This window comes from Cornus florida, unplaced genomic scaffold, assembly GCF_030987335.1.
Source record: "Cornus florida cultivar Cherokee Brave unplaced genomic scaffold, ASM3098733v1 CherokeeBrave_3.0.0_Hap2_Chr03, whole genome shotgun sequence".
In the NCBI taxonomy this organism is placed as follows: Eukaryota; Viridiplantae; Streptophyta; class Magnoliopsida; order Cornales; family Cornaceae; genus Cornus; species Cornus florida.
Window position 1 is genome coordinate 16,834,087 of NW_026775573.1, and position 72,089 is coordinate 16,906,175.

The following is a 72,089-nucleotide window of genomic DNA, read 5'->3' on the forward strand; positions in this document are numbered from 1 at the left end:
AAAAATGAAAAATTATGGATCCTTTTTTGGACCGAAGGAAGGACGGTGCGAGGAAAGGAGTGAAGGTGCTAGAAAGAGCACGACTGGGGCTTGGATCTGGTATTTTTTCAAAGACTTGCAGTCTTCGTTTAAAGGTGACAAATCTTAACACCCAGCGATCGATGGAAAGAAAATTGGACATCCCACAGAATTGGCAACATATATGTTATGTTGGCTATCGAAGTATATTTTTCCTGGTACTCCTGATGATGCCTCGCTAAGCAGGTGGTGTCAGATAGCTGTGAAGATAGCCAGTGGTGTTGCTCTCCCTTTAGGTCCTCTATTCTTAGAGACCTTATACCATCATTTAGATATGGTGGCAGAAGATTACATGCGATCTGTGGGGCGATATCATATGGTGTCCTATTTAGCCACTAGGTTTCTGCAGATGTTCTTGTATGAGCGATTTCCTTCTTATGGCCTCTTGCCTCTGGAATTGGGACATCCGGAAGGGGCGTGAGGAAAGCACTGGATTGGTCGCACATGGTGAGTTCCTTTAAGTAATGTGATCGGCTTAGAACCAGAATTCATTTTCAGGCCATATAAGGACAAAGTGGCTGGAGTAATCGACGTACCGTTGTATTGGGAGGATTCAAGGGTATTCAACCCAAGGCAGGAGCCCTGTAATTGCGATGAACAGTCGTTTGCTCTGATGGTGACTCCATGCTATCTACCTGGGTGATTTGAGCTAGGTGATGTGTTAAAGGTGTACAACCCTAGGCGTGTGCCGAGGTAATTTGGGGATGACCAAGGTGTGCCAGGGGCGTGTGATCTTGTAGAAAAGTATGAAGAGTTGGAAGAAACGTTGTATCGCTTCTTAGTGCAGTATGATTTGTCAAAAGAAGGTATAGAGTATGTGATGATTCCTGCTCGATTACGCTTGGGTGATATTACAGAGGGTATCTAGCGTTTTGGGAGCATTGTGTGGAGAGATTCAAAATATTCTGTTTACAAGTGCCCGCGCAATGGAGTGCGAAGGAATTGCTCGATTATGGCTCCCTTAGCTTCAAAAATGGGTGATGTGACATATGCTGCAATGCCAGAGGCTGCTGTGGCTGGGTTTCCTGTCGATCCCCAAGTAACTAGAGGCCATACTACTGCGGGGCCAAGTATGGCCCCATTGGAGGTTCCAGTTAAGTCGAGGGGTGGTAAGGAACGGGCGAAAGATATGTCAAGCGATGAAAGGGATGAACCACTTATAAATCTGGTTCGTCGTAAACAAAAGGTAGCGGTAGTGAATCTATCGGAGAGTGAAAGCTCAGAGGAAGTTGTGCATATAAACGATGATGAAACTAATCGAGCGGATGGTACAGCTGACTCATCGACTGGTGAAAGTGTTTTTATTGGGAGTATGGGAGCAGCGGTGGCAGCTAGTGGCTCGAGGAGTGAAATCTTGAGGTGTTTAATGACAGCACCAACTTCGCCAGCCGTGAATGTGATGATGGGTAAATATCTAAACTGTCTAATGTGTGCTGTACATAAGGAATTTTGTTATGGTAAACTAATGGGTGTTGTAAATAAACTATGGCAAGTAATCGACCGGGCTCGGAAGTGAGGCAATCAGTTCGAATACTCCGTATGCCCTAGGTTGAGGAGCCTTCGATACCAAGGGCACTTGCGCCATTGCTCCTGGAGTATCACCCATTGGCAAACCCTGTGGAAGATGAAGTGTTGGACGAGCGAACATCAGGGGATACTGTGAGAATCGAGGATATAAGTGTTGAAGGAAGTGTAGGAATGAACGAGGGAGAAGGACTTGAACCACTATCGACGTTAGAAGGATCAAACAGTGTTATTAACAAACGATCGACCGATGATGAAGTGGACAGTGGGAAAAATAGTGTAACAGGTAGTGCAAATCACAGCAATGTTGGTGTTGAGAGAAATTTAAATATAGCAAACCAAACTGCTATTGAAGTGGAGCGTGAAGAAATAGATGTGGAACTTTCTGCGAAGAAGGCCAGCGATGATGATCGTCAAGTGTTGGTAAGAGATACAAATCAAGCCATGGCTGAGGTGGAGGAAGTGATTGTTTGACCAGAGGTACTCTAACGTGGTGTAATGATATGTGCTGAGTATGTTCCTTGATTGGAAGTAGCCGACCGAGCCCATCCTGCGATGGTTCAAGCCATTAGGGGAAGGCATCCGATTCTTCGGCGATGTGGGTATGAAGCTCTAGGCAGGATTTTGGAGATTTTCGCGACTGTGGCCCAAAGACAGGGGTCTGAAAATTTGGTGGCAGAGAAGCATGAATTAGTTGAGATACTGAAGGATAATCGGGTAAATATCAAATGGCTTGAAGCCAGACTTGAAGCATGTGAGCGAGTAGTGGGTCAAGTATTTCTGGCCCAACAAATTATGGAGCTTAAATCCAGGGTTATTATAGAAAGACAGCAAGTCGAAGAGGCTCAAGCGCGATTGACGATAGCGCAACAAGAGCTAGAGCTTGTGGTTGAGACTTATAATGACCTTGGGGTTGATAAATCTATTTTACTGTCTTATGATTGATGTAACGAATGACTAATGTAATAACTAGTTGAAGCAAAGTAATAAATGACAATATTTTGATCAAGTTCATTGGCTAAATATGAGCATTGTTATTAATGTTGAAAAGGATAAAATATTACATAGAATGGTAATACGATGTAACTAGCTATGATAGAGCTTTAGCCAACAAGTGTTGATAGGTTCGGCGTTGCGCCCATCACCATGTAACCTGTAATATCCACTAGGGTGGATTTCTGTGATTATAAAAGGCCCTTCCCAGTTAGGAGTAAATTTTGGGGCTGACAAGTGACGCATAATATGTTTAGCAGCTTTCAAAACAAGATCGCCTACCTGGAATTCCCAAGGTCGGACATGCTTGTTGTAAGCTCTAGCTAAAGTATTTTGATAAACTCGATGATGTTGTCTTGCCAATTCCCGTCACTCATCTAAGGCTTCAAGATGACTAAAATGATCAACTTCGCAGCGAGCCGCTAAAGCGGCAGCAGGGATTGCAATTTCCACTGGAAGGACGGCCTCCATTCCGTAGAGGAGAGAGAAAGGAGTTTGGCCAGTTACTCTTTTCTTTGAGGTGTGATGGGCCCAGAAGGCTAATGGTAGTTGATCAACCTAGTTGAACTTGTGCTCGACTACTGTTCGATTGAGTATCTTGAGGAGAGATTTGTTTGTTGCCTCAGCCTTGCCATTTCCCTTGGGGTAATAGGCAAAAGATTGGCGCTACTTGATGTTATATTGTCGTAAGAGCTGGGCGACCCTATGATTGACGAAAGGTATTCCATTATCTGACAAGACGATCGCGGGGATGCCAAAAGGACAAATGATGTGTTCTCGAATGAAAGAGGCAACAACAATGCCTGTAGCATATCGCAGAGGTACAACTTCAACCCATTTGGAGAAGAAGTCAGTGGCAATGAGGATCCCAGTGCATTTGGCGAACCATAGGGTTAATTGGGCCGATGAGATCCAAACCCCAAGTATAGAATGGCCAGGGGGCAACAAGGGGATGTAACCTGGTTGGGTGGGTATGGATTTGATGGTGATAGTACTGACAAGGCTTACATTGTTGAACGTGTGCTTTGGCATCGTGCTCCATGGTTAGCCAGTACAACCCCTTCTGAATCAAATGTTGAAAAAGTTTGTAAGCACCTTGATGTTCGAGGGAGTGGGTTTGATGAAGTACTTTTTGTATTTCAACCCCAGTAAGGCATCGCAAGGGGTTCCCTTCGCGAAAGATGCAGAACAATCGGCCATTTGTAAGTGCGAAGCGGGTTGCCTGATGTTTGACCCTTGTTGCTAAGGTGGGGTCGTCTGGTCGATAACCATGCTAAAAATATCGGATGAAGGGAGTTCACCAATCAGCCAGCTCTAGTTCCAGTACTTCAGCTGTGTCAGGACACTTTTGGCAAACAATACAGGCACGTTGCAATGCGGCAGCCTGACTTGATATTTGGGGCCAATAGTAACCCTGGCGTTGAAGGCGTCAATAAAGGGCTATGTCAGTTGTGGCACAATGTCGCTGATGGACTTGATGTAGTACTTCACGAGCCTCGACATCTCTGAGACAATGACTAAGGATGCCATAAGGGGAGCGATGGTAAAGGATACCTTGAATGAAATGAAATTTCTTGAGCTGAGCAAGAGCCAAAGAACCAGTGAATGTCTGCATCTGATCGATTATTGGGCGACGCCAATCAATCATATCTTCTATGGGAAGAAAACTCGTTATTGCCGATTGTGTTTGCTTGTGAATGGTAATCTGCTGAGTATCGCCGGATATGTCAAGCTTTGAAGCGAGTGTGGCCAGGGCATCAGGGTACCGATTGGCAGATCGAAGGACATGAGCCAAGCGAACAGTAGTAAAACGTGGCAAGAGCTTTTGGACGATCGTTCAGTAAGATGCTAATGAAGGTTCCTAGATTGCAAAATCACCTGAAGTCTATTTGACTATCAATTTGGAATCACCGTCGATCCATATGTGGGAGATCCGTCGGTCGAGTGCTGTCAAGAGCCTAAGAATAAGAGCCTCATATTCCGCTTCATTATTGGTGCATTTGAAATCAAGTTTGATGGCAGCAGTGGAGGTTAATGTTGGGCATGAAAGTACAATACCAGCACCACCACCTATGGTTGTCACAGACCCGTCAAAAGACAAGTGCCATTCTTGGGGCTGGTCGATGGAAGTGACTAGTGTAGATCATCGAGAGGTAAATGTTCAGCTACAGGCTCATTGGCGGCATTTGGGAATTGGGCAAGCAAATCGGCAAGAGCCTAACTTTTGATAGCTTTTAGGTGATGACAGATGATGTCAAATTCAGCAAGAAAAAGAAGCCATCGTGCAGTCCTGCCTGTTAGCATAGGTTTAAAGAGAAGATGCCTGTAAGGATCACATTTGGTGAGGAGTAAGATGCGACGAGCGAGAAAATAATGTCGAAACATATGTGCTGCGAAGACCAGGGCAAGGCAATGCTTTTTGATGATGGAGTAACGCTCCTCGGCATTGCAGATCAAACGACTGATGTAGTAAACTAGCCTCTCCTGACCATTAACCTCCTGTGCCAGCAATGCTCCTATAAATCGAGGAGTGGAGGTAATGTACAAGAAGAGGGGTTGGTCCTTTTGCGGGGCATGCATGATTTGGGGAGACAACAACGCTTGTTTGATCCGGTCGAAAGCTGCCTAGTGGATGTCTGTCCAAGAGAATTTTGTTTTTCTCTTGACAAGGGTGTTAAAGGCATGTGTTGCCTCAGTGAGAGCTGGCAAGAAACATCAAAGGTAGGAGACTTTTCCCAAAAAACTTTTTAACTGCTTTGGGGTCGCCGGGGAAGGCATATCAAGGATTGCTTTAGACTTGGCTGGGTCTACTTTAATACCCTATCGATTGACTATGAAGCCTAAGAATTTGCCATGATTTACACCGAAAGCGCACTTAAGTGGATTCATCTTGAGATTGTATTGTCGACAACGCTCAAAGACCTGACGTAGGTTAAAAAAATGGTTTGCTGCCTTTTTGGATTTGATAACCAGATCGTCCACATAATCCTCGAGATTGTGATGAAGTAGGTCATAAAAAATGGCAATTAATGCGTGCTGATAAGTGGCACCTGTATTCTTCAAACCAAAAGGCATAACAGTATAATGGAAGTTACCAAGAGGCATTCGAAAGGCTGTTTTCTCTGCATCACTGTCAACCATATGAATCTGGTTATAACTGCTAAAGCCATCCATAAAAGAGAATATTCATGACCTGCAGTACCGTCGACGAGGGTATCAATGATAGGCAAGGGGAAATCATCCTTGGGGCATGCCTTGTTGAGATCTCAAAAATAGACACACACCCTTATCTGGCCGTTCTTTTTTTGAACTGGGATGATATTGGCCAACCAGGTGGGGTGGATGATAGGCTTAATGAAACCTGCATCTAGTAACTTTTAGACCTCCTCCTTGATCTGCAGTTCAAGCTCTGGCCGAAATGTGCTCGAGCCCTGCTTAATCGATCGAGCAGTGGGTTAGACGTTAAGGTAGTGCGATACCAATGAAGGATGGAGACCCGGCATTTCACTGTATGTCCATGCAAAGATATCGCGAAATTCCTGTAGGAGAGAAACAAGGTGAGAATGATCTTGAGAGTTGAGGGTACTCGAGAGGAACGTAGTGCGAGGTTGCTCGTTGGTATGGGCAAGATTAACTTCAACAAAGTCCGGTAGCAGTGTTTTCTCAAGGATTCGAGGTTGGTACTTTGGGGGGCCAGAAAAGTGAACCTCTGCTGACCCCGGGCACCATCATAAACAGTAGATGACACAACCATTGGGGAAACGGACACACTTGCATTCGCATGGGGTGTCGCTGGTCTGAACTGGAGCTGGTGGGTGGAAGATGCCTTTCTGGGCGTCAGCCCAGGTAGGTAAGGGAGTGCTGATAATTATAGGGTCGCAGTCTTGTGCGTAGTCATCAAGTTTGTTGAAGAACAATGCGTCGGTGGAATGGGCTTCGAATGTGGCGAAGAGACGATCAGAACAAGGGACCGTGACCACTTTGTTGTTCCAAATTCCTTTGAAGCATTGATGGTAAGTAAAAGGGACAATGCTAAAGCGATGTGACGACGGCCATTCCTTATACGCCAAATTGATGTAGTGAATGTGCGGTTCAAGAAAAAGCCTTTTGGGTCAAGTTCAAATTTATAAAAACCACTACCAATACTACTACTAAAGTAGCAAGAGTAAGTAGGGATCGTCCCTAAGAGATTACACGTGTTGAATTTAAATTCAACTCTAGCATATCACAAGATTGCAAAAGATAGAGATTGGTTGATTAAACTAGAAAACAATTAATTAAAATGAAAGTGAAATAAAACTAATTAGAGATAGGGATTTAAGAGATATGAAGAGAGGATTTAGGGTGTTGGAATCACCACTAAGCTCATATAATTAATCACTTGTTTTCCATTAATGGGGAATACATTGTTGTGAACAAAATGCGACTACCAATTGCAATATTAAGCACGGACCATCTAATTTATGTATGAATTGTCTACCTAAATTAAGTGTAGCACAACCCATCAATTTTAAGCATGACCCATCTAAGTAGCAACAATTGTAGCACACATCAATCTAGAGAATCATGGAATTTGCAATATTAAGCATGGACCATCTAATTTATGTATGAATTGTCTACCTAAACTAAGTGTAGCATAACCCATCAATTTTAAGCATGACCAATCTAAGTAGCAACAATTGTAGCACACATCAATCTAGAGAATCATAGAATTTGCAATAATAAGTCATGGAATATCTAAGCAAGCATAGATTGTCTACCTACCTACAAGCATTAATTAAATTGTAAAACAACCCATCAAGAATAAGTATAAACCATCAAATTAATTGACAAACCCATTCAATGAAAACCCATGTCTAGCCATCACTAAATCATTAATTAATCACACATAGACATGCAACCAACATAGAGAATCTAGTGTAGAGATTAATTCCCAAATAATCACACATAAGATAACATGTAATCAAATAGAGAATCAATAGAAAGAATTAATCCATATGAATCATGTAAGAAATAATTCCTAATTTAATCACATAGACATGTGAATAAACTAGAGAATTAATAGGAAGAATTAAACCATATAAATCATAGAAATATACCAAGATTCATTAAATTCACAAGGCTAGAACACTAATCACAACAATATATACAAATCCCCAAAAATAGAAATACAAGGGTTTAGATTACACAAGACTTAGGGCTCATCCAAGCCCTAAGTGTAGATCTAGCCAATCATGGAGGAGGTAAATGTGGTCATGGAATCAAGCTCCAAACATGGCTCCATCTTCTTCTTCCTCTTCTTTTTCTTCTTCTTCTTTGAAGCTTTAGAGATGGAGAGAGAGAGTGGTCTAAAGATGGATCTTGAGATGTGCCTCCACTTCCCTCTTTTCTTCTAAACCTAATTTCTAACTTTGCTAGAAAGAGAAATAAAAAATACAATGTAAAAAATAAAAAGATAAAAAGCTTCTTTACAAAATGGGTCACTTCCCTTTATATAGAAGGTCCTTTTCTGAGCCACTAAGTCTGGAATATAGCCCCAAAAATATCTAATCCCGTACTATGTGGTAGGTAAACTTTTGGGCGCGCACGGAAAAATGACAGTTCACTGCCAGCAATGTTCGATCGATCAGAGAAAAAGTTGGATCGATCAGAGAAAAGTTCGATCGATCCAACTTTGATCGATCTCATTTTTCTGATCGATCTCACTTGGCAGCTTTTCAGGATCAGCTTCTTTTTGCTCCAAATCAGCCTCCTTTTGCTCCGAATCCTCTCCAAGACTTAGTTTGACTCCAAAAAGGCTTTAAGAAACTATTTTTAGCCCATTTTAACATTATTGACCTGAAATAGACAAAAATACAAATAAGTACTAAAACGGGTAAATAAGATAGATAAAGGTCCTATAATACTCAAGCTTAAGAGGTTTAAAAGTGTATTTTTCAGCGCTCATCACACCCCCAAACTTAAATATTGCTAGTCCCTAGCAATGAACTACAAAGTAACGAAATGAAATAAACAACTATAACTAGAAAGTAATGAAATGATAGCGCCACTTTCGTAGGGAACACGATTGCATTTAGCATATGCAACAAGCGTTTTAAACCCTTAGGTTACCCCTAGTGGGCGAGTGAAGTCTCGTGAGGATTTCCAGAAATGATACCCACAAATATTAAGCTCATTCTTTCAAAAAAGGCAGCAATATTGCAGATAAGCATTGGGAGAAAACTACTTCAAGTATGCAATTTTTCAACTCTTTCCAAGCAATTTCCCAAGATCTCAACATCAAACAAGCAAGTATGGTCCTCCACATATCAAGAAAATGATCATGCAAATCAAAACAATTCTAGAATCCTTTTTGAGTGGTCCGGCATCAATGTGTTGCTATCTTAGCCAACTAAAAAATTAATCACATCCTTACCCTCAAACTAGCACACAAATCTAGTACCGATCATCAAGACAAAAAGTGAACCTTTTATTAAAGCTTATTGTTCTAGGTGTGCTTATTCTTTTCACTTGATTTTTTTTTTAGGATCAAAGAGTATAGTGCAATGTGTTGATCTCTTAAGCTTTTTAGTGATTCATGAGGTCGAGCGTTAGTTCATTGACTCCCAAACCAGACGGCTTTAGGGCAGTAGGCGTTCAAACACCCCTATAGACTTACAAGCTCAAATCAACTAGGTTACAAATCAAGACAACCTCCATCTAATCATTTCTCACTTCTCACCATTTAGGAGAAGTCCTCACTTTTTATTACTTTTGCAACTTTTCTTTTCTTCTTCTTCTTTTTTTTTTTTTTTTTTTCAATTATTAACCTAGTGTTTGGGCCCTCCACCTTTTGGCGCGAGAAGTTCAATGCTTGATAAAGCTAGAATCCCGGCTACTTAGTGAAAAGGGGTTGTTATCGACCTTTATCAAGAATGAAAACTTTCAATGCACTACTAGCTCAATTGGGATATAACCAATTCAATAGTCAACAAAGCATGTACCCCACAAATGAATGCTAGTGTGCGCCTATGCTAGTGTAGAATCCTAGAGTGAATCTCAAAACAATCACAAGATCAGGATGATGTGGACCACAAGTGCAAACAAGATATCAATCTTTCGAAAAATTTACTTTTAAATGGCATCCACAAGGCATACAAGGAGTATTGGACTATCAAGTCAAGCAATTTTTAAATTTTAAGCAGTCCTCAAAAGATCAAAATCAAAGCTAACATCAATCCCAAATCTCAATCATGCAATTAAAACTCAATTTTAAGTAGAATGCAACAAGACACCTTACCCCCAAACTTAAACTGCGCATTGTCCTCAATGTGCAATGAGAACAATGGAAAAGATGGAAAGAGTATACCATGGTGGTGAAAACGTGAAGCCCGGCAATGATCCAATTCGAAAGACGTCTCCCCCAAACTTGGAATCAACAACCTACTTGAATAACCACACTAGCAAACTCACATCAAATATCAAATGGGATAAGAATAATCATGTATTCTAAGGCAATATAGCACAAGGTGAAAGAGAGATATGAGATCAAGCCCTAACTAAAGCATAAAGTATGCATGATTACACAAAAGGGCACAATGGTGAATCTTTTTATATTTTTCATTTAATGAAAGCTAGTATATACAAAATGCAAGAAAAACAAAGAATAAAATGCATGAACAAAATATAAAAAGAAAAATAAAGAAGGTAAAATGTAATGAAAGAATATGTACAATGCAAGAAATGAAAAACAATATGTACAATGCAAGTATATACAAAAAAAAAAATTTCTTTTTGCTTTTCATTTTTTTTCATTTATTATTATTATTATTATTATTATTATTATTATTATTATTTTATAACATAACAAGTATGTACACACACACAAAAATAAAACAAATAAACATGCAAGGAATGAAAATGCAAGAAAATAAGGAATGCAAATTATTTATTTATTATTTTTTTTATTTTTTAGGAAAGTATGTACAATGAAACAAAATGCAAGAAAAATAAAGAAATAAAAATGAAAATGAACATGTATGAAATAAGAGATAAATGACGCAATGTGTCATGTGGGTGCTAAGTTTAACGTCTCTAGCAAGACGGAATGCTATATTGAAAAATCGTCTTTTTTATTATTTTGTTATTATTATTATTTTTATTATTTTTATTATTTTCTATAGACAAAACAAATATGTACACAAACAAAAATAAAAAGGCAAGTAAATGAAAATGCATGAAGTAAAAATGTAAGGAAATAAAAAATGCAAAGAAAGATATTTTTTTTTTTTTTTTTTTTGAAATTAAAATTTAAAATTAAGAAAAATTAAAAATTAAAGTTAAACAAAATATTTTTGGATTTTTGGAAATAAGATAAAATGAAGCAAAATAAAATAGAACAAAAGAATTTTTTTTTTATTTTTTTGAAAAATAAAATAAAATAACTAAAATAAACTAAATAAAATAAAAGAAATATTTTTGGGATTTTTGAAATATAAACAAAAATAAAAATAAAAGTAAAAGTAAAAATAAATTTTCAAAACTTGCAGAGATGTTCGATCGATCTGATAAAATGCTCGATCGATCTGACAGAGAGGTGAAAATATGCAGGTTTTCTGGGTTCAGAAATTTTCTAAGTGCTGGAACTTGAGATCGATCCAATGATGAAGTTGGATCGATCGAAGAACTTCAGATCGATCTAGAAATGTTTTCGATCTATCGAACATTTGTTCAAATGGAGATCCCGAGAGCTAACATTTTCAGGTTGGATACAGGCTCAAAATTTTTCTAAGTGTGGGAACTCAAGATCAATCGAACTTGGAGTTTGAATTGATCGAAGGTCTTCTGATCGATCTAACAAAGAACTGAGATCCCAAATTTTCCTTAGATCAATGAGACAGAGAGTGATTTGGATGCAGGTTTGCTGCAGGAATGAAGTTCGATCGATCGAACTCTCATTTGAGATCGATCGAACTTATGCAAAATACTCAATTTCAACATGAAAGTGCATGCAATCCTTATCACAATTCCTAGCAATGTATATGAACCCAAAGCCAATATCTAGACTTCGCAAGAAATGAAAAACAAAAAGAAATGAGAGAGGAATAGAGTTGTGAAACTCTACGAATACTAGTGTTTAACGTTTTTAGCAAGACGTTGGGTCAACTCACTAATCAAACGAATCAAAAACTGGATATGAAACATCATTGTTGACCCTCTTTTGCATTTTCTCATTTGATGCCTCACTTATGACAATGAAATCATCCTCCAAAAAAATGACTTGAAAAGAAATGAAAGAGATGATATTGATACTTTCATCCACGGTCTTGAAAACAAAATCAATCATAGTTAGCCTTGCCTCATTTTTGTGATCTTGAAGTGTATTCAAAGAATCACTTCCTATGTGAATTGGCAAGTCAATGTCTTTCAAAGACTCATTTGGAATATCAAGAAACACATTCTCTTCATCCCTCTTCTCCTCCTCAAAAATAACTATCTCCTCACCTTCCAAGTCAGCTAAGGAGTCCATTAGAGAGTTTATTTCATTTTTGGAGCTTTCAAGGTCAATACCACAATTTTATACATTTCAAAAAGACAAATCTCAAGAGGGTCATTAGAGATAATAAAAGGAAGGCCCTCTTCAACAAGTTCCTCCTCCTTCTCTCCTTCCTCAAGTGTGGTCAATATCTCCTCACTCTCTAAAGTAGCCATGGCATAGATAAAATCATAATCAAAATAAGGAAAGTCCTCATTAATCATGTTATGCTTTATTGGATTAGCCACTAACTCACTTGCCACTTCCTTCTCTATACAAGATAGAGTGTTAGGCATTAGCTCACTTGCTACTTCTTTCTTACTCTCCTCATCCTCATCTATATACATTGAAGTTCTTTCCATTTTTTCATTTGCCTCTTCCTCCTCCTCTTGACGAGAAAGAGTACTTGCAATTTGCTCAACTTGAGCTTCAAGCTTGGCTAAAGTTTGAGAATGAGAATTAATAAATGGAGTTTGTGAAATATGCACATCAAGTAAAGCTAATACTTTTTCTTTAAATCCGGGTGAGTACCTAAAAGGTGGTGGAATTGGTTCATCATAAAATGGTGGAGAAGGGCAATAGTCATAAGAATGATTAAATGAGTGATCAAGTCCATGATAAGATGATGCATGTTGAAATGAATTGGACTCAATCTCATAAGGATTAAAATATGATGGAGGAGCATAAGGTGAAGGGATGCAATTTCCCCCCAAACTTGGGTCAAACAATTCCTCCATTCACAATTAAAACCTAAATACAACAAATAATGGCCTCAACAAGGGCCTATGCTTGGATAAAAATTTAACCAATAAAATGAGCCTCAACAAGGGCTATCACAAGCATGCAAAGAAGTGAAACAATTAAAATACAAGAGTTCCAAGAATTGCTCACAGCAGTTCTTTAGCACTTCAACTCCAAATTTAGCTTTAACCTCCAATGATTGCTTCAAGTTCCACAGTTCGCCTTCCTTGTAGGCAAGTATCTAATTGAACAAATTATAACGAGAGCAAGAGAAAAGAATATACAATGGAAAATAAAATAAAAATAGAAGCAATCAAATGAACACTATTGTCTAGTTTAATTCCAAAAAAACCGTTAATCCCCGGCAACGGCGCCAAAATTTGACGACGGCCGTTCCTTATACGCCAAATTTATGTAGTGAATGTGCGGTTCAAGAAAAAGCCTTTTGGGTCAAGTTTAAATTTATAAAAACCACTACGAACACTACTACTAAAGTAGTAAGAGTGAGTAGGGATCGTACCAAGGGATTATATGTGTTGGAATTTAACTTCAACTCTAGCGTATCACAAGATTGCAAAAGATAGAGATTGGTTGATTAAACTAGAAAACAATTAATTAAAATGAAAGTGAAATAAAACTAATTAGAGATAGGGATTTAAGAGATTTGAAGAGAGAACTTAGGGTGTTGGAATCACGACTAAGCTCATGTAATTAACTACTTATAAGGTATTCAATGCAATAAAAATTGACTAGTCCAACTATGTCCATTCTCCCAATAATCAAAGGAAAAAGATCTATGCTAGTGTTTAAGACACGTATAGCTATAAATGGCTGAATAAGAGAAAATTTTCCAATAACTCTAAAGAGTTAATGGAAAATGTTATGGATATACTAAGCAAGTACACCAAGACAAGCTAAATCAAGCTAGTTAGCTCTAATGTACAATTTAGCTAAAAGCTAAAATGTTATTGAGTTGCAAACTAGTTAGCTTAGCTATAAGCTAAAATGATTAATGAGGTGCACAAAACTTAAGAGAAAGATGAAAAACTATTAGTTGGTTCTAGCTCTCAACTTGATAATAAAAAACATGAAAGTGATGAGTAACCATTTTAGCCATAAGCTATTTAAGCTATACATCATATCTACTCATGTAGGAGGAAATAATACTACTTGTAAAGTAGTAGTTTTTGAAGAATATTCTTCAAAACAAATTACTCTACTACCAAGATAGACTACTTAGACAAGTGTACTAAAGCTATGAGCTACTAGAATTGATAGCTAAACAAACTTAACTTCAAGCTAGCGGTAATAGCTGAGAAGTGAGTGCTCATCATAACCTAGTAGTGAGATATGAGAAGAGTGTACTTAATCTAAGATAGTAATGATAGCTATGAACTCACTTTTAACTAGGAACTATAGCTGAGAAATGAGTGCTCACTCTGTGGTGATTGTATCCGAAGCTTAAATAATAAGATAATTATTTGCTTAAATGAATAAGTTATGTGATGTGTGACACATGAAAGGTTATGACATATTAATATGACTGACTTAACATGAACTTAAACATGAATAACTCAATTCATAAATATAAGAGATGTAAAAGCAAATATTAATTAAATCCCATTGTAATTAATATCTCTAGTATTAATTCACAGTAACGTCAGTGACATGTTATAAGAACAAGCTAGAGATAAAGTGAATACATATGCATTATAGACTGTTATACATGCTTGTTGACAAACGAATATAGAACCTTAGAAAGGTAGATGAGGTGAAATATTTAATATATGGTATTTCAAGAGTTGGAAAACCATAAGAAATATATCATATATAAAATTTCTAAATTATCCCAAAGTTGTAGGGGGATATTGTCCATAGATGAAATTTGATATGAGTTACCTCACCATATAAGAAATACTTATAAATGTAGGGTTCTTAATCCTAAGAGATTTTGGATAGAACCAAAAATCAATTATAGTATTATAACAATAATGCATGTTGTTTCCTATGAGGAAAATATTATAAAACAACTAAAAGAGTTCTTTTTCCAATGGAAAAGTTGAGTTATTTATTCTAGTTAAAGAGTAAAGTGTGCAAGCTTATAAGTCCTTGAGTGGATTAAAGCTGGTACCAAGACAATGACATAAATGTGATGTATAAGTCATTGTATGCCTTAAAAAATTTAATGATATACTAATTAGTATATTTGATATGAAAAATTTAAAATCTGATAACATAGTATATTCTCAATAGAGTGAGATTGAGATAATACTAGTTATGATAACAAAAGCCTAGCTAACTTTTGTAGATGTAAATCTCAAATATAAATACTAGTCAAAGTATATCATTGGTTGAGATTACAAGGCATTTTAATAATTGTGTTTAATTGTACATTTTCAATCCAGGATCAAATCACTGAAAAATAATAAATTGGGTAGTTGAGATACACCCTAAATCCAATATTGCATAGATCGAGGTATCTAACTAAATTGGAGGTGTAACAGTGATGCAATCTGGATATGGGATATTAAAGACTTTAAATCCAATAGTGGATAAGTCTTTCATATTAAAGGTGTAGTTGTATGTTCTTAATATAAATCATAGTTAGAAACTTTGAATAAATCAAATAGGAAAGTCAATAAACTTCACCTAGAGGACATTTCAAAGTAAGTCTATACATGTGCCACTAAAGAAAATGATACAACTAACAATAAGCAATTTAAGGGCATAAAGTATACAGTTACTCTCACCTGAAGAAATCTTTGCAGAGTATAATATTTCTAAACACAACCTTGTGGCCATATATAAAATTGAGGGTTGTATTAGAGAGCATTTGTACAGATCATCGAGGGGAATGGGGTTTAAAGCCGAAAGCTGACGAATCACCTTAATGGAAACCCAACCTAGTTGACTGGAGATCCTAAGATCTAAGTTTAAAGGGACAACAGAAATTCTAAGTGATTTACTAGAAGCACTGGGAATATATAAATCTTTTACTATTTCTATGATGAGACAGTGCTACCTACAGCGAGGATTAGGATAAGCTACGCTTTTAATGACTCTTATACCTTGAAAATTCAAGTGAGGTATGGTAGGATACTCTTAATAAGAAGTCACCTATATGAGTGTGAAGTGGGACCGCTTCTATGAGAACTATAAAGGCTAAGTTTTTTGGAGCATTCATTGAATACCAGGAGTTGTTCAGGACCAAAATGAACACAACAATGAGAACCAACTTTGTGAGGAAAGGTACTGTGTGTTTGTTATTGTCTTGGTTTATACAAACGGCTCAATAGTTCAAGACATCACGTTCACTGGTTAGCCAGTAAATCCAATAACAATACACTAGGGAAGGTTCAAAGCCAAAAGCTACCTATCATGATGCAGTAACTTTCCGACTATACTCTCTTTAGTGTCTGCATGATCATCTTTTGCATTTTTCACAAATTTTCATTCATATGAGGGATTGTTGGAAACGGGGGCATTAAAAACATAAACTTTGGATGAGATTACGAATAGATTCCGATAAGAATTTTTTGCGGATCTCTAGATGAGTGCGTTTCTCTTTGTAAGGAGAGGAACGTGGTATATTTATTTTCTCAAATCCGTTTTCTGGTGAATGAGAAATTAGCTCCAAAGTGTGGTGTTTCGATAAGCCTAAATGGGTATGCAAAATGTGGAAAGTGTTTGTCCTACATGGAAAAAATGTTGAAACCAATTGAAATTTAAATAAGCCAAATTTGGGCTTGGGCCTAATTGTAAAGTCCAATTATTCTTTTTACTAAATGAAATCTTGGATTGGGCCTTTAATTTTGGGCTGGACTTATTTAAATGAGTGCTTGGTTTTTGAATTTAAATTAAAAGTTAGTTTTTTTCCAAAGGGTTGCATCTATTTCTAAAGGGTTGCATCTGTTTTTCAAATAGTTTCATCTGTTTCTAAAGAGTTGTAACTCAAAACCAACAGACATAACTATTCATGTGAACCATTACAACCTATTGGAATGGATGTGTCTATTGGTGAACAGACACCATGTGAACCATTGCAACCAATTGGAGTGGATGTGTCCAGTGTGAAGAGACACATATATATATGGTTGTGTCCAATGATGAAGAGACACACCCACCCGAAAAGACATTTTGTTGCCTATAAATACTCCCATTTGGATCATTTGCAAATCGTTCATTTTCATTTTCCTCTATCTCCCTTTTTAAATTTGAACCCAACTCAAGTGGGTTCAAACCATAGGTTAAGTGGTCCGAACCACTTAGACCCTAATCTAATTTCATTAAGCCATTTTAAGATTGGTCCGAACCATTTGGTTCGGATTGCACCCAATTCAGCATTTATATAGTATAGATGCATTTTTTAGTTAGAGAGAGTATTACACGGAGAAGGTTCGCCGTATCCACAAGTTTGTAGTGCTGCTACTAATGGATGTAGACTGTTGTATCTTGGGAGATAGACGCCACTGAGTCCGTTAGTACCATAACGGGGCGAATCTGTCTTAAGGATATAGTATCCAATACTAGACTCGGTCCAGGCTCTTTATTTATTATTATTATTTTATTACTTTATTTTACATATTTAATTAATGCTTTCTTAGCATATTGTTAATTATCTCATGACATATTAGTATAAAGTTTGTTATATCTTAAAGTCACATGAAGTATATATTTACTAACACAATCCTTATGAAAAAAAAAAAAAAAAAAAAAAAAAAAAAAAAAATCACTCTCTACATCTCAAAATAGATGTCTACTTTGAAAAATGTGATTTACAATTTTGAAGGCCAAAAAAAAATAAAAATAAAAAGATTTATAATTTTGAGATGGAGAAAATATTATTTTATAAGTAATGTAGTGTAATGTAATGTAATTGACACATAATATAATGTAAGATGAATTGAAGTTACAGGTAGAGAATTTAAGTATGTATTTGAAAAATAGTTCAAAGTGTTATGATAAGTGAAAAATATCCTTGCTTTTGTAGAGATTATTTAGTGCAATATATATATATATATATATATATATATATATATATATATATATATATTAAAAATATAGTGCAATACATAACATGCAATAAATAGATATAAGTGATGTAAGGTATTCAATGCAATAAAAATTGACATTTGAGGTGTAAGTGAAATGTTAAACCACCAATTCTAAAGTAACAGGTATCATTAGTATATAATACTAATTTCTATTTGGAATGAACAATCCCATATGGTAAACATAAAAAATTAAAAATAAAATAAATAAAATTAAAATTAAAAATAAAAGATGTTTCATTTTTTCTTTCACAAAAATAAAAGACATTTTTAACTTTAGAAAAGTAAAAACATATTTTTGAACACGTTCTGTTTTTTATTTTGCCTTTTAAGGATTTGATAACAGAAAATAAAACAAAAATATGTTTTTATTTTGGTTATTCTATCTTTACCTTGACTTAGTGCGTTAGTTGGCCCCAAATGTGTTCCATGGTTTTGGACACAAAAATAAATAAATAATTTGTTCTATTCTAACGATTGATTAGACTATTCAATATTGCCATGTTTGGCAGGACACGTTAAAATAACAATGTTTATTTATTATTATTATTATTATTATTGATAGATGCATTGAAAGGTTGAAGGCAACATTCTTTTTGAATTGTTTGCAACTTACTTGTGAGTTGATTTTTTGAATTTTATTTTTAGAGTTACAAATCAAACATACCCTTATTTGCGTTCATTTTGAGCTAAGGAGTCAAAGTAAAGTGGGACAAGTATTCCTTCTTTACCTACCAAACCTTGACTTATATAAGTCAAGGTTTGGTTGGTAAAGATGGGACATATTAAAATACTAATGTGTTCCATGGTTTTGGACACAAATAAATAAATAATTTGTTTTGAGGTTCCAACGACTGGTTAGACTATTCAATATTTTCATGTTTGATAGGACACATTAAAATACTAATGTTTATTTATTATTATTATTATTATTATTTTGAAAGTTAAAATTATTGTTTTATAAGTGATGTAAGGTATTCAATGTATAAGTGATGTAATTGAAACAGAATACTCCGTACAATACAAGATGAATTGAAGTTTCAAAATATTCAACAATCAACTTTAAATTTTACGTGTGTGGGGACGTGATGTTTATCATTTTCAAAACCACACAACACGTTTATCCTATCTCGTGTGGGGTCACCAATACTTGGTTTTAGAATTTGGGAAATAAAAGATGAAATCATCGTCCAATTGAACCTAAAAGTAACATAAACCGAGAGTAGGAATGAAAGCGAGAATATAAAAGCGGTAAAATTAAATTAACCATACATGTTAAGAAGGATTGTGTAATTTAAGTATTGCACCCCTTGACTTCTTTCCCTACCATGACTGCAAATAATTTTGCTACTATTCTTTAACGTAGCATCTTCTTGAATCAACAAGGAAAGTCGAGGATATAAGGTTGAAATGTTTTAAAATATCTCCCTCCCATTAAATTCTATTCTAACCGAAAGATTTAGTTGTATTTTTGTAAAACTAAAAGTAGATTATTGAATATTTTGAAAGGCTTGACTTGACTTCTTGCCCTACCATGGCCTACTATTCTTTGAGGTAGCATTTTCTTGGATCAACAAGGAAAGTCAAGGATATAAAGTTGAAATGCTTTAAAATATCTCCCTCCCATTTTCCCAGAGTAAATTATATTCTAACTGACAGATCAGTGGTTTTTCAGTAAAACTAAAAGTTGATTGTTGAATATTTGGGAAGGTAAAATTTATGGAGTAATTGTTAACCTTTTAATTGATAATTTGCATTAGGTGTACTTGCTGAAGGAGAAATTCCACATTGTATTTACTTCATAAAAAACAATTACGACTGTATCACAAATAATAAATACGATGTCATATTTCTATACCAAAGTCATTATTTCTTTTCTTTTTTTTAGATTAGTTACTCCCTCAATATTTTCTTTTCAAAAGTATAAATAATCATATTCTTCCTCTACCATAGTCATCACAGACGTCAATATTGAAGCCCATCAAAGTAATTCTCCTCTACAATGCATTAGACAATTGTCCATGACTAATTTCGTTTATAGGTGCCTTAAATTTTTTTTGAGTAATCATTCATAATCCCAAGCTATAACTATGTAAAAGAGATACAAACATAATCTAAAATTTTGAAGTTATAATTTCTGACCAACACATAAGAATTATTTATATATTATTCTCTCCATGGTTAATTATACAAAGCTTCAATATATTAATATATACACACACAATGTTCAATTTAAAATCTAGATCCAAGTCATGTGATTGCAGCGGACAACTTCCAAACGGAAATCTAAGAATGATTCAAGAAAAACAAAATTAGTTCCCCAAAGGAAATCTGAATGAAAATTTCTCTCTGAAAAATAAAAACCAATTATATAACATACTTATAAAATTATAAAAATCACTTCGGATGTATATCATTTTCCATACATTTTCACTTCATATCCTTGACATTATTCCTTCTTGATTCGAGATGCTACCTCAATTCTGAAACCGAGTATTAGTGGCCCCACACGTAATAGGTTAAATGTGTTCCTTGGTTTTGGACATAAAAATAAATTAATAGTGGGTAAAGTGAAGTCTCTTCTATATTAAAAATGTGACAAAAAAAATATCAATACTATTTAGTAGTGTATATAAACTCTTATCATATAAAAATTTGTAGTAAATTTGTCCTTCAATTTTGACCCACCTTTTTATATTATTTACTTATTTCACATTCTACGTATAAGTGTTTTTTATTTTTTACTTTATCCATTAATAAATAATTGTTTAATTTTAATTGAAGTAAATTATAGAATTAATTTTTTTTTTTTTTGATGTAAAATTGTGTAATAGAGTTTTAGTTTATTTATAAAAGATAGAAGTGAATGGTTTAATAAAAAGGAGATAGAAGTATAGTGGTGATGGGATGGATAATCACACTTATTGAATTTTAGTTGAAGTAAAATTATATAATTGAGTTTTTATTATTTGTAAATGATAAAAGTGAATGAATTAGCAAAAAGCAAGACACAAGTATAGTGGTGATTTACAGATAAGATAGTTTAATGAGTGATAGATAATTACATATGATAACAGAGGATAAATGATTGGTTTTGAAAAAAGAAAAAAAGACAATTAAAGAATGAATCAGTTTAAGAAGACAATTAAAAAAATAAAAAATAAAGTAAGAAAGAAGAAAGATATATATATATATATACAAACAAACACAGCGGGAGGAGAGAGAATAAAATTCAAGAAAGAGGGTAATTTCGTCTTACAAAATTAGATTTTAATGTTCCATAAAATAGGAACAATATATTAATTATAGTTGTTTTTTTAGCCAATCACAACTACGACTGCAATTAGTAGTTTGGTGGAAACGGGGGAAATAAAAACATAAACTTTGGATGAGATTACGAATAGATTCTGCTAAGAATTTTTTGTGGATCTCTAGACGAGCGCATTTATCTCCGCAAGGAAATGAACGTGGTATATTTATTTTCCAAATCCATTTCCGAGTGAATGAGAAATTAGCTCCAAAGTGTGGTATTTTGATAAGCCTAAATGGGTATGCAAAATGTGAGAAGTGTTTGTCCCACATGGAAAAAATATTGAAACCAATTGAAATTTAAATAAGCCAAATTTGGGCTTGGGCTTGGGCTTGGGCCTAATTGTAAAGTCCAATTATTCTTTTTACTAAATGGAATCTTGGATTGGGCCTTTAATTTTGGGCTGGACTTATTTAAATAGGTGGTTGGTTTTTGAATTTGAATTAAAAGTTAGTTTTTTTCCAAAAGGTTGCATCTGTTTTTCAAATAGTTGCATCTGTTTCTAAAGGATTGCAACTCAAAATCAACAAACATAACTATTCATGTAAACCATTGCAACCTATTGGAGCGGATGTGTCTATTGGTAAATAGACACCGTGTGAACCATTGCAACCAATTAGAGTGGATGTGTTCATTGTGAAGAGACACATATATATATAGTTGTGTCCAATGATGAAGAGACACACCCACCCGAAAAGGCACTTTGTTGCCTATAAATACCCCCATTTAACTTTGAAAAAAAAAAAAATACCCCCATTTGGATCATTTGCAAATCGTTCATTTTCATTTTCTTCTATCTCCCTCTCTAGATTTGAACCCAACTCAAGTGAGTTCAAACCATAGGTTAAGTGGTCCAAACCACATAGACCCTAATCCAATTTCATTAAGCCATTTTAAGATTGGTCCTAACCATTTGGTTCGGATTGCATCCAATTCAGCATTTATATAGTATAGATGCATTTTTGAGTCAGAGAGAGTATTACATGGAAAAGGTTCGCCGTATCCACGAGTTTGTAGTGCTGCTACTGGTGGATGTAGACCGTTGTATCCTGAGAGATAAACGCCACTGAGTCCGTTAGCACCATAGCGGGGCGAATCTGTCTTAAGGATATAGTATCCAATACTAACCTCGGTCCAGGTTCTTTATTTTATTATTATTATTTTATTGCTTTATTTTGCATATTTAATTAAATATAGAGTTGCATGTTTAATTATTGATTTCTTAGCATATTGTTAATTATCTCATGACATATTAGTATAAGGTTTGTTATATCTTAAATGTCACATGAAGTATATATTTACCAACAATCTTAAGACAGAATCTTCCTCGCGTAGAATTTATTATATGCTTCTATTTCAGATATAAAAAAGTAGAGATTATACTAATAATTGAGATATAATAAAATAATGTTATATACATTATTATATGATAATATGCTAAATATTAATGTGTTCAATATTATATGAAATTAAAGCATGTTATATAAGTAGAACATTGAATTATTTATATAATTCAATATTGGTTGAATTATTTTAATTTTGTAATATGATGTAGTATATTTTATTATCTTAAATTTGTATCAACAAGAGGTCGAAAAGGGCACTTCGTTAGTTTTATCAATGATTGCATAAGATACTGTTATGTATATTTGCTACGAAGCAAATATAAAACTTTAGAAATGTTTTAAACATTACAAAAATGAGGTTGAGAATCAACTTAACAAAAAGATCAAAACACTTGTGCTAATATTTGTTCTGAACATGATATCATTCATAACGATATGATGAATGTTATATTGATAAATTCTGGTTTAACTCGGAATTTGTGGGGGGGAGTTTTGCTTTCCGCAAATTATGTTCTCAATAAAATACTTTAAACTAATGTGACACCATATGAATTATGAAAATGTAGAAAACCTTCCTATAAATTCTTAAAAGTGTGGAGGTGTCTAGCTAAGGTTGCAGTTCCTACTCCTAAGAAAGTTAAAGTAGGACCTAAAATGTGGCAACCTTGTGGGTGGGTGTGCCGTGGGCGAGTGCAAGAGGCACCGACAGGCTACCACACTGGGCGAACTACAGGTGTACAGTCCCACATCACTTAGGGAAGGAAAATGTGAAGTATTTTTATGTGGTAGTGTTATCTCCAATTGGTATGAGGCCTTCTGGGATAAAACTCAAGAATAAAATCATGCGGGCTCATGCACAAAGCGGATGATATCATACCATGTGGTGGAGTGAATCGTTACATAAAATATTTGATAGGTTATACTCATAGCAGTATTGCATATCATTTTCTTGTGCATACAATAAAAATAAGGATGAGCTTAGACGTAGCAAGAGGGTTAGAACGTCTGAATCTTTTGGTCCCGATTTTCTAGCATGTTTATTGGAGAATGAGCCACAAATCTTTTTTCTTAAATTAATTATGTGATATAATTAATCATGTGATATAATAGGAAACTATATTGTTATGCAAGTACAATATTATTTTTTTTAATGTTTACTTTTATTTGATACTATAATATTGAACTATGTAGTTGAATTACTTAATGTGCATTGTAATTCAAATTTACAGTACAATTTATTTAATATGTGATATTATTGAATTTGTATGAATTCATGACTGGTTTGTGTATGTAATACAACAAAAAAAAAATTGACTAGTCCAACTATATCAATTCTCTCAATAATCAAAGGAAAAAGATCTATACTAGTGTTTAAGACACGTATAGCTGTAAATGGGCTGAATAAGATACGATTTTCCAATAACTCTAAAGAGTTTAATGGAAAATGTTATGGATATATTAAGCAAGTACACCGAGACAAACTAAATCAAGCTAGTTAGCTCTAATGTACAATTTAGCTAAAAGCTAAAATGTTATTAAGTTGCAAACTAGTTAGCTTAGCTATATGCTAAAATGATTAATGAGGTGCACAGAACCTAAGAGGAAGATGAAAAATTATTAGTTGGTTCTAGCTCTCAACTTGATAGTAAAAAACATGAAAGTGATGAGTAGCCATTTTAGCCATAAGCAGTTTAAGCTATACATCATATCTGCTCATGTAGGAGGAAATAATACTACTTGTAAAGTAGTAGTTTTTGAAAAATATTCTTCAAAACAAATTACTTTAGTACCAAGATAGACTACTTAGATAAGTGTACTAAAGCTATGAGCTACTATTATTGATAGCTAAACAAACTTAACTTCAAGCTAGCGGTAATAGCTGAGAAGTGGGTGTTCATCATAACCTAGTAGTGAGATATGAGAAGAGTGTACTTGATCTAAGATAGTAATGATAGCTATGAACTCACTTTTAACTAGGAACTATAGCTAAGAAGTGAGTGCTCACTCTGTGGTGATTGTATCCAAAACTTAAATAATAAGATAATTATTTGCTTAAATGATTGAGTTATGTGATGTGTGACATATGAAAGGTTATGACATGTTAATATGACTGACTTAACATAAACCTAAACATGAATAACTCAATTCATAAATACAAGAGATGTAAAAGCAAATATTAATTGAATCCCATTGTAATTAATATCTCTAGCATTAATTCACAGTAACGTCAATGACATAGTATAAGAACAAGCTAGAGATAAAGTGAATACATATGCATTATAGACCGTTATACATGCTTGTTGACAAACGAATATAGAACCTTGTAAAGGTAGATGAGGTGAAATATTTAATATATGGTATTTCAAGAGTTGGAAAACCATAAGAAATATATCATATATAAAATTTCTAAATTATCCCAAAGTTGTAGGGGGATATTGTCCATAGATGAAATTTGATATGAGTTATCTCACCAGATAAGAAATACATATAAATGTACGGTTCTTAATCCTAAGAGATTTTGGATACAAACAAAAATCAATTATAGTATTATAGCAACAATGCATGTTGTTTCCTATGAGGAAAATATTATGAAACAACTAGAATAGTTCTTTTTCTAGTGGAAAAGCTGAGTTATTTATTCTAGTTAAAGAGTAAAGTGCGCAAGCTTATAAGTCCTTGAGTGGATTAAAGCTGGTACCAAGACAATGACATAAATGTGATGTATAAGTCATTGTATGCCTTAAAAAATTTAATGATATACTAATTAGTATATTTGATATGAAAAATTTAACATCTGATAACATAGTATATTCTCAATAGAGTGAGATTGAGATAATACTAGTTATGATAACAAAAGCCTAGCTAACTTTTGTAGATGTAAATCTCAAATATAAATACTAGTCAAAGTATATCATTGGTTGAGATTGCAAGGCATTTTAATAACTGTGTTTAATTGCACATTTTCAATCCAGGATCAAATCACTAAAAAACAATAAATTGGATAGTTGAGATACACCCTAAATCCAATATTGCATGGATCGAGGTATCTAACTAAATTGGAGGTGTAACAGTGATGCAATCTAGATATGGGATATTAAAGACTTTAAATCCAATAGTGGATAAGTCTTTTATATTAAAGGTGTAGTTGTATGTTCTTAATATAACTCATAATTAGAAACTTTGAATAAATCAAATAGGAAAGTCAATAAACTTCACCTAGAGGACATTTCAAAGTAAGTCTATACATGTGCCACTAAAGAAAATGATACTGCTAACAATAAGAAATTTTAGGGCATAAAGTATACAGTTACTCTCACCTGAAGAAATCTCTACAGAGTATAATATTTCTAAACACAACCTTGTGGCCATATATAAAATTGAGGGTTGTATTAGAGAGCATTTGTACAGATCATCGAGGGGAATGGGGTTTAAAGCCCAAAGCTGACGAGTCACCTTAATGGAAACCCAACCTAGCTAACTGTAGATCCCAAGATCTAGGTTTAAAGGGACAACAGAAATTCTAAGTGACTTACCAGAAGCACTGAGAATATATAAATCTTCTACCCATTTCTATGATGAGACAGTGCTACCTACAGCAAGGATTAGGATAAGCTACGCTTTAAATGACTCTTATATCTTGAAAATTCAAGTGAGATATGGTAGGATACTCTTAATAAGAAGTCACCTATATGAGTGTGAAATGGGACCACTTCTATGAGAACTATAAAGGCTAAGTTTTTTGGAGCACTCATTGAATACCAGGAGTTGTTCAGGACCAAAATGTACACAACAATGAGAACCAACTTTGTGAGGAAAGGTACTGTGTGTTTGTTATTGTCTTGGTTTACACAAATGGCTGAACAGTTCAAGACATCGCGTTCACTGGTTAACCAGTAAATCCGATAGTAATACACTAGGGAAGGTTCAAAGCCAAAAGCTACCTATCATGATGCAGTAACTTTCCAACTATACTCTCTTAAGTGTCTGCATGATCATCTTTTGCATTTTTTGCAAATTTCCATTCATGTGGGGGATTGTTGGAAACAGGGGCATTAAAAACATAAACTTTGGATGAGATTACGAATAGATTCCGCTAAAATTTTTTTGCGGATCTCTAGACGAGCGCGTTTCTCTTCGCAAGGAGACGAACGTGGTATATTTATTTTCTCAAATCCATTTCCGGGTGAATGAAAAATTAGCTCCAAAGTGTGGTGTTTTGATAAGCCTAAATGGGTATGCAAAATGTGGGAAGTGTTTGTCCTACATGGAAAAAATGTTGAAACCAATTGAAATTTAAATAAGCCAAATTTGGGCTTGGGCTTAGGCTTGGGCTTGGGCCTAATTGTAAAGTCCAATTATTCTTTTTACAAAATGAAATCTTGGATTGAGCCTTTAATTTTGGGCTAGACTTATTTAAATGAGTGCTTGGTTTTTGAATTTAAATTAAAAGTTAGTTTTTTTCCAAAGGGTTGCATCTATTTCTAAAGGGTTGCATCTGTTTTTCAAATAGTTTCATCTGTTTCTAAAGAGTTGCAACTCAAAACGAACAAACATAACTATTCATGTGAACCATTACAACCTATTGGAATTGATGTGTCTATTGGTGAACAGACACCATGTGAACCATTGCAACTAATTGGAGTGGATGTGTCCAGTGTGAAGAGACACATATCTATATGGTTGTGTCCAATGATGAAGAGACACACCTACCCGAAAAGACATTTTGTTGCCTATAAATACTCCCATTTGGATCATTTGCAAATTGTTCATTTTCATTTTCCTCCATCTCCCTTTCTAAATTTAAACCCAACTCAAGTGGGTTCAAACCATAGGTTAAGTGGTCTGAACTACTTAGACCCTAGTCTAATTTCATTGAGCCATTTTAAGATTGGTCCGAACCATTTGGTTCGGATTGTACCCAATTCAGCATTTATATAATATAGATGCATTTTTGAGTCAGAGAGAATATTTCACGGAGAAGGTTCGCCATATCCACAAGTTTGTAGTGCTGCTACTGGTGGATGTCAACCGTTGTATCTTGGGTGATAGACGCCACTGAGTCCGTTAGCACTATAGCGGAGCGAATCTTTCTTAAAGACATAGTATCCAATACTAGACTCGGTCCAGGCTCTTTATTTATTATTATTATTTTATTACTTTATTTTGCATATTTAATTAAATATAGAGTTGCATATTTAATTAATGATTTCTTAGCATATTGTTAATTATCTCATGACATATTAGTATAAAGTTTGTTATATCTTAAAGTCACATGAAGCATATATTTACTAACACAGTCCTTATGAACAAAAAAAAAATATCACTCTTTACATCTCAAAATAGATGTCTACTTTGAAAATTGTGATTTACAATTTTGAAGGCCAAAAAAATAAAAATAAAAAAGATTTAGAATTTTGAGATGGAGAAAATATTATTTTATAAGTAATGTAGTGTAATGTAATGTCATTGACACATAATATAATATAAGATGAATTGAAGTAACATGTAGAGAATTTAAGTACGTATTTGAAAAATAGTTGAAAGTGTTATGATAAGTGAAAAATATCCTTGCTTTTGTAGAGATTATTTAGTGCAATGTGTATATATATATATATATATATATATATATATATATATATATATATATATATATATATTTTAAAAATATAGTGCAATACATAACATGCAATAAATAGATATAAGTGATGGAAGGTATTCAATGCAATAAAAATTAACATTTGAGGTGTAAGTGAAATGTTAAACCACCAATTCTAAAGTAACAGGTATCATTAGTATATAATACTAATTTCTATTTGGAATGAACAATGCCCATATGGTAAACATAAAAAATAATAAATAAAATTAAAATTAAAAATAAAAGATGTTTCATTTTTTCTTTCACAAAAATAAAAAACATTTTTAACTTTAGAAAAGTAAAAACATATTTTTGAACACGTTCTGTTTTTTGTTTTGCCTTTTAAGGATTTGATAACAGAAAATAAAACAAAAATATGTTTTTAGTTTTGTTATTCTATCTTTACCTTGACTTAGTGCGTTGGCCCCAAATGTGTTCCATGGTTTTGGACACAAAAATAAATAAATAATTTGTTCTATTCTAACGATTGATTAGACTATTCAATATTGTCATGTTTGGTAGGACACGTTAAAATAACAATCTTTATTTATTTATTATTATTATTGATAGATGCATTGAAAGGTTGAAGGCAACATTCTTTTTGAATTGTTTGCGACTTACTTGCGAGTTGATTTTTTCTATTTTATTTTTAGAGTTACAGATCAAACATACCCTTATTTGCGTTCATTTTGAGCTAAGGAGTCAAAATCAAGTGGGACAAGTATTCTTTCTTTGCCTACCAAACCTTGACTTATAGGGATAGTTTGGTGTGGTGGAATGGAATAAAAGAAAGTAGAAAGGAATGGTTTTTATTCCATTCTCGTGTTTAGTATCAAATTTAAAGTTGAAATCATCATTCCCCATTATTCTTGGAAAATGGACATTACATCAAAATCATTCCACTTTCAAACAAAAGGAATGACCATTCCATTCCATTTTCATTCCATTCCTACCTCCATTCTCATTCTATTCCAATTTATTCCACCACACTAAACTAACCCTATAAGTCAAGGTTTGGTAGGTAAAGATGGGACATATTAAAATACTAATGTATTCCATGGTTTTGGACACAAAAATAAATAAATAATTTGTTTTGAGGTTCCAATGACTGGTTAGACTATTCAATATTTTCATGTTTGATAGGACACATTAAAATACTAATGTTTATTTATTATTATTATTATTATTATTATTTTGAAAGTTAAAATTATTGTTTTATAAGTGATGTAAGGTATTCAATGTATAAGTGATGTAATTGAAACAGAATACTCCGTACAATACAAGATGAATTGAAGTTTCAAAATATTCAAGGGGACGTGATGTTTATCATTTTCAAAACCACACAACACGTTTATCCTATTGCGTGTGGGGTCACCAATACTTGGTTTTAGAATTTGGGAAATAAAAGATGAAATCATCGTCCGATTGAACCTAAAAGTAACATAAACCGAGAACAAGACTGAAAGTGGGAGCATAAAAACGGTAAAATTAAATTAACGATACATGTTAAGAAGAATTGTATAATTTAGTATTGAACCCCTTGACTTCTTGCCCTACCAGGACTGCAAATAATTTTGCTACTATTCTTTAACGTAGCATCTTCTTGAATCAACAAGGAAAGTCAAGGATGTAAGGTTGAAATGTTTTAAAATATCTCCCTCCCATTAAATTCTATTCTAACCGAAAGATTTAGTTGTTTTTCTGTAAAACTAAAAGTTGATTATTGAATATTTTGAAAGGCTTGACTTGACTTCTTGGCCTGCCATGACCTACTATTCTTTGAGGTAGCATTTTCTTGGATCAACAAGGAAAGTCAAGGATATAAAGTTGAAATGCTTTAAAATATCTCCCTCCCATTTTCCCAGAGTAAATTATATTCTAACTGACAGATCAGTGGTTTTTCAGTAAAACTAAAAGTTGATTGTTGAATATTTTGGAAGGTAAAATTTATGGAGTAATTGTTAACCTTTTAATTGATAATTTGCATTAGGTGTACTTGCTGAAGGAGAAATTCTGACATTGTATTTACTTCATAAAAAAAATTTACAACTGTATCACAAAGAATAAATACGATGTCATATTTCTCTACCAAAGTCATTATTTCTTTTCTTTTTTTTAGTTTAGTTACTCTCTCAATATTTTCCTTTCAAAAGTATAAATAATCATATTCTTCCTCTACTATAGTCATCACAGAGTCAATATTGAAGCCCATCAAAGTAATTCTCCTCTACAATGCATCAGACAATTGTCCATGACTAATTTCGTTTATAGGTGCCTTAAATTTTTTTTGAGTAATCATCTATAATCCCAAGCTATAACTATGTAGAAGAGATACAAACATAATCTAAAATTTTGAAGTTATAATTTCTGACCAACACATAAGAATTATTTATATATTATTCTCTCCATGGTTAATTATACAAAGCTTCAATATATAAATATATACACACACAATGTTCAATTTAAAATCTAGATCCAAGTCGTGTGATTGCAGCCGACAACTTCCAAACGGAAATCTAAGAATGATTCAAGAAAAACAAAATTAGTTCCCCAAAGGAAATCTGAATGAAAATTTCTCTCTGAAAAATAAAAACCAATTATATAACATACTTATAAAATTATAAAAATCACTTCGGATGTATATCATTTTCCATACATTTTCACTTCATATCCTTGACATTATTCCTTCTTGATTCGAGCTGCTACCTCAATTCTGAAACCGAGTATTAGTGGCCCCACACGTAATAGGTTAAATGTGTTCCTTGGTTTTGGACATAAAAATAAATTAATAGTGGGTAAAGTGAAGTCTCTTCTATATTAAAAATGTGACAAAAAAAATATCAATACTATTTAGTACTGTATATAAACTCTTATCATATAAAAATTTGTTGTAAATTTGTCCTTCAATGTTGACCAACCTTTTTATATTATTTACTTATTTCACATTCTACGTATAAGTGTTTTTTATTTTTTACTTTATCCATTAATAAATAATTGTTTAATTTTTTCTGTTTTTGTAGACAGTGTTTGGACCGAGGGTCCGGCACACTGTCTAATGCGCGAGACTTTTATTATGTTAATTGTTTTCAATTAAAAGATGCTTGGAAAAATAGGACATGAAACTCATTGTGTGATCTATATATAAGTCAGAGCTATGCCCTGCTCCTCTCTCACGCACAAACCAACCTTTCTTTTATTTTATTTTCCTTTCCTTTCAACTGATCAAAACTGTTTGAGCTTTGAAAATGGCAGCTTCCTGTGTTTACGATGTCTTCTTGTCTTTCCGTGGCCTTGATACTCGCAAGACATTTACTGGCCACCTCTTGGCTGCTTTGGATCAGCATGGTTTTTACACATTCATGGGTGACACTAAACTCCCAAGAGGTGAAGAAGTTGGTCCTGAATTGTTGAAAGCAATTGAGGAATCAAGGGTTTCCGTTATTGTATTCTCAAAAAACTACGCGTCCTCAAGATGGTGCCTTGACGAGCTTGTCAAGATCATAGATTGCAAGAGGACACTCCATCAGATTGTTATTCCCGTCTTCTATGACGTCCAACCTTCTGATGTTCGATCACAGAGCGGTTGTTATGCAGAAGCGTTTGCCCGTCACGAAAACCGGTTAGACTTAAAAAGGGTGAAAAATTGGAGGTCAGCTCTCGAAAAGGCTAGCAATTTGTCCGGTTACGTCCTGCAAAATGTGGCCAACGGGTACTTAATTCTCTTTATTCTCTTCAAAAAAGCATTCTAACACATTACCTGTTTGATCAATTATTTATTTTGATTTTTACATCTTACGTAGCTGAAGCGATAAAGTGTTTTGGTTATCTTTTTTAAAAAAAAAAAAAAAAAAATCATAAACGTGTACATAATATATAAAAATGATATGGGCAACATAATACTATACAATGGGTGTAGGTGCTTTATGAGTTTGAACCTTCACTTAGTATAATAGTTTTCATTTGAAGAACCAGAATGAACTATGTCTTTAATTCGGCCCTTTGAACCAAACTTCAACATATTACACATATAGTATCGACGAGAGACTTCGGTCAAATGGGGTAGCGCTATTAATGGCCACACACTGGTATCTTGATTCTCATAAGAGTTACTAGAGAACAACCCAATTCTCATAGTCGCGGCCTCACGACGGCTCTCACTTAGGTGAAACCTCTAAGGGTATATGTGACCTATACCCTGCGAGAGTGTGCCCGCCTTAGAATCATTTAGGGCAAAGCCCTTCCTTAACGCCACATCACAACACTAATGCGATAGGGATGAACAGAAGTGAATCTCCTCAAGGAAACCTCCTAATAAAAATGTGTTGTCAATGAATCACGAATTGCAAATTATTTCTACCCATTGAACCTTTCTTCGTGTGATTAAATCGTCAATCAGAAGGTTGGGTTACCTCCGTAGGTGACTCCCTTGGAGCTTAAGCACATCCCCCTCGACATGTTTAGGACCATCTTCCCAGAAAGACCTTTGGTCAGTTGATCAGTTATATTTTTCTCAAATCTTACAAAGTTTAATGACTACTCAATAGGCTTTTCATAGATTTATATCTCACTTGTATATGTCTATTCGCCTTCTTGTTTGTATGGGATTGATTCACCAAATCAATAGTCGCCTTACAATCACAATGTATCAATATCGCAGTCATATGCTTATCTACTAAAGGTAGATCTAGCAGTAGGCATTTGATTCACCCAACCTCGCTACGAGTAGTATCTAAGGCTACGAGTTCAGATTCCATAGTACTCATCAAAATAATAGTTTGTTTCTTATAACTCCAAGATATAGGGCTCATTTAAGAAGAAATAAATAACCACTATTTGATTTTACTTCTAGATTATCAGTTATCCAATTTGCATCATTATATCCTTTCACCACATTTGGAAAACCTTTATAGCACAAGGAACAATCTATGGTAGACTTGAGATATTTAAATACTCTATCTCTCGCCATGCAATGATCCTTACTTGGATTATACATATATCTACTAAGTCTACCAACAACATAGGCAATATCAGACCTAGTTTTATTTGCCAAGTATAAAAGAAAGCCTATAGCTTGAGAATATTTTAATTGAGATATAGGTTCGCCTTCATTCTTCTTCAAGTATACGTTTGGATCATATGGTGTCAAGATTTTATAACACTAGATGTAGTTAAATCTCTTTAACACCTTCTCAATAGTACTAGATTGATTAAGGGTGATACCTCGAGAAGTTGTTTCCAATTTCATGCCTAAGATCACGGATGCCTCTGCTAAATTCTTCATTTCAAAATTCATTGAGAGGTAGGACTTTATATCACATACAATTTCTAAGTTTGTCCCAAAAATCAATATGTCACCTACATATAAACATATATAATATAACATTTTCTCCATTATTCTCCTTGTAATATACACATTTATCATTATCATTAATCTAAAATCCATAATCTAAGATTACTTTGTCAAACTTCTCATGCCATTGTTTAGAACTTGCTTAAGACCGTATAAAGGTTTAACTAATCTACACACCTTATTCTCTTGTCCTTTTACTACAAATCTCTCAGGTTGCTCCATATATATTTCTTCATCTAAGTCACCATTTAAAAATGCGATTTTAACACCCATTTGATGTACAACTAAGTTATAGATAGAAGCTAAAGCTATTAGTATTCTAATGGTTGTGATATTAGTCACAGGATAATATGTTTCAAAATAATCTATTCCTTTTTCTTGGGTGAAACCTATACTTCCATCGAACTTTTAACTTCCTTTTGAAAATTCACTTACAACCTATAGCCTTATTACCAGGAGGTAACTCGGTTAAGACCCAAGTGCTATTTTGAATTATAGATTGAAACTCGTCATTTATAGCTTCCTTCCAAAAAGGAGCATCTAAAGATAACTTCGCTTCTTTATATGTAGTTGGATCACCCTTGACTCCAAAATTCTTTTCTACTCTATGTCTCTTACTTTTAAGTTCTTGTGGTTGAGAATCTTCCACTAATGGTGTACTAGTAGAATATGCTAAATGACTAGAATTGGTTGAAGATCTATCAACTATTTGACTTGGTATTCTAGACTTATATGGAAATATATCTTCAAAGTAGGTAGCATCTCTAGATTCTATTATTGAATTTGTTGCTATATCACTAACTTCGGAGTTAAATACTAAGAATCTATTGGCACTACTACATTGAGCATATCCTATAAAGATGGCATATATGGTTTTAGGTCCTATCTTCTTTCTTTTTGGCTCAGGTAGGTAGGTGTACTTTAGCTGGACACCCCCACACTTTTAGGATTTGAAGATTAGGTACTCTACCTTTCCATAACTCATATGGAGTTCTATCATTAAGTTGGATAGTTACTCGATTAAGTATGAAGCACGCGGTGAGCATAGCTTCCCCCCACAAATTCCCGGGTACACCACCAAATAACATTGAGTTAACCATTTCCATTAGAGTTCTATTTTTCCTTTCGACAACTCCATTTGATTGAGTTGAATATGGAAGAGTTACTTCATGTATAATTCCATGTTCCTCGCAAAAGTCTCCAAGTTTATTCCAAGAATATTCTCCTCCTCAGTCGGACCTTAATCTTTTAATATTTTTCTCCAATTGATTTTTTACTTCACTATGTATAAATTTTAGAATTTTTGTATTCCTCATAACTACTTTGTGAGATTTTCTAAGTTGTTTGGCTTGTACACATATCTCACACTTATGTTTAAAATCTACATTGGACTTTGGGAGTAAATTAAGATTCATCAATTTCTTAATTTTCTTCAAACTAACATGTCCATGTCTTCCACGCCAAACATCACAAAATTCAACGCTTTAAACTTGAGGAGAAATTCCATTCACATCAAAAATAACATTCAACTTAAATAATCCCTCACTAATATAACCTTTACCCCAAAAATATTGTTCTTTGTTATTACAACTCTATTTGACTCCATTACAATTTTAAACCCTTGTTTAACTAACTAAATTTTTTCTCACTTCGGGTACATGTCGCACATCCTTTAAAGTTAGAATCTTCCCAGAGGTTATCTTTAATTCCATGTCTCCAATTCCATGAATTTGTGCTATAGAATTATTTCCTAAGGTTACACTTTCTCCATTAAATTTTTGATAAGTCTTAAAACAGTCACTACTAAAGCATACATATACATTTGTCCCCAAGTCTAACCACCAATCAATGTTATCATAGGTAAGATTAATCAAATGATTAAATCCTAAGGTAAGCTTGCAAGAGTTATCATCATCATTATATTACCTCAAATTGAGTTGGATACCAAGTCTACGTACGTGAAAGTTGTCGGGACAATTTCCAATTGAAATTAAAGTCAGTATAAAATTTTCACCAAAATATAAATCATATGCAGATTGTCTAATTAAAGCAAAAGATGCACAATATAAAATACACAATTTAAAATAAGAGCATTAACTTCTCAAGCTTAAAGCAGTTTCAATACAACAGTTTAAATGTTCAAAAACTGATTTCAATAAATTGACTTCTTTGACAAATAATAGTAAGTGTTTTCTAATAAACTGGTTTGGTTTTTAAAAATAAACTGCCTTATATATATATATGAAATAAACTTTAAAAGAACAGTTTTTTTTTTTTTTTTTTTTTTTTCCAAGTTAGAAATAGTTTCCTTCTAAATTGAAAGAAAACGTAATTGTTCCTTTTTTTTTCAATAGAAAAACACAAACTATTTTTATATAACTCAATGCTAAAATAGTTTTAAAACATCAATTTGAAAAAATAAAATAAAATAAAATAAAAATTAAGTTGTATAAAGGGTAGTTAAGGCATTATAAAATAAGGTATGGTGCAATAATGAATTTAAGGATCTTTTTGTCATTTCCTTTAAAAGAAAAAAAATAAGTGTAGTTCAATTGAAGAAAAGTGGAGTGCGAATATCGCCTCTCTAAAACTTTTTAAATTTGTTTTTAAATCTTTAAAATTCTCAACAAAATCAAGGCTCTTATACCAACTAACATAGCAGAAGCGATAAAGAATGGGGTTATCTTGAATCCATAAGATAAGGGTTATCTTGAATCCACAAAGAAAAGAAAATTCACAGAAGAATATGATATTTTATTGATAAAATTGATTTATTTTTTGCTCTTACATTACACATATATTTATAATAATGAAAAATCTTAATATTGAAAAGAAAACTAATTCCTAAAGGAAAATAAAAATGCAAGGAAACAAAACTAAAAAGATAAAGAAATTACCTAAAATTAAAATTCCTCTAAAACTTATAAAATAAAAATAAATTAAAAAAGTTAAATAAAAAATATATATTAAAATCTATCCTACATCAACTCTCCCGTATGTAAAATTGCTTAATTTCATTTTTTGATTTTTGTTTTTTCCTCCTAACGGTTGAAAAAAAGTAACAATTATAATTGGGCAGGTGTGAGTCAACGTTTATTAAGACCGTTGTTGGAGTCATCGCAGATAAATTAAATCCTACAGGTTTAAGTGTTGAAGAGTATCAAGTTGGAATAGAGCATCCTGTTGAACAAGTGAGTAAGTTTCTAAGGTTGTGGTCAAATAGTAATGATGTTGGGATTGTTGCCATATGGGGGATTGGTGGAATGGGTAAGACTACAATTGCTAAAGCAGTGTATAATCGCATACATCGTAAGTTTGAAAGCAGTAGCTTTCTTGCAAATGTTGGGCGAACTTCTAGGGATACCAACGGTGTTGTTAAATTACAAAAACAGCTTCTTTCCGATCTCCTAAAGGATGAAAATGTGAAAATAAGATGCGAGTATCGTGGAATTGAGGTGATAAAAAGCCGAGCATGGGGTCGAAGGGGTCGAAGGGTTCTTCTTGTTCTTGATGATGTGGATAACGACAACCAATTGAGTGCATTGGCCATAGATCGAGATTTGTTATGTCCTGGAAGTAGAATCATAGTAACAACAAGAGATTTATCTTCATTAAGTCCGCTTCGATTGGACAAGGTGAATGAGGTGTATAAGCTGGATGTGTTGGAAGAGCATGAATCTCTTCAACTCTTCAGTTGGCATGCCTTTGGAAGAGACGGTCCTCTAGAAGGCTATAAGATCCTCTCTAAGGAAGTAGTGAGTTATGCGAAGGGACTTCCTTTACTTATTAAAAGTTTAGGTTCTTCTTTGAAGGGCAAAACGGTACCTAAATGGAAAAGTACATTGAAGAAGTTGGAAAAGATTCCGGATCTTAAAGTTCAAAAAATACTCCGTGTGAGCTACGACTCACTTGGTGACAAAGAGAAGTGTTTATTCCTAGATATCGCATGTTTTTTTGTTGGAATGGACCAAGATTTGGTGATCAAAATACTAGAAGGCTGCGGTTTCTACCCATATATTGACATTGACATTCTATCTGATCGTTGTCTTGTAAGCATTGATTGGCATAACCAACTGATGATGCATGATCTGATTCAAGACATGGCTAAAGAGATCATCCGCCAAGAATCCCCTGAAGAGCCTGGCAGACGTAGTAGATTATGGTATCATGAAGACATTCTCGATGTACTAAGATATGACACGGTAAGAGACCAATGCCTAAATTAATTACATATCTTGCCACTTTAAAAATGCCATAGCACACGACACATCATGAAAGTCTCACAATCTGGTATGTAACCCTATTTTCAACTCAATGTCACAACACACACCCACACACACACCTATATACTTATATATACAGTTGTTATTGTCATTAGGGGACAGAAAATGTTCTGGGCTTAGTCCTGAACTTGCCAGAATCAAAGGAGCTACAAGTAAATGCGGAGGCATTTACAAAGATGAAGAGCCTGAGATTGCTTCATCTCAATTACGTCCAAGTAAGTGGAAGCTACAAATATCTCTCTAAAAGACTTGTATGGTTGTCTTGGAAAGGATTTTCTTTAGAATGTATACCACCAACCTTAATTATGGAAAATCTGGTTGCCATTGACTTGAGCTATAGCAAACTCAAACAAGTTTGGAGAGGAACAAAGGTATGATGATTGATACTACTATTTTTTTAATCATCTGCTTCACACTACTTAAATTATACAATGACATGCTAGAAAATTTATTGTCTCTTTCTGTTCCTAATAGGTTTTGGACAAATTGAAATACCTCAATCTCAGTCATTCCCATCTCTTGATTAAAACTCCGGACTTCACGGGGCTCACCAGTCTTGAGAAATTATTGCTTAATGATTGTAAAAAGCTGGTAGAGGTTCACCACACTATTGGACGTCTCAAAGATCTTATTGTCTTGGATATGAAGAATTGCAAGAATCTGAAGAAGATTCCCTTGAGCATTTTCATGTTGAAGTCTCTCGTTGATTTCAATATGTCCGGCTGCTCCAAATTAGAGTGGCCAGCATTTTTTCAAGAATCGCCACCTAAATCAAGCTTTTCATCATTACAGTTATCAAGTAGCATCAGGGAATTATCTATGGAAAACTGCAATATAACAAATGTGCCCAGTGAAACTGGTAGTTTGGTGTCCTTGGAATATTTGAATCTTAGCAGAAACAAATTTTCTAACCTACCAGCTACCATCACTAGCCTTCCACTACTGGAGTATCTCTCTGTAAACAAATGTACTCTGCTTGAATCACTTCCAGCGCTTCCAGTAAATTTAGTGGAATTGTGGGCAAACGACAGCACGTCATTGCAGAACATGTCAATTATTGACTCAAAAGCAGCACACAAACAATTCAAGACTTTTAACCGTTGTCCCAAATTAGTCAACAACAATGCTGCATATAATTTTAGAAGAAATGTTCTTAGATATCAGGTACAAATACAATACTCTCTCCCTCTCTCTCTAATGTGTGTAGTACTAGAAGAAACCAATAACTCAGTTCGTGGGTCTAATGTAGGGACATCGAGAAGAAGAGTTGCATATTTCTTTTCCTGGGGGTGAGGTGCCGAGGTGGTGCAACTACCAGAGTAATGGATACTTTATACGTTTTCGAATGCCTCAGCTCGTGGGTCGGATAATACAAGGGATTATTGTCTGTTTTGTTTTTTCTCGCCAGAAGTGCTACTCCAATTCATATTTTAGATACGCTAGTTATTGCATTTCTAATAAAACCAGGTTGTCTGGGGGACCACATAGTGATGAAGTACATGTAATTTTGAGGGCAGATGAATTTGGACAAATGTGCCTCTCCTACATACCAATCCGGCACCTTAAACATTGTTGGTTGGATGCTGGAGATGAAGTGGAAATTACAATCAGACAAGTGGTTGGAGAAGATTTGCGGGTGAAGAGGTTAGGGGTTAGTCTGATTTACGAGGGCGATGAGGAGAATGAAGAATTTATAACACTTCCTACGGGGGTGACGTAGACAAGCAGAATGAAGAATTTATAACACTTCCTACGGGGGTGCAACTTCGGAACGCCCAACCCAAGCCCAATTACAATTGGATTATTGGGAGATTTTTTTTTTTTTTTGTTTTTTCGTTTATTTATTTATTTATTTTTAGAACATAGATGACCCATTTGAAGGCTTCTAGAGTGAAAGGTTGTGAGAAAGTGTGTACTTTGATAAAAAGAAAGAAGATTTTTTTTTTTTTTTTTTTTAATGGAATGAGAATTATATGTATCAAGACTCGAGTTTAGTGATCTGACTTTCCTAAAATTACATTGTTGTGATGGATCCTACAAATAGTCAGCCGATTCTGAGAAGACACGGGAAGTGTCTTCTGTTAATAATATGGAAATCCATAACCATAAAAATTAATAACTCACTCTAAAAACATGAGAAAATGGCTCCAGAGTACTAATGAAGCAACCACTTATTTCTGCAGTATGTGGAAGACAACTTTTTACATTCCTCAAAATTATTTTAAATGTCGATAACTTCTATTTTCTTATTTTCTCTTTTGGTGTTGCAGAGTGCCTTACCAGACAAAAATTCTGTCCCTAAAGCCAAATTTCTGCAGTATGAAGTTTCTTATCTAACCTTAGTAATGTAAATTATATGTGAGATTTTTAAAGAACAAATAGTAAAAATATATGTTTGTAAGTCATCTTTACTCTTTTTAAACAGGTAGCTTTCGCAGCCTTTTATTAATGTTTATTGTAAATTTTGTTAAACCACAATTTGCAATAATACTAGTACTGAGATGTACTCAGAATCTGGACAGAGCGTAACAATAGAAAACACACACAAGGCTTAAAGGTGTACTCAGATGGCAATTCTGAAACAAATTACAGATATGATTAGACAAAGGCTACTCACGAGAAAGGTGAAGGATTCCGCTCAAGCCAAAAGAGTACAAATCGACTGGGATCTTCCTTCCGGGTTTATTCGTCCGCCACCGGAGCCGCCAGACTGATCTTCGGTGTAGTCCCCCATTTTCACCCACCGGATTGTGGTTGCCATATTTGCTCAACTGTGTTTGATCCCCAAGTACGATTAGGGCATGTTTAGTGTTTGTAAGCTTTACCTTTGGGTATGGGCTGGTTTGGTGCTCAAGGGTGGCTTGGGCTTTATTTTGGGGTTCCGGCCCATCTACACATTCAACCTATATACAATACTTTAATTTCCGGAAAAAAAAAAACCATTGTTTCCTTATAATACTTGGAATAAAAAATAAAAAAAAAATCATTAACACTTGGAATAAAATTACGTGTATAAGATCCTCAACAAATACTGTAACTGGGACAATTTGAATAACTTTTGAGAGAATAAGTATAAGGCAGGAACATGATTAGAGTAACTTTTATTTCACTTATGTCATTAAAAATTTGAATAGTTATTATTACTTTTTTTTCCTGAATAAATTTAAATAGTTATATGATACATATCATATGAAACTATAATTGATCCTCATTGTTCCAATCAATCTGCTTTGTAATCCCTATGATGCAACTAGCAATACTTCTAAACCAATAGGTTTTATATTTGAAAATAGCAACGCTTCATACAATTGCATCCACTTGAAAATTACAATTCAAATGATATAAAATTGATCCAAAACACGTACGAAAAATTGCAATAATTTAAAATTTTCACTGGATGATTGTGCACTAATTTGAAAATTACATTATGTACATTTTGCACTAATATGAAAATAACAAAACTATAAACTACTCCAACATTTAAATGAACCATGCATTGTGCATTAATATGTGAGTATTCGGAATTAACTGACTATAGTAGCACCGAGTACCAACATTGAACTGAATCATTCCAACAACATTGAAGAGTACCACCAATTGAGTAGCAAGCACACATCATCCAAAGAGCAAAATTTAACTCAACATTGAAGAGTTCCACCAATTGAGTAGCAAGCACACAGCAGCAATATCATGCAAATAGAATCAGAAATTAAATATACCAGAATTTCGTGTCATATGATCAAACTGTTTGAGCTTTGAAAATGGCAGCTTCTTGTAAGTACGATATGTTCATGTCATTCAGTGGTGTTGTTGGTAGTCGCAAGAAATTTATTCACACTATTATATAATATTATATAATCTATTAAAAAAAATTATTATTAACATTTGAATATTACAAATAATAAGTATCATTAGTATATAATACTAATTTCTATTTGGAATGAACAATGCCCATATGTAAACATAGCCGGAAAGAAGAAAAAAAAAAGGATGTTTTCCATTTTCTTCACAAAAATAAAAAACATTTTCAACTTTTGAAAAATAAAAACATATAGTTAATTAAAAATAAAAGATTATTTCATACTCCTACTTATTCGGACACTTACTCATAACTTTTGTAGCAAGTGTATGTGTGTATATACATATTACATAAGCATGCGTGGGATGTGAAATAGCTAGTAATTTCCTCGCTACAATAAAAGATGAAAAAGCAGATTGAGAAATTTGTTTGTGACTTTGAACCTACCTTCAAAAGCAATATAATGAAATTTAATGGTAGATCCTCAAATTCTAAAGATGATTGACACTTCCGGGAATTGAGGGTGTTTAAAGTCTCAATCCATATGGCAATTGGGAAGAAAGAAACGAAAGGTGATAAAGTTTTATCAGTTTCTTGTGATTGACTTCTTTTTAACACATTGCCTAGGTTCGATGTTTAAGCAATTTCCTACATAACAGCTTTATAAAAGTAAAAAGCAGTCTACAAAGTTTTAAAATTCTCACTGTTAATAGTCACTGCCACAAGGGACGACACGTGTCCCTATTGAATAATAACACTAATAATCACCGCCACAAGGGATGTCACGTGTCCCTACTAAATAATAATATTATCTGGCTAGTCAGCACTGAATGGGCCATACTGAGTTCCACCTGACTTTACTCTAGAAGCCATAAGAACCTCGAACTATTAGGGAATGTGAGCACCTGGGCTCATAAGAGGAGGGGGTCGCTACTCCTCACTCTCCTAGTTTGGTGGCGCCCCGCTCTAGTCGGATAGGCCCTGCCCAAACTCAAAGGCCCCTCGTTTCCCGCACTACTCGAGATAGGGGCCCTAGGTTCTACTGGTTGTTCTCCCTGAGCCGCCCGCTGTGTGAAGCTCGAGGAGCTGGGAAGTTGGGGGTATTGGGATTTATATGCCTTGGCATAGCAAATTCTTATTTGGATTATAGTGACATATGTTCCTGACATTTCTGAAATATTTGTGATTTATATAATTGGTGAATTCAATGTATTATGTTTCGATTTACTATGGAATTGATAGTGTCAATTTGATTACAAGAGATATTTATATATATGTATGTGATGGCGATCAGTACATGAATATAAATAGTAATCATAAATAGTTCATAGTCGGTAATTATGGATGGACTCATAATTAATTAAGACTTGAACAGGATCCGTGTTAGGTTGAGATATATTGTGAGAGCCGTCGTATGCAATTACTCCCTATCACTGTCATGACATTTGACTCTTAAGCATGAGAAAAGTATAAACTCATTTATTAATTAATAATTACTTTGATTTGTTCGGCGGATACTTCGGGATCCTTAGATCGACACTTTGGGTAGTTATGTAATTAATAGTTATAGGGTTATATTTTCTGTGATACCCCCAGATTTCCGAATACGGGTTGGCCAGGCCCACGCCCGAATACCCGAATATATCAAAATAAATTGATAATAAACGAACACAGAGTACAAAAGAATAAAGAAGAATAAATAAAATGCTGACAAGAAACTAAAATGATAATCTAATAATAAACCTCAGAATATATTTCCATTAATTACTAAACTCTTCTGATACAACTGATCCTCCAAAATACAACTCGGGAATCCATACTGTGTGGACCCCTAAAAAATCCAAACTAAACAAATGACAGCAATAACTGTCTAAATCAGGAAACTAAATCATAAAGGAACTCCTATGTAGCATCGGAAGAATGAAGTAGACTGATCCTCGCTCAGCACGAACAACCTCTACTCCTGACGAACACCTGAAAAATAATGGTGGGTCAGGCCCACAAACAAGTTCTACTCTACTACAGTCCAAGCAGAGATCCGACACACGTATACATCCTAGTCAATCCAACAGTAACTAGTAGTCCGTATATATATATATACATGCTAAAGGAACCTCACTAGACTATAGGGTTGTCTCAACCTGAATAGTAGGCAACATGCAAAACGCACATATAGTGGGCATGAGTACCTAGATCTACCAGGGTACACAACTACACTATATCTAGTTACACATCCATGGCGATATACGCGCCCTAACCACTGATCCTGAGACTCAAGCTCATATCATGGCACCATACTTATATATATATATAATCTAGTAACCATCCTATCCAGTATAAATTAATCCTCCATAAGTCATTTAACTTGTTCAGCTGACCTGACTTGAATATAAGTAGGACTTAATATTTTAGTTAATCTATTCCCTTATATAATAAATTAATCCTCCATAAGTCATTCAACTTGTTCAGCTGACCTGACTTGAATATAAGTAGGACTTAACATTTTAGTTAATCCATTCCCTTATATAAAATAGATATGACTTAACTGATAAGTTAATCAATTCCTAGAATGCCACCGTTACCGGTGCATTAAATCACACAATCCAACAATTGATGTAACGATTAAGGAAATACATCAAATAATCCAGAAATAACTATGATAATATGATATCAAGTTATCACAAAATAGGAATGACTTATTATTTATTTAAGCTTGCTATATCATATGTCCCACACAAACTGAATTTTATACATGATGATATTTTATTATACCATCAAATAAGCATTCTCCATATTCAATTCATCCTACACATTTAATCTTAATTGCTAAAATATTTTAAAAGATTAAATCCATTCGTTTGTTTAAAACATTCAAATAGCAAACATCATTATGATTGAATCTATTTAAATTTATTTAAACCCAAAGCTAGTTCCTATTTAATGTTCAGGAATCCTAGCCATGTTTCTACGTTCCATCATTCCACAGATATGAAAAATACATAATGTAAACATATAAAAATTCACACCGAAAATCTAATCAAAATCATGTATTTATCAATTCATAACACAAGAACAGATATGAACCAATTTCATAAAACATATGTTCTAATCCAATTAACCATAATTATTTAATTTTGTGTGTTTAATAAATCTTGGAATTCCTAGACATGCATAGAAACACGAATCAAAGGGAAAGAAATAGAAGAAGAACTTGCCTTAAACTTTCGAATTGAAAGTTAAACTTCTTCTTCCTTGATCTTCTCTCTACAGGGTTTTCTCCTCCTTCCTTCCTCTTTCTCCTTCTCTCTCTAACTCTTTCTCTATAGAATATATTACGTGATATATTTTAACCCCTTTTTCAACCTATAGTTGTGTATTTATAGGCTAAATAATAACCCTATTCCTCTTCCTAATCCAAGTCAACTTAATAAAGAAAAATAAAAAAATGAAAATATTAAAAAGGTAACTTAAAATATGTTACGTATATAATCTATGTATATCCTTATTAATTAAATAAAATATATACATCAGATTATTTATTAATACTAAAGTTACCATAATATTAAAAGGTAACTTAAAACATGTTACGTATATAATCTATCTATATCCTCATTAAATAAATAAAATATATACATCAGATTATTTATTTATACTAAAGTTACCATAATATTAAAAAGTAACTTAAAACATGTTACGTATATAATCTATCTGTATCTTCATTAAATAAATAAAATATATATATCAGATTATTTATTTATACTAAAGTTACCATAATATTAAAAAGGTAACTTAAAACATGTTACATATAAAATATATGTATATCCTTATTATATAAATATATAAAATATATACATCAGATTATTTATTAATATTAAAGTTACTATAATATTAATAAATTACTTTTCTTTTTATATATATGTATATACATATATATCTATATATATACATATACAACTATCCATGGGTAATTATCCATACCCATCCAACCTCCTATTCAAGTAGTCCATGGGACCCAATTAGTTAGCCCATTACCACTAACCATAACCATAAAATAAAATAAAATAAAACATTTAATCATTTAATTTACAATTAATTACAATTAATCAAATACATCATTTAAGCACCCAATCTAATTAAACAAATAATACAAATAACACCTAGACAAAATACAAATAACACATAGATAAGTAGTCAATTAATCAAGTAACACTTAATTCAATTAAACACATAAACAATTAGTCAAATAATCATTTAAACAATTAAAAAAATACAATAAAAATAAATAAATAAATACCGAGACTATCCTTTTAAAATTAGGGGTATTACATTCTTCCCCCCTAACAAAAGGAATTCCGTTCTCGGAATTCGCCCTTACTTCCTTCCATTATTCTTCCATTATGCTTGGAAACTATAAGCGAAAAACATCCTCATATTCCCAAGTAGACGCAGCCTCACTATAAGGGCTCCACTTAACTCCAATATACCAAGTGGTATACAGGGTTCCTATATTTTAAGAAACACAATAATCATACGATGCGTAGGTTGTATCAACGTAATCCTCCCATTCCGACAAGGGAATGATCTACATACCTCCAAGTGCCATATAATATACGCACAAACTCCAATGCACCCAGCGCTAATAATTTGGTAACGCTAATTCAGAGGCGACTGCCTCAATTGCGAAACACAATCCTCTAAAAGTCGATGTAATAATTAAAATTGTCCTTTCTTCAAAAATCGTCTTTCTTCCTATATGGAAAATAGAACGAGCAAACTACTCCCTAATAGAAAAACTTTAGTATACGAGTTCAACTATTTACAACATCCCACTGTCGCCTCCCAACCGTGCGCAGTTAAATACAAAAGGAAGTATCTCTTTCCGACATATTTTTAAATGAAGTCGAGGTCTGATTGTACAACCTTAACTTTTATTTCCAACCAACAAATGAGAGGTATGCATTGTGAAAGATACAAAACCTCTAAAGTTGTCACACTAACCTCCTTGTGCCAATAATATCACAGACAAAATCCCGACAAGTGATGTAAACACTTCCAACTATCCATGAAAATTTAGGATATACACCTCAAACATATCCTTTATGGTCTAATTTAATCTCTCAATTAATTCCCCCGTCTATAGATATGAAGTAGAGCTGCTGTTCCAAAATCTTCATAAAGCTCCTTCGAAATAGCATTTTGCATCCACTAATATGGACATCCACAAGCTATAACACCACTATCACCGAACTATAGAACTACTATGAAGTTCTAAAATAAGCATCACTCAAATTTATGTCCTCAAGCGATCTTTCTCAATCCACCACTCAGATTCCATATGGAAAATTGAAATTCTAAATCAATGTCGATCCTTCCCACCGACCGTCACTCCTATTTAGTTCAACTTCCATATTTGTTATAGGAAGTGGCTAAAGATTTCTATGATATCTGATGATCAACTTTTCACTTTTGTAGCAGGTTTTACACTTAGGGCAATTATATATTCATCCTTATCCGTATCTATTCACCAAAACTGACATTTGAAGTCATGATGTACCTTTTAACCATCTGAGCACACCGAGAAAAATTATAAATTTTCCAGCTCATTCACCGGACCGTCATATCACTATTTACAGAAACTACTAAATCTTCCTCGAGTACCTTAAACTCCATCTGAGTAAGGTAACACCGTTTCCAAGGTCAGCTCCAATATTCAAAGTTGACTTTCTCAACTACCGTAGTAATAACAAGTGTTAGTATTGCACCTGCTATAAATGCATCTAATAACTCAACAACTAATCGAAAGATTTAAATATTCTATCGTTTGGTGAGAGCATCCATTTACATCATTACTTCCACCAGACGGAACTTGATATAAAGTGTGAATCACTACTATAATCCATCTAAACCGTCTCGTGATCCATTCTATTTATATGAACTGAAGTCCTACCAGTTCGAAATAGACAAGAATCAAGCTGACCTAATGTATCAGTCAACCAATTTCCCATCCAGAGTCCTGACCCTTGTGTAAAATCAGAAATCCCGCAACTAAATCTGTAAAATGCTATCTCATTTCCACTTTAGTATAGGAAATGGCTGCAAAGGATCTAGTGATCTTTGATGGTCCATCTCTACTATCTAATAAATATTAGACTTAGAGAGAAATCATTATGTCCCTTCTCCTGCCTATCGTAAAGCATCATGTTTCCACCAGAATAAAGAACTAAATGTTGTGAAACTCAGTCCGTGCATCCTCCATCCAATTTGTCTATAGAAATTACCGTTAGTTCAGTACCACCAGCTTTCGTCTGTACCCAACGTTTAAATTGGAGAATCTTTAAAAGCGAATTTTGTAACTAAATCTATCCACCACTGATCCGTGATAAACTTACCGATATTGAAAATCAATCAGTAATTGCATTATCAATAGTCAACTATGACTTTAACTCAACAAAAGTCAACAAACTACGACCTTTTCATACATACCATGCATCTCATCTTTATATAGGTATTTGGTCTCACCATCTTGTCTTTGACAAACACTGCTTCTTTAAGACAAGTTAATGACAATCCAACTTCCTTGTCTAACTTCAAAAGAATATAAAATCTTTCTATCCTCTACATAAGTCATCAATTTCTTTGCAACAGCTAATTATTGCAAATTGTGACTAAAAAAATAATTCCATATTATTTATGGAAATGAAGAGACTTAGTTTCCTCCTCCATGTGCAACACAGGCAAATTCCTCCTAATGACATACCCTCTTAAATAAATTCTTGATTAAGAATTTACTGATGAATATTTATTCAGTCTCCTATCCTCACTCGGTGTCATTCCAATAAGTACTTAATCCAGTACTAAATCCTCCTTCCGACTTGGTAACAACTTCTGAAATTTTCAAGAAGATGTTCAGTAAATCCAACACCTCTAATATATCATCATGGCGTTACAGTGATCTTTATTTACCACTACCTCACGCATACCGAAACATTAACAACCACCAATATATCATGGCGTTGTAATATGATACGAATCCATACCTAACATAAAATATATCAAACTAATCGTTCTAGATTGTTTGACTCGTAGTGATGGTTTAATTATCCCATCCCAAAACACACCATAATGACACATGTCCAGGTCTAATAGATTGGCTAGATTTATGTTTATCTACCAAATCCTACGACCGTACGCTCACAAATCTAGCGTAAATAGCGCTATTACTCCATGTTATTAAACCAATAGTTGGCTGATCACACACTTGTATCCCCAACTAAACCACATACAATTAACCAGAAAAATCAACGAAAATTAAAACACGTATGACAAACACAAAAGCACAAAATATACTCCTACTTAAAACTCCGTTCTTTCTAGAAAAGAAAGTCTAATCTGAAATCAACTTGCAAAAATTGTTTCACAAAATTTCCTTTAATAGTTTCATAGGTACTCATCCAACCTTGAAACATATCATTTAAACATAGCTTAAAAGCAACATTTGTTTGTCTAAGCAAGTACTAAGGGCTTAACCCTCATCCTCCCTATACACGGAATGCAAACTATCTAACTTGGCTTTATAAAGTGAATTAGAACGTCATAACATAATACACATACTCTTCCAAACATGATACAAAATCATATGTTTCGATTTGATAAGAACTCCAGCAAATCCACAAACTCCTGAAGAGTACTTCTTATATATCTCTTTTAGAGATGATAAGAAAGTTTAATTATTTGTAGATTAATCAACACCAATTCTACTAATAGCATCCGCTATATTACCAGTAAATAAAATCACCCTCGTGCGATCATCCATCTTCAAGATTTAGTACCCTCTCTTTTGGATGCACATAAATCTCATCCATTAGGATCTTCTTCAGCTCCTACTCCTCGCTTGTCTCCTTTTTGAAATCGACTAAAGTCGTGTTGGCCCCGATATGCGGTGACCTATCACGTACACCTAAATCCTTCCTTGGCTTATACTTTTAAAGTAACGCCAAATGAACCTAAACCATCAATCCCTAACTCTGCCTTCTGGCAACGAAATCGATAACGTACTCCTTTACTCCTTTGGGTCCTTATCGCTTTCGCCTTGAACCCATCATTTTCCTAGTGCCAACCGTTCTGTAACTACAGAATTTAATTGACATCAGCTCCTCCTAACGAACCGTAAATAAAGTACAACGAATCCTAATATGAGCTCTAAGTTTTAAGAGACGCAACGCGGAAGTCACATAACGAAAGACACTCCTAAGGACACTTGAACCTGGAGTGCTCTGATACCAACTGTGATACCCCCGGACTTCCGAATGCGGGTTGGCCAGGCCCACTCCCGAATACCCGAAGATATCAAAATAAATTGATAATAAACGAACACAGAGTACAAAAGAATAAAGAAGAATAAATAAAATGCTGACAAGAAACTAAAATGATAATCTAATAATAAACCTCAGAATATATTTCCATTAATTACTAAACTCTTCTGATACAACTGATCCTCCAAAATACAACTCGGGAATCCATACCGTGTGGACCCCTAGAAAATCCAAACTAAACAAATGACAGCAATAACTGTCTAAATCAGGAAACTAAATCATAAAGGAACTCCTATGTAGCATCGGAAGAATGAAGTAGACTGATCCTCGCTCAACACGAACAACCTCTACTCCTGACGAACACCTGAAAAATAATGGTGGGTCAAGCCCACAAACAAGTTCTACTCTACTACAGTCCAAGCAGAGATCCGATACACGTATACATCCTAGTCAATCCAACAGTAACTAGTAGTCCGTATATATATATATACACACTAAAGGAACCTCACTAGACTATAGGGTTGTCTCAACTTGAATAGTAGGCAACATGCAAAACGCACATATAGTGAGCATGAGTACCTAGATCTACCAGGGTACACAACTACACTATATCTAGTTACACATCCCTGGCGATATACGCGCTCTAACCACTGATCCTGAGACTCAAGCTCATATCATGGCACCATACTTATATATATATATAATCTAGTAACCATCCTATCCAGTATAAATTAATCATCCATAAGTCATTTAACTTGTTCAACTGACCTGACTTGAATATAAGTAGGACTTAACATTTTAGTTAATCCATTCCCTTATATAATAAATTAATCTTTCATAAGTCATTCAACTTGTTCAGCTGACCTGACTTGAATATAAGTAGTAGTTAATATTTTAGTTAATCCATTCCCTTATATAAAATAGGTATGACTTAACTGATAAGTTAATCCATTCCTAGAATGCCACCGTTCCATACCAGTGCATTAAACCACACAATCCAACAATTGATGTAACGATTAAGGAAATACATCAAACAATCCAGAAATAACTATGATAATATGATATCAAGTTATCATAAAATAGGAATGACTTATTATTTATTTAAGCTTGCTATATCATATGTCCCACACAAACTGAATCTTATACATGATGATATTTTATTATACCATCAAATAAGCATTCTCCATATTCAATTCATCCTACACATTTAATCTTAATTGCTAAAATATTTTAAAAGATTAAATCCATTCGTTTGTTTAAAACATTCAAATAGCAAACATCATTATGATTGAATCTATTTAAATTTATTTAAACCCAAAGCTAGTTCTTATTTAATGTTCAGGAATCCTAGCCATGTTTCTACGTTCCATCATTCCACAGATATGAAAAATACATAATGTAAACATATAAAAATTCACACCGAAAATCTAATCAAAATCATGCATTTATCAATTCATAACACAAGAACAGATATGAACCAATTTCATAAAACCTATGTTCTAATCCAATTAAACATGCATAATTATTTAATTTTGTGTGTTTAATAAATCCTGGAATTCCTAGGCATGCATAGAAACACGAATCAAAGGGAAAGAAATAGAAGAAGAACTTGTCTTAAACTTTCGAATCGAAAGTTAAACTTCTTCTTCCTTGATCTTCTCTCTACAGGGTTTTCTCCTCCTTCCTTCCTCTTTCTCCTTCTCTCTCTAACTCTTTCTCTATAGAATATATTACGTGATATATTTTAACTCCTTTTTCAACCTATAGTTGTGTATTTATAGGCTAAATAATAACCCTATTCCTTTTCCTAATCCAAGTCAACTTAATAAAGAAAAATAAAAAAATAAAAATATTAAAAAGGTAACTTAAAATATTTTACGTATATAATCTATGTATATCCTTATTAATTAAATAAAATATATACATCAGATTATTTATTAATACTAAAGTTACCATAATATTAAAAGGTAACTTAAAACATGTTACGTATATAATCTATCTATATCCTCATTAAATAAATAAAATATATACATCAGATTATTTATTTATATTAAAGTTACCATAATATTAAAAAGTAACTTAAAACATGTTACGTATATAATCTATCTGTATCTTCATTAAATAAATAAAATATATACATCAGATTATTTATTTATACTAAAGTTACCATAATATTAAAAAGGTAACTTAAAACATGTTACATATAAAATATATGTATATCCTTATTATATAAATATATAAAATATATACATCAGATTATTTATTAATATTAAAGTTACTATAATATTAATAAATTACTTTCCTTTTTATATATATGTATATACATATATATCTATATATATACATATACAACTATCCATGGGTAATTATCCATACCCATCCAACCTCCTATTCAAGTAGTCCATGGGACCCAATTAGTTAGCCCATTACCACTAACCATAACCATAAAATAAAATAAAATAAAACATTTAATCATTTAATTTACAATTAATTACAATTAATCAAATACATCATTTAAGCACCCAATCTAATTAAACAAATAATACAAATAACACCTAGACAAAATACAAATAACACATAGATAAGTAGTCAATTAATCGAGTAACACTTAATTCAATTAAACACATAAACAATTAGTCAAATAATCAATTAAACAATTAAAAAAATACAATAAAAATAAATAAATAAATACCGAGACTATCCTTTTAAAATTAGGGGTATTACATTCTTCCCCCCTAACAAAAGGAATTCCGTCCTCGGAATTCGCCCTTACTTCCTTCCATTATTCTTCCATTATGCTTGGAAACTATAAGCGAAAAACATCCTCATATTCCCAAGTAGACGCAGCCTCACTATAAGGGCTCCACTTAACTCCAATATACCAAGTGGTATACAGGGTTCCTATATTTTAAGAAACACAATAATCATACGATGCGTAGGTTGTATCAACGTAATCCTCCCATTCCGACAAGGGAATGATCTACATACCTCCAAGTGCCATATAATATACGCACAAACTCCTATGCACCCAGCGCTAATAATTTGGTAACGCTAATTCAGAGGCGACTGCCTCAATTGCGAAACACAATCCTCTAAAAGTCAATGTAATAATTAAAATTGTCCTTTCTTCAAAAATCGTCTTTCTTCCTATATGGAAAATAGAACGAGCAAACTACTCCCTAATAGAAAAACTTTAGTATACGAGTTCAACTATTTACAACATCCCACTGTCGCCTCCCAACCGTGCGCAGTTAAATACAAAAGGAAGTATCTCTTTCCGACATATTTTTAAATGAAGTCGAGGTCTGATTGTACAACCTTAACTTTCATTTCCAACCAACAAATGAGAGGTATGCATTGTGAAAGATACAAAACCTCTAAAGTTGTCACACTAACCTCCTTGTGCCAATAATATCACAGACAAAATCCCGACAAGTGATGTAAACACTTCCAACTATCCATGAAAATTTAGGATATACGCCTCAAACATATCCTTTATGGTCTAATTTAATCTCTCAATTAATTCCCCCGTCTATAGATATGAAGTAGAGCTGCTGTTCCAAAATCTTCATAAAGCTCCTTCGAAATAGTATTTTGCATCCACTAATATGGACATCCACATGCTATAACACCACTATCACCGAACTATAGAACTACTATGAAGTTCTAAAATAAACATCACTCAAATTTATGTCCTCAAGCGATCTTTCTCAATCCACCACTCAGATTCCATATGGAAAATTGAAATTCTAAATCAATGTCGATCCTTCCCACCGACCGTCACTCCTATTTAGTTCAACTTCCATATTTGTTATAGGAAGTGGCTAAAGATTTCTATGATATCTGATGATCAACTTTTCACTTTTGTAGCAGGTTTTACACTTAGGGCAATTATATATTCATCCTTATCCGTATCTATTCACCAAAACTGACATTTGATGTCATGATGTACCTTTTAACCATCTGAGCACACCGAGAAAAATTATAAATTTTCCAGCTCATTCACCGGACCGTCATATCACTATTTACAGAAACTACTAAATCTTCCTCGAGTACCTTAAACTCCATCTGAGTAAGGTAACACCGTTTCCAATGTCAGCTCCAATATTCAAAGTTGACTTTCTCAACTACCGTAGTAATAACAAGTGTTAGTATTGCACCTGCTATAAATGCATCTAATAACTCAATAACTAACCGAAAGATTTAAATATTCTATCGTTTGGTGAGAGCATCCATTTACATCATTACTTCCACCAGACGGAACTTGATATAAAGTGTGAATCACTACTATAATCCATCTAAACCGTCTCGTGATCCATTCTATTTGTATGAACTGAAGTCCTACCAGTTCGAAATAGACAAGAATCAAGCTGACCTAATGTATCAGTCAACCAATTTCCCATCCAGAGTCCTGACCCTTGTGTAAAATCAGAATTCCCGCAACTAAATCTGTAAAATGCTATCTCATTTCCACTTTAGTATAGGAAATGGCTGCAAAGGATCTAGTGATCTTTGATGGTCCATCTCTACTATCTAATAAATATTAGACTTAGAGAGAAATCATTATGTCCCTTCTCCTGCCTATCGTAAAGCATCATGTTTCCACCAGAATGAAGAACTAAATGTTGTGAAACTCAGTCCGTGCATCCTCCATCCAATTTGTCTATAGAAATTACCGTTAGTTCAGTACCACCAGCTTTCGTCTGTACCCAACGTTTAAATTGGAGAATCTTTAAAAGCGAATTTTGTAACTAAATCTATCCACCACTGATCCGTGATAAACTTACCGATATTGAAAATCAATCAGTAATTGCATTATCAATAGTCAACTATGACTTTAACTCAACAAAAGTCAACAAACTACGACCTTTTCATACATACCATGCATCTCATCTTTATATAGGTATTTGGTCTCACCATCTTGTCTTTGACAAACACTGCTTCTTTAAGACAAGTTAATGACAATCCAACTTCCTTGTCTAACTTCAAAAGAATATAAAATCTTTCTATCCTCTACATAAGTCATCAATTTCTTTGCAACAGCTAATTATTGCAAATTGTGACTAAAAAAATAATTCCATATTATTTATGGAAATGAAGAGACTTAGTTTCCTCCTCCATGTGCAACACCGGCAAATTCCTCCTAATGACACACCCTCTTAAATAAATTCTTGATTAAGAATTTACTGATGAATATTTATTCAGTCTCCTATCCTCACTCGGTGTCATTCCAATAAGTACTTAATCCAGTACTAAATCCTCCTTCCGACTTGGTAACAACTTCTGAAATTTTCAAGAAGATGTTCAGCAAATCCAACACCTCTAATATATCATCATGGCGTTACAGTGATCTTTATTTACCACTACCTCACGCATACCGAAACATTAACAACCACCAATATATCATGGCGTTGTAATATGATACGAATCCATACCTAACATAAAATATATCAAACTAATCGTTCTAGATTGTTTGACTTGTAGTGATGGTTTAATTATCCCATCCCAAAACACACCATAATGACACATGTCCAGGTCTAATAGATTGGCTAGATTTATGTTTATCTACCAAATCCTACAACCGTACGCTCACAAATCTAGCGTAAATAGCGCTATTACTCCATGTTATTAAACCAATAGTTGGCTGATCACACACTTGTATCCCCAACTAAACCACATACAATTAACCAGAAAAATCAACGAAAATTAAAACACGTATGACAAACACAAAAGCACAAAATATACTCCTACTTAAAACTCCGTTCTTTCTAGAAAAGAAAGTCTAATCTGAAATCAACTTGCAAAAATTGTTTCACAAAATTTCCTTTAATAGTTTCATAAGTACTCATCCAACCTTGAAACATATCATTTAAACATAGCTTAAAAGCAACATTTGTTTGTCTAAGTAAGTACTAAGGGCTTAACCCTCATCCTCCCTATACACGGAATGCAAACTATCTAACTTGGCTTTATAAAGTGAATTAGAACGTCATAACATAATACACATACTCTTCCAAACATGGTACAAAATCATATGTTTCGATCTGATAAGAACTCCAGCAAATCCACAAGCTCCTGAAGAGTACTTCTTATATATCTCTTTTAGAGATGATAAGAAAGTTTAATTATTTGTAGATTAATCAACACCAATTCTACTAATAGCATCCGCTATATTACCAGTAAATAAAATCACCCTCGTGCGATCATCCATCTTCAAGATTTAGTACCCTCTCTTTTGGATGCACATAAATCTCATCCATTAGGATCTTCTTCAGCTCCTACTCCTCGCTTGTCTCCTTTTTGAAATCGACTAAAGTCGTGTTGGCCCCGATATGCGGTGACCTATCACGTACACCTAAATCCTTCCTTGGCTTATACTTTTAAAGTAACGCCAAACGAACCTAAACCATCAATCCCTAACTCTGCCTTCTGGCAACGAAATCGATAACGTACTCCTTTACTCCTTTGGGTCTTTATTGCTTTCGCCTTGAACCCATCATTTTCCTAGTGCCAACCATTCTGTAACTACAGAATTTAATTGACATCAGCTCCTCCTAACGAACCGTAAATAAAGTACAACGAATCCTAATATGAGCTCTAAGTTTTAAGAGACGCAACGCGGAAGTCACATAACGAAAGACACTCCTAAGGACACTTGAACCTGGAGTGCTCTGATACCAACTGTGATACCCCCGGATTTCCGAATGCGGGTTGGCCAGGCCCACTCCCGAATACCCGAAGATATCAAAATAAATTGATAATAAACGAACACAGAGTACAAAAAAATAAAGAAGAATAAATAAAATGCTGACAAGAAACTAAAATGATAATCTAATAATAAACCTCAGAATATATTTCCATTAATTACTAAACTCTTCTGATACAACTGATCCTCCAAAATACAACTCGGGAATCCATACCGTGTGGACCCCTAGAAAATCCAAACTAAACAAATGACAGCAATAACTGTCTAAATCAGGAAACTAAATCATAAAGGAACTCCTATGTAGCATCGGAAGAATGAAGTAGACTGATCCTCGCTCAACACGAACAACCTCTACTCCTGACGAACACCTGAAAAATAATGGTGGGTCAAGCCCACAAACAAGTTCTACTCTACTACAGTCCAAGCAGAGATCCGATACACGTATACATCCTAGTCAATCCAACAGTAACTAGTAGTCCGTATATATATATATATACACACTAAAGGAACCTCACTAGACTATAGGGTTGTCTCAACTTGAATAGTAGGCAACATGCAAAACGCACATATAGTGAGCATGAGTACCTAGATCTACCAGGGTACACAACTACACTATATCTAGTTACACATCCCTGGCGATATACGCGCTCTAACCACTGATCCTGAGACTCAAGCTCATATCATAGCACCATACTTATATATATATAAAATCTAGTAACCATCCTATCCAGTATAAATTAATCATCCATAAGTCATTTAACTTGTTCAACTGACCTGACTTGAATATAAGTAGGACTTAACATTTTAGTTAATCCATTCCCTTATATAATAAATTAATCTTTCATAAGTCATTCAACTTGTTCTGCTGACCTGACTTGAATATAAGTAGTACTTAATATTTTAGTTAATCCATTCCCTTATATAAAATAGGTATGACTTAACTGATAAGTTAATCCATTCCTAGAATGCCACCGTTCCATACCGGTGCATTAAACCACACAATCCAACAATTGATGTAACGATTAAGGAAATACATCAAACAATCCAGAAATAACTATGATAATATGATATCAAGTTATCACAAAATAGGAATGACTTATTATTTTTTTAAGCTTGCTATATCATATGGCCCACACAAACTGAATCTTATACATGATGATATTTTATTATACCATCAAATAAGCATTCTCCATATTCAATTCATCCTACACATTTAATCTTAATTGCTAAAATATTTTAAAAGATTAAATCCATTCGTTTGTTTAAAACATTCAAATAGCAAACATCATTATGATTGAATCTATTTAAATTTATTTAAACCCAAAGCTAGTTCTTATTTAATGTTCAGGAATCCTAGCCATGTTTCTACGTTCCATCATTCCACAGATATGAAAAATGCATAATGTAAACATATAAAAATTCACACCGAAAATCTAATCAAAATCATGCATTTATCAATTCATAACACAAGAATAGATATGAACCAATTTCATAAAACCTATGTTCTAATCCAATTAAACATGCATAATTATTTAATTTTTTGTGTTTAATAAATCCTGGAATTCCTAGGCATGCATAGAAACACGAATCAAAGGGAAAGAAATAGAAGAAGAACTTGTCTTAAACTTTCGAATCGAAAGTTAAACTTCTTCTTCCTTGATCTTCTCTCTACAGGGTTTTCTCCTCCTTCCTTCCTCTTTCTCCTTCTCTCTCTAACTCTTTCTTTATAGAATATATTACGTGATATATTTTAACTCCTTTTTTAACCTATAGTTGTGTATTTATAGGCTAAATAATAACCCTATTCCTTTTCCTAATCCAAGTCAACTTAATAAAGAAAAATAAAAAAATAAAAATATTAAAAAGGTAACTTAAAATATGTTACGTATATAATCTATGTATATCCTTATTAATTAAATACAATATATACATCAGATTATTTATTAATACTAAAGTTACCATAATATTAAAAGGTAACTTAAGACGTGTTACGTATATAATCTATCTATATCCTCATTAAATAAATAAAATATATACATCAGATTATTTATTTATATTAAAGTTACTATAATATTAAAAAGTAACTTAAAACATGTTACGTATATAATCTATCTGTATCTTCATTAAATAAATAAAATATATACATCAGATTATTTATTTATACTAAAGTTACCATAATATTAAAAAGGTAACTTAAAACATGTTACATATAAAATATATGTATATCCTTATTATATAAATATATAAAATATATACATCAGATTATTTATTAATATTAAAGTTACTATAATATTAATAAATTACTTTCCTTTTTATATATATGTATATACATATATATCTATATATATACATATATAACTATCCATGGGTAATTATCCATACCCATCCAACCTCCTATTCAAGTAGTCCATGGGACCCAATTAGTTAGCCCATTACCACTAACCATAACCATAAAATAAAATAAAATAAAACATTTAATCATTTAATTTACAATTAATTACAATTAATCAAATACATCATTTAAGCACCCAATCTAATTAAACAAATAATACAAATAACACCTAGACAAAATACAAATAACACATAGATAAGTAGTCAATTAATCAAGTAACACTTAATTCAATTAAACACATAAACAATTAGTCAAATAATCAATTAAACAATTAAAAAAATACAATAAAAATAAATAAATAAATACCGAGACTATCCTTTTAAAATTAGGGGTATTACATTTTCAATATTTGCATCATTGCTACTTGAATTTATTTTGTATTGATTATGGTTGATCACAAAGTAAATTCGAAGGCCTTCATGTGTTTTTAGACAAAATGATTATATATATATTTATTTATTTAAATTATTATTTTTTTCAAACAAATGTTTTATTGTGATCAAGGCAGAAATAATCAAAGGTACCAAAATAAATATATTAATTAAGTAGTCAGATTGATGGCTTTATTTATCCGATAACTAATTATGTATAGAAAAGTCAAAGTGCAACATTGACTTAGAGGTTATTTATTATTTAATTGGAATTCAATTAATTTCTTTTAGTGGAGTAGAAATTAATTTATGAGTTAATTGAATTGGGTTCATAGAACGGGCCAATTATTAATTTATTGTAGCCAATAAAATAATAAGTCTAAAGGATTCTCACTCATAACCCAACTTGATATTGGAATCCTATTAGATTTGAGACATGTGAATTAGAGATTGAGAAGGATTTATTGTTTCCTTTTCTTTATTTTTATATTACCTATATATATACATGGTCTATGTATATTTTAGGAGTAATTTTTAGTAGAAGGAAAAAGGAATATATTTTCTCTCTCTAGAAAATTAGAGTTAATGTTCTCATCTAATAGAGGCTCCCACAAGCCTAATTTTCCAAGGTCATTCATGGAGGTTTATAAGTGATTCATAAAGGCAAAACAATTACCAAAAAGATGGAGATCCAAAGAGAATGCATCTTACTAAGGGATCTACAATAAGTGAGAACATTCATTTTAGAGGAAAGTTTTAAAGGTTTACTCAAACATTTGATGTAAATATTCAATCTATAATTGAATGATACATCATATTTTATTTTTGCATTAAACTTGTCTCTATGTGATGAATCAAGATCTATGTATGAAAATCCCTCAAAAAGTTTTTAAAACTAGCACGTTTCCCAACAGTGGTATCAGAGCATGATTTGATTCATTACTAGAGATCATGTTTTTATCAAAATTCATCATTCATGGATCCAATTTTGATATGCATATCTTTATTTATTAATGTATGTTGATGTATGTATTAATATATTAATATATATTGATACATGATGATGTATGTATAATTGTGAATTGATAATGATGTGTGTTTGGGCCATGGATGAAGCTTATAGGATAACTGAATGTAATTTTATTTTTAGATAAATGTAATTAAGGCTTTGATTTAGCCGTTTGAAAGTTCAATGATGTAATTTAATTTTTTCCATTGTATTTCAAATTGTAAATTTATTTAAAGCCATGTAATATTCATCAAAGGGTGCTATGAAGCTTCAAGAAGGTCCAAGAGGGTTAAATTAGGCTTCAGGAATTTTCTAAGATTTTTTAGAAATTTTTCAGAATTTTTCTGAAATTTTTTAAGGCTTAATTTAATTTCTGAAATTTTTTATTTAATTTCTAAAATTATTTCGGCGATTTTCCGATGACCGGAGTAACGCCAGTGGCAAGTGCAGTGACCGGAGATGGCTGGCCTTTCTAGTGCGGCACGGTGCACCCACTTACCAGGCACCAGGATCAGCATTGATGGGAATTTATCCCATGTGGCGCACAAAGGTGAGCCTGGCGCGTGTTCCACACGCGGCAGGAGGTGAACATATGCTGGCGCATGGATCTCACGCGCCAGCCAAGGAAATTTGTCCCCACATGCGTGGAGGCGGGTGGGGGCGCGTCCCACGCGTGTGGAGGCGTGTGGGTGCGCGTCCCACGAGCCCCAGGCGCGTGCCAGCGTGTGGGAGCGCGTGGGGCGCGTGTCTTGCACTGCTACATGCCCCAGGCACGTGCGAGCGCGTGTGGGGCCTTCCAGGCGCGTTCCGAACGCTGTTTTGCTTATCCAGACGCGTATCAACTTCCTACTGGTGTTTACAAGCCGTTGGAGGACGTCCGTATAATACTTAGAGCAATTAAATGTTCAAAGCTGAATCCATTGGCCATTTAAATTGCTTCTGTCTGTTATTTGTTTATTTATATGATGCATGGAATAATTAATTTTTTTATTATTATTATTCATGCATTGGATCCATGATATTTATTTAAATGACTTGATTTATATTAATTAAATTATGAAAATTAATTGGATTTGATTACTAATTAAGTTGAGGGCACTTATTGGGAAACGAAAAATCATTTTTGTAAATTATTTTCAAAGTGTGCCTCAAATTAAATATTAGTGAATCGTTTAAAGTCCAAATATTTTCTAAATTTAATTGGATTAAAATCAAGACGTTTTGCATGCATTATATCATGTAAATGAATAAAATGAAAACCCTAATGTATGATTAAAAATTGAGTGGGAGCGGGAATTTTTATACATTACCCCATGACCTTCGTTATTAAAACCATTGTAATTAGATCTTTAAAAATAAGGCCCCACACATGATTTGAAAAGTCTTAATATTACAAGAATTGTGGTCTCATGAAAATAAAAATATTAAATGTTCATTGTAATTAGATCTTTAAAAATAAGGCCCTACGTATGATTTAAAGAGTCTAGATTATAATGACAAGATATTTAATGTTTTATTTTTCATTAGAGCATTAATAACGTTATACACTCAATCTAAAATCAATATTGTTAGCTCCCCAACGGAGTGGTCTACACTAGGTGATTTTAGAAAGGCTAAACATAATCGGGAATCATTTCATATAGATAGACAAGGCATTGTCTTAAAAGATATGGAGATGATGGGATTTGCCCTCCAATAGTAATAATGAACTTCGCCAACCGAATAAGTTATTGGCATATTGGTTATCCGATTTTTCATGCAGTGGTTAAGGGACCCACATATTATTATTTTAATGGAAGTGCTCACCTAATAGCAAATGAATCTCAATAATAATAATAATGAACTCCTCCAACAGGTTAAATTATTGACGTATTGATTGTATAATTTATTGTGCTACGAAGTTGAGGGACCCGCATTAATTAAAAGGTATTGTTCACCAATAATGATAATAATCTCTTATTCTATTTGAGATTTATTATATTGTGTGATTAACAAAATCATTTTAATTTTAAATATGCATGATAGTATTAATAATTCACCTTGCATATTGTATGAATGTATTTATATTCAGATTAATTATGTCTAATCCATTTTATCTGCTTGTTTACATATTCAATGATACTGGACCTTATTAATATTGACTGAAAAAGGAACTTAGATATTTTATTCACAACGTAGTGGTACAAAATATATTTACTACTCCTAAATCTAATCCTTTTACTTTAAGATACCTAAGAGAACATTAATACTTTTAATAAGTGAAATAAGGCAAATGATATGACTTGGTGCAATATTCTAGAGTTTATCTCGAATACGTTCCAAAACTAACATTTACATTATTTTATTTTCTTCAAGCATTATGTTAAATGTCAATGAGATGTTTTAGTGAGATTAGATAGAGGAGATGTCTAAATACTATGTCAGACTTGAATACCATTAAGATAGCCTAAGGAACTCTAGTATAAGATCGTATTTTAAAAATGATTATTTATTATTTAAAAATTAAACTGGAGGTCAATAGGGCTGACTTAAATGATAAGTTTCAAATTGACATGATTATTGCCTTGTTACCAAACTGGTTCGGCTCTTTCAGAGTAAACTAAATAAGTAATCAGTTTGAGTTCACACTCGCTGATATTCTTATAGAATTGGTAACAGATGAAGGAATAATTAATAGTATGGGCGTTCTTATCAATCTAACCTAGTCTATACCATCTTCTTCTAGGCCCAAGTGGACGGACAAAGGAAAGAGGAAGGATGATAATAGGACTAGGCTAGCACAAAACATGGGTATTCAAAAGGTTAAAGGGAATAAGGCAATGTATGTTGAGGGTGAAGAAAACTGTTTCTTTTGCTGCTAACTAAGACACTGAAGGACGAACTGTCTAAGCAATGACGTGGCATAGGAAAATGTATATTTAATCATTGAGCCATGTTATGTGGTTGTATCTATTACTTCCTGATGGATAGATTCTGGAGCCACTAAACATGTTTGCAATTCGTTGCAAGGATTTCAGGAATCCAGAAGCCTCGATGATATGGATATATATTTGTACTTGACCTGATGCCAAGGTTGTAGCTAAGTCAATGGGAGTATTACATCTGAAATTAGAGAGTATGAGGATATTAGTATTAGAGAACTATCTTTATGCATAGATGTTAGACGCAATCTAATTCTTGTTTCACTTTTTGTTTATAAAAACTGTTTTGTTATTTTGTAAAACTGGTTTTATAAAATTGAATAGATGTGTGATTGCTTCTAGTGCATTGAAAGATGGTTAATATACCATAATCACAAACTCTTAATATTTGCAAGATGTAAAAACTAATGTTGTATCTTCTAGATTGAATGTTAAGAGAAAATTTATTATTCCTGACTCATTGTATTTTTAGTGTCTATTTTTGAGTTGTAATCAATCAAAATGAGATTCAAAGATTGGTCAAAGAAGGTTTATTACCTAGTGAGGCAGAGGAGCCTAAACCAAACTTGTGAATCTTGTTTTAAAGGATATATAACTCTAAGGGCTTAATCAGCCAAATGAAATAGACATAAAGAACAATTGGAGTCGGTACACACAGACACGTTGTAGTCTTATGAACATCCAAGCAAGTTTACTTACGTTTTGGATAAATTTATCTGATGCGACACGAGTCTTAAACTTTTGGTACATTCTGAAGTGTCAAGACTGATGTGGAGCACAGATTAGGTAAACTTATCAAAACAATCCGATTTGATCGCGAATATGAGTATTTCTTGGGATAGTGCAAAGACTATATGGTCAATGAGGGTGTTGTGTACTAGTTTTTCACAATTGACACTAAATGGATTTAAGTGTCAAATAGGAATAACAAAATTCCGCTTAACATGGTTAGATCTATGATCAGTTATGCCACATTATCTCTTTCATTTAAGAGTTTAGCGTTAATAATATCGATGCACATTATGAACTGCATTCCATCTTAGTCTGTCTCAAGGATACCGTTGAGTTGTGTTTTTGACTAAATCTTAGTTTGAATCACATGCACATATGGGGTAGTCTTGCACATGTGCGCTTGATATGGACAAGTAAGATAGAAACAGATCATACGCATGATAGATTTGATAGCTACTCTAAAAGTCACTAGGACGGATTATTTTATGATCTCAATGATAAAAGTTGATTGTTTACACTCACTGTTTATCTATAGGAGAATCATATTATGAATCACATACCTAGTAGCATAATGTTAGAGAATATGGTATGATTACTAGATGTACCATATGATAAACACACTTATTATAGAGATTGAGAATAATATATGAATTCCCTATTGATGCGTCAGCATCATCTAATACACAGATTTCTGCATCGGTACATTATTGTAGTGGGAGGATTATCATCCAATCCGACAGAATCATGTTTTCAGGGGAGACCATAATGGAAATCCCTGTTAAACATGAGTTGGACCCAGTAAGCTACACGGAAGCGTGAACCGATATGGATACAGATCGTTTTGGCAAGTTGCTATGAAATCAGAGTTGGAATCTATGTATTCTAATAAAATCTGGAATCTTGTAGAACTTTCTAGTAGGGTGATACCTATGGAAGGCAAGTTAATCTACAAAAGAATACCAGAGGATTTCTTAGTAATTAAATCATGTGTGTATGAGGGAATGTCATTATTTTTCCTAATTCTATATATTGATGATATCCTACTCATTTATAATGACGAGGAAATTTTGTCATCAATAAAGAGGTAGTTGTTCAATTACTTTTAAATGGAAGATCTTCAAGATGTAAGCTATATTTCTAGGATCAAGCTTTTGCAAGATCAGGTTAAAAGGAAAATAGGCTTATCTTAATAATCCTACATTGATAAAGTTTTGACCAGGTTTGGTATGCAAAACTCAAAGAATGAGTTCTTGCTTGATTGACATGGATTGCTCTCTCCAGTAGGTAGTTTTACAAAACTGACAGAAGAGATTGAGCAAATGAGACTAGAACTATATGTTTTGGCATGTGGGAGTCTCATATATGCCATGGTATATACCAAACATGACATCCGCTACATAGTAGGGATAGTCAGAAGATATCAGTCCAATCTTGGACTTGAAAACTGGTCTATTGTGAAAAATATCATCAAGTACCTTAGGAGAACCAATGATCTCATACTCATTTTTGGATGTGATGATATGGTCCTAGTCATGTATGCTAGTTTTGATTTTCAATCAAAAGTATATATTATGAGATTCATGACTTAGTGTATGTTCACTCAATGGAAGGGAAATCAGTTAATAGATTGTTAAGCAGATTTCAACTGCTGACTCAAACCTGCAGGTGGAGTACATTGTAGCCTTAAAGGCGGCAAAGGAAACCTTTTAGTTTGATCTCATTGATTTAAAGGTTGTGGAGCATACTAGCCTGCCTATCGAGCTATATTGCGACAATAGTGCAGAGGTAGTCCAAACCAATGACCCAAGGTTCCATAAAGGAACAAGGTACACTGAGAGTAAAGTATCATGTCTTACATGATATTATTCGACAAGAAAATGTACTCATGGCTAGAACATTGCATTATAACACAACGTTGTTGATCCATTAACAAAGGTGTTATCGATCAATAGTTTTGATTGTCATCTGGATAACATTGGAGTTAAATGCAATTTGAATTGGCTATGAGGGCAAGTGGGAGCTGTTGGGATTTATATGCCCTGGTATAGTAAATTCTTATTTGGATTATAGTAACATATGTTCCTGACATTTTTGAAATATTTATGATTTATATATAATTGGTGAATTCAATGTATTATGCTTCGATTTACTATGGAATTGATAGTGTCCATTTGATTACAAGAGATATTTATATATATGTATGTGATGGCGATCAATACATGAATATAAATAGTAATCATAAATAGTTCATAGTCGGTAATTATGGATGGACTCATAATTAATTAAGACTTGAACATGATTCGCGTCAGGTTGAGATATATTGCGAGAGTCGTTGTATGCAATTGCTCCCTATCATTGTCATGGCATTTGACTCTTAAGTATGAGAAAAGTATAAACTATTTTATTAATTAATAATTACTTTGATTTGTTCGGCGGATACTTCGGGATCCTTAGACCGACACTTTGGGTAGTTATGTAATTAATAGTTAGAGGGTTATATTTTCAATATTTGCATCATTGCTAATTGATCGGTTGATCAACTATACATCAACCTTCGCAATAGCACGAATCATTATAAAATAGGGCTATTGGTCGGGTAAGTCGAACCACTGGGACTGCGCTAGTTTAAGGCAACCTAAGCGTCTAGAATCGTTTTAGAATGATAAGGGGGAATAGGGTGTTTGCTTGGTTTGTCACTAAAGCTATGAAATTAAGATGCATAAAATAGTAGATTGCAAGGAATGTAAAGAGGTGAAATACAAGTAGAGAAGACTAGGGAGATGAATCCACACTACACCCTAAGTACATGCTAGATTAGGTCTAAATTTGGGGATAAATAGCATATATGCAATGGTCAAGAAATATGAAGCAACTCGTTGCTTAATAATCATCAAGAAGATCACTTAATCAACAAGAATGATCCATCAAAAGCTACCATAGTTGAACTACTTAAACTAAGGTGTAGAATCAAATACACTATCTCAAGCAAAAGACCATCAAGCTTTCAATCAAATGGTGAAGCACATGAAGGTAGGAATCAAGTATAAACCATCAAAGGAGGTACCTAAGCAATGGAATATCAAGTTTCAAAATCAACATGCCTTGAAAAACATTCATAGTCTACATTTTCATTGTCACTATGAAAATAAAAGCAATAAGATTGATCCAAGAATCATCAAAGATATGACAATGAACTTACATCAACCATTTACACATTAAAATTCATTACAAGAAGGAATATGCTCTTAGACTATGAAACTTCCACACATTATACATTATAGTCCCCAAAAGTATAGCCTAATCTAAAACATGATCAAAAGAGGAGGCTTCATCACCTCCCTAGATGGAGGTTTAGCTCTCCATTGATACAAAAATGGAAGAAGAAGAAGAATAATACCACTTCATTTTCGAGCTCTACTGTAGCACTCAAGAACACTCTCCTCCTTGCTCTCTTCTCTCTCTCTATCTTGCCAAAATTCCAAAGATAAGATCCATGTGGCCCTTAGTTGCCTTATATCTATCAACTAAGCTCTCTCTCTCCTCCAAAGACATTCCCAACCACTCCATAAAGAAGGAGGGTGGAAATGTGGAAACCAATGCACAAGTGGGTTGAAGAGAGGTGCATATCCGAGCTACAATCTGGCTGATTTTCGAGCACTCGAAGAGTGGTCTCGAGCACTCTAAATTAGTGCAATGTGCAACATGCTTTTCTTGCTCAGAACTGACCTACTTTGGTAAAACTGCTATAACTTTGTGCCCCGAACTCCGAATGATGATCTGCTTGAAGATTTGGAGAGCTGATTCAGTGCTTCAAAAACTTCATGTTTTGATGAAGACCCAATTCTTAATTCTGGTTGGTCGAAAATGGGGAGAAAGGCAGTACTTCAGTGCTGCCAGGCAGTTCTGCGCACCTCTGTTAAGAAGATCATAACTCTCTGTTTCGAACTCCGAATGACGAACCGCTTGAAGATTTGGAAAGCTGATTCAGAGCTCTAAATCTTTTATGTTATGATGGAAGTCCAGTTCTTGAGTTTACTAGGTCGAAAATGGTGACAAAAGTCAGGATCTACTGCTGCCAGAAATTCAGAATTGGCACCCTTTTTGTTCATAATTCCACAAGGCATCATTTTTGCTTCCTTTTTGCACTTTAACCTGAAAATGCACGAAAACATGCAAATGGAGTTAATCTACATAAAATAATGAATTAATGGACTTTGTTAATGTAATTTAGGGCGCTTGAATATACAGTATTCAGCGCTTATCACTAATTGTATTTATTTTGTGTTGACTATGGTTGATCACAAAGTAAATTCGAAGGCATTCATGTGTTTTTAGACAAAATGATTTTATATATATTTATTTATTTAAATTTTTATTTTTGTCAAACAAATGTTTTATTGTGATCGAGGCAGAAATAATCAAAGGTACCAAAATAAATATATTAATTAAGTAGTCGGATTGATGGCTTTATTTATCCGATAACTAATTATGCATAGAGAAATCAAAGTGCAACATTGACTTAGAGGTTATTTATTATTTAATTGGAATTCAATTAATTTCTTTTAGTGGAGTAGAAATTAATTTATGAGTTAATTGAATTGGGTCCATGGATCGGGCCAATTATTAATTTATTGTAGCCAATAAAATAATAAGCCCAAAGGATTCTCACTTATAACCCAACTTGATATTGGAATCCTATTAGATTTGAGGCATGTGAATTAGAGATTGAGAATGATTTATTGTTTCTTTTTCTTTATCTTTATGTTACCTATATATATACATGATCTATGTATATTTTAGGAGTGATTTTTAGTAGAAGGAAAAAGGAATATATTTTCTCTCTCTAGAAAATTAAGGTTAATGTTCTTATCTAATAGAGGCTCCCACAAGCCTAGTTTTCCAAGGTCATTCATGGAGGTTTATGAGTGATTCCTAAAGGCAAACCAATTACCAAAAAGATGGAGATCCAAGGAGAATGCATCTTGCTAAGGGATCTACAATAAATGAGAATATTCACTTTAGAGGAAAGTTTTTAAGGTTTACTCAGACCTTTAATATAAGTATTCAATCTATAATTGAATGATACATCATATTTTATTTTTACATAAAACTTGTCTCTATGTGATGAATCAAGATCTATGTATGAAAATCCCTCAAAAAGTTTTTAAAACTAGCACGTTTCCCAACAGGGGGAATGCGAGGCCAAAGAAGGCAGAGCCTCAGAACTTCCCCCTCTTCCCTTTTGGCATGGGAATCTGAGTATTAGTGAATGGGAGGTTGGAATTCAAGGTACCGCTTTATGGAGAAGAAGGGAAAAGGGGGGAGGTCGTGCATGGAAACATGCCAACCTTCCCCTCCTCCCCGTTCTTATCCTAAGGCCTATACCAAGGGGAAGAGATGCTCAGTAGTACTTGCACCCAAGATCCGGGAAGGTAGGAGTCACTCGGCGCATTAAATGCACTGAAATGACTTATGCACAGAGTAATCATGGCATCACCTAACCCAAGGCGCACATTGCCTTGTGTAATACCCCTAATTTTAAAAGGATAGTCTCGGCATTCTTAATATTTATTGTATTGCATTTTTCTTTATTTTATTGTTTTAATAGCATTTTTATTTATTTTATTGTTTTTCATTTGTTTAAATTGGTTGTATGTGCATTATTTGGTTTAATTAATTGCTTAATGGTTTATTTGTTTAATCAGTCATGTTACTTAATATGTTTTTGGTAACTGTTTATATAATTTTATTTATTTATTTAATTGTGTTTATTTAATTGTTTAATCAATTTTATTTAATGAAAATTTAAATTTAAGGGAATTTAGTTTTCTGGTTCTTTACGTGAGATATTTATACCGTGGGATACAGAGGGAGAATAGAGAGAGATAGGAGAGGAAGGATAGGTGGAAGCAAGGTAGAAGGAACGTGGGTTTGTGGAACAGCAGTGGGGAAATTGAACGGGCACTACAGAACTGGGAATTTAGAATTTCAAGTCTGAAACTCAAAGGCAAGTTCTTATCTTCCTCCTTCCCTTTGATTTGTGTTCTGTGCACCTGGACATCTCTAGGAGATTAATTGGCCTTAAACTGAACCATGCATGTTTTATATATGTTTTACTTGATCGTTTTATCTGTGAAATTTATTTACAAAACAATTATAGCACGTATGTTTTCTTGACTCTGTTTTGGCGTAACGTCTCACTGATTTAATTTTTATTTTGAATCTTATTGAAATCAACCGAGGTCTGATTGGATACTAGATGTAATTTAAGACTTCAAATTTAAAATTGGAGGAAGAACAGAGGGGTTGGGATAAAACTGATGTCGCAATTTAGTTTCAGTATTGTTCTTCAACTATGCTAGTTTAAATGGCTTGATTAAACTCTGTAATTGTTTGCAAAACTATTGTAAACAATCTTGGGGAATGCTTCTAGACTAAATTAAGAGTCCTAAGATTAGTTTTAGAGACTAACAGAGTGGTTGGATTTGATCAGAGAAGGAGCGGACGGACTGAAACGAAGCAACGGGGACAGAGGCTCTCAAAGGAGGTGAGAGCAGGCTCCATGGAAATGGGAGCCGGCTCCCACAACAAAGTAGAGCCGGCTCTAAGAAGTCCTAGAGCCGGCTCTAGGCTGGAAAAGAGCCTGCTCCAAATTCTAGAGCAGGCTCCCTTGTTATTTTTGGTTTATTTTAAGTTTTTTAAATTTTTTCTACGTACTATGTTCACTGTTTGGGCAATCTGGGTTATTAATCAGTTTTAAAATTTTAGTTGGGTGTTAAATAATAATTTTAACTTGTAACTAAGGTCTTGAATTGCATAAATTTACCCCTTAGTTTAAATGGAATTAACAGTACGCTATTTGACAACTTTGCGTACAGTTAACGGCTAGAAGGAGATTTGTTGATTAATTTTAATCTGATGGTTTAGGGTGCTATAAAATGATTTTAAATTTATTTTTGATGCACGATGAAGTCTTTTAAAGTAATATATTGGACTTGTGGCATAGTGGGGGCTCTGTGCTAAAGGTTACAACACAATATAAGTATATGACTTAGTATTCTGTTACCGGATGGAGGGAACTAGATCGCTTAGTTTAATTTAGTGATTTATTGGACTATAACATTATTATAGAACTAATTTTAAATACATAATAGGGTCATTGTTTTATTAAATTTGAACTATGCATGTGTTGGATGTTAATTGTTAGAATAGTTTATTCTCCGATGCAATTACATGGATTATTACTGGATTTTATTTGCTAGATTGTTAAGATTCCTTCTGCAAGTATTGGATGGTGGTTTTTGGTCTGTAAATTATTGAACTGTTATATATATTGTAATTTACATGGATATGGAGGATTGTATGTACCGGTATGGGACGGTGACATACTAGGGACGGTTTAGCTCGAAACGCATAAACCTAACCTAATGGATTAATGGAATGGATTGAAAGATATCGAATCCTAATTGTGGCTAAGTCAGATCAGCTGTAACCAAGTTGGATGACTTCCTGGATTAACGGATGGTAGTTAAGTCATATCAACTGAATAAGTTGAGTGACTAACTAGTTGGTTTATTGTATGTCAGTTTAATAAATAGTTGAACTGCATACCCTGGATTTGGACGGACTTTATGTATATGTTTATGGTACCACGAGTTGAGCTTGAGTCTCAGACTCGTTGGTTAGGGTGCGTATATGCAGTGGATGCGTAGCTGGTTATAATAGGTTGAGGTGTACCCTGTTAAGTCTAGGTACTCATCCCTACCTTTGGGTGCGTATTCGCATGTTACCTTCTATTCAGGTTGAGACCCCTATTATAGACTAGTGAATGTCCCTTAGTGTGGATATATTTATACGTATGGACTAGATAGATATGGTGAGGTGTCTACGGTGTATCTGCGTATCGGGTCACTGTATGGATTGCAGTTAGATTAGAACTTGCTCGTGGGTCTGACCCACTCCTTTATTATTCTTTTCAGGTACAGGACGGTTCCAGCCTTAGAGCTTGATCGTGCTTGTCGA

General features: G+C 33.6%; 2 protein-coding genes across 2 annotated transcripts; both read left to right on the forward strand.

Moving 5' to 3' along the window:
- Positions 1–31,379: 31,379 nt before the first annotated feature.
- Positions 31,380–32,505, forward strand: LOC132299716 (disease resistance protein Roq1-like). Its single transcript, XM_059796501.1, has one exon. The coding sequence runs from the start codon at positions 31,438–31,440 to the stop codon at positions 31,939–31,941; it is 504 nt and encodes a 167-aa protein (XP_059652484.1). The 5' UTR covers positions 31,380–31,437; the 3' UTR covers positions 31,942–32,505.
- Positions 32,506–34,402: 1,897 nt separating this feature from the next.
- On the forward strand, positions 34,403–39,545 carry LOC132301190 (disease resistance protein RPV1-like). Its single transcript, XM_059798466.1, has 5 exons — positions 34,403–34,448; positions 36,666–37,744; positions 37,921–38,040; positions 38,300–38,989; positions 39,075–39,545. The coding sequence occupies exons 1-5, from the start codon at positions 34,403–34,405 to the stop codon at positions 39,543–39,545; spliced, it is 2,406 nt and encodes an 801-aa protein (XP_059654449.1).
- The last annotated feature ends 32,544 nt before the right edge of the window (positions 39,546–72,089 follow it).

What these genes read in the sequence shown, in the direction of transcription:
- LOC132301190 (XM_059798466.1), top strand. Translation starts at nt 34,403, where the DNA reads ATGGCATATATGGTTTTAGGTCCTATCTTCTTTCTTTTTGGCTCAG. An exon ending in CTTCTTTCTTTTTGGCTCAG is followed by an intron (nt 34,449 to 36,665) that starts GTAGGTAGGTGT and finishes GAGTCATCGCAG; the next exon opens with ATAAATTAAATCCTACAGGT. An exon ending in TTCATCTCAATTACGTCCAA is followed by an intron (nt 38,041 to 38,299) that starts GTAAGTGGAAGC and finishes TGTTCCTAATAG; the next exon opens with GTTTTGGACAAATTGAAATA.
- LOC132299716 (XM_059796501.1), top strand. Translation starts at nt 31,438, where the DNA reads ATGGCAGCTTCCTGTGTTTACGATGTCTTCTTGTCTTTCCGTGGCCTT.